The sequence below is a fragment of the Erpetoichthys calabaricus genome, chromosome 4 (genome assembly GCF_900747795.2).
Source record: "Erpetoichthys calabaricus chromosome 4, fErpCal1.3, whole genome shotgun sequence".
NCBI lineage: Eukaryota > Metazoa > Chordata > Cladistia > Polypteriformes > Polypteridae > Erpetoichthys > Erpetoichthys calabaricus.
The window spans coordinates 272,027,862-272,078,736 of record NC_041397.2 but is presented as its reverse complement, the minus strand read 5'-3'; the positions used below and the strand labels follow the sequence as shown (position 1 = coordinate 272,078,736).

Below are 50,875 nucleotides of genomic sequence, written 5' to 3'. Positions count from 1 at the left end.
AGCACAGCAATGGAATGAAACTCCATGCTTGCGGATGATGTGACCCAGGGGTAGCATATAGATATTAAAGAGGGTCGGCCCAAGGACTGATCCTTGTGGGACTCCACAGGTGACAGTGTGGGTATGAGATTTAGCATCCTCCAAGGCCACATACTCAGTCCTGTCTGTAAGATAGAACTTGAACCACTCGAAAGCAATGCCAGAAAGTCCAATTGTATAGTGACGATGATGAAGGAGAATATTATGATCTACCATATCAAATGCAGCTGTAAGGTCCAGGAGGATAAGGAGTGATAAAGAGCCATGGTCAGCAGTCATCAGGAGGTCATTGGTAACTTTGACCAGGGCTGTCTCTGTGCTGTGAGAAGTTCGGAAACCAGACTGAAATTTTTCAAAAAGATTGAATTTTTTGAGGTGATCCTGAAGCTGAACCAAAAACAACCTTTTCCAAAACCTTAGACAAAAATGGAAGGTTGGAGATCGGACGATAGTTTGCTATCACTTCAGGATCCAAAGAGGATTTTTTTAAAATGAGGTCTAATTTTTGCGGTTTTCAAGGCCAGTGGGACTAAGCCGCTCTGGAGAGACTGATTAATGATGTCAGCAATAAGAGGGCTTATATCTGATACATTAGCTTTTATCAGAGGAGTAGGAAAAGGGTCCAATGAACACATTGAAGGTCGCGTCCTCTGTATGATGTCCTCAACTTCTTTAACTGTGGTTTAGAGGAACTGGGAGAGGCAATAAAACCAACTTTTAACCAATAAAAGGTGTCAATTCACCCTACTTTGTACATTCTCCCCATGTCTGTGTGGAGTTTCCACCTGGTACATCACTAACAACCCAAAAGACATGCAGGTTTGGTTCAGCAGCAGATCCAAATTGGCCCCTTTGTGAAAATGTGCATGAGTGGGCACTACAATGGATTGTTGTTCTCTCCTGGGCTGTTTCTTGTCATGGGCCACTTCTACCATGATATGCCTCATATCACTGAGCCCATCTCCATTACCCAGAGCTGGATTAAGCTAATTTGAGAATTTATGCAATTGTTATTAAGGTATCATGAAGTGTTGATGTTCAGATAGTATTAGACATTTAAACTGAACTATAAAAATTAAAATAGAAGTGGGGAAAACTTTAATGTAAACAGCAACAATAAAATATCAAGTTGAAAATAAGGAATAATCATATGGAGATAAGTAAAAAAAATATTTTTCAAAAAATGAACCACTAGATTTTATTGACTAGTTTGATAAGACACATTTGGGTCCATGACAATATGCAATTTTATAAATAAAAGCAGTGTGTTCAGGCTCAGAGGGATGTAGGTGAGAGTGGTAGCATGGCGGAGGGCAGTTGATGGGCAGTTGGCTGGCTAGGCATTCACGTGTGGATGGTCACATTTGGTGGCAGAGGTGGGCTGAGCCAGTGGCAGTGGGGAACAAAGATGAATGGAAGATGGACAAGAGGATTTAGTGACTAATTTATACAAAGGACCCAGTTACCCAAGCCTAAAGAATAGAAGGACTTTTCTATAATAATGATACTTTTAATTGACTATATATTAATTTTTTTAACTGTTTTTTTTAAAGTTCTTATTCTTTTAAATGTGGGCTTGGGATTTGGCTTTAGGATTGGATTTTTAGTGCTTTTATTGTGTTAGATTTTAGGTGCAGATGAGTGTGATAAGATGCATTTGGGTCCATGTCGATGAGTGATTTTTATAATAAAAATGATGTGCTCAGGCTCAGAGGGTTGCAGGTGTCGAGCAGGAACATGGCAAAGCTGCTCTAGGGTGTTGATGGGCAGTTGGCTGGCCAGGCATTCATGTGTGGACCATCACAAGTAGATTCTACTAACCCCATATACTGGAAGCTACCATGATTTGGCTTTAGCTTCTACTTCTTTGATAGATTTTTCAGAGTACTATTCACAAATACCATTTTGACTACATACAGTTCAGTCCAAAGCTGAGTCCCTTTCTCTTGCCCATGATCACCTCATCACTGCATCAAATTGTTTCAACACCACTTCTTAACTATTAATACTGTACTTTTTTTTTTTATTTAGATATGCAGATCATCTCCCATGCACCAACCTTCCTGGTGGCTCCCAAAATTACTAAAAATCTGTGTCTCATTCTGATTTACAATCTCACCAGTGACTTGCAGTGTATGGCATAAAAAATAAGCCATATGAAGATTTTAATAATCAAGATTCACAAAACTGAACTGTGAATTAAACAATGTATAAAATAAGAACTTGAACAGCAAAAACAAGTCAAAAAGTGAACCGTGTGAACTGACAATGATTAACCTGCCAGCTATAAGACACCTCAGTAAAATTGCCAGCAATTAGAAAACTTTGTCCTTTTGACTTTATTTAAACAAAGTCTTCTTAAACTTTTAAACTGTGCACTCTAAATCGCATTTTAAACATAGTCTTGTGTATCTTTTTTAAATGACTGCTATTGACTGATTTTAAATTCTGTATCTTTTCTGACTTTAACTTTTTTTTTAGAATTTTAAAAAGGAAAACAGATATTTTCTGTAATTTATTAGGCCATGGGTAATTAATATCCGAATTGACAAATGGCCTGACAATTAAGATCCGAATTGACAAACACTTATTGACTTTTCTTGTAATCATTCTTAATTAGATGTGAATTGAGGCCTCCAAGTTTGGGATGCATGCTAAACAGAAAAAGAAAGAGCAGAGTAGGAGAGCAAAATAACCAAAGGCCTCAGGTATAATGTAGTGCATAGAATTCACACTAAAACATAGCATTAAGCCACGTGCACACACCTATAGCCCCACCCCGACTCCTTTCAGAATTTTGCATATTTTAATATGCAAATCAATATAAATACAGTATCACATTCCGTTCAGTGTTTGGTTAAAAGACAAAGGAAAGGTCGCATGAAAAAAAGAAGAATTTCAGCGAATGCGAAGTGCTGGCAAGGAAAAACGTACTATTTGTTAGCTTACACAGTGGAATAAGCAACAAAAGCGTGGTGGCGACACTCAAATGTTCAAATTCAGAAATTCAGACAGTGCCTCAAATAAAAAAGAAGTGGTCAGATATTACAGTCGACATGAAAATGCAAGTTGTAGCCCACCCCCATGCCGATGATACTATGCTGCTGTGCTGAGCACATCTTCATGTGCTGGCTGTGAACACACCTCAGCCTTGGAAACCTCTGGGAGGCCATCTGGCCGTGTGCTGACGGACAATGTTCTAGAGTCACAAAATGCAATAGTGGATGCTGTAAGAGATGTGGCCAATAAACTAAGGAATATAAGGGCTGTACTATGTGATATTGACCACAAATTAAATGTATTGGTTAAAAAATAAATGCTACATCTGATTACCTGTTTTTACATTCTGCTAATTACATTCAAATGAAGTTGTAACACTGTCGATTTGGCTGATCATTTGGTGGGTCATGATCAGGTTCATCATACCGCATCCCCTCAGGTTATGGGCAAGCCACGATTGTGCGTCACATTATGCACCTACACTTTCTGTGCACTATAGAGCAGCACATTAATAGAGTGGAAATGCTTTCTATTTACATAAGCAATTCATTCTCTGAAGGCGTCTTTATAGTGTAGTGTCAGCACCGAGCATCACAATGGATCAATTCTCTGCTTTTTATCTTTAAAAGGACTGCTTGCTTTTTGCAGCACTAGTTGGAAAAAGCACCTGCAACTGTGCAGAGCTGCTGTTTACAGTGGTGTGAAAAACTATTTGCCCCCTTCCTGATTTCTTATTCTTTTGCATGTTTGTCACACAAAATGTTTCTGATCATCAAACACATTTAACCATTAGTCAAATAGAACACAAGTAAACACAAAATGCAGTTTTTCAATGATGGTGTTTATTATTTAGGGAGAAAAAAAATCCAAACCTACATGGCCCTGTGTGAAAAAGTAATTGCCCCCTTGTTAAAAAATAACCTAACTGTGGTGTATCACACCTGAGTTCAATTTCCGTAGCCACCCCCAGGCCTGATTACTGCCACACCTGTTTCAATCAAGAAATCACTTAAATAGGAGCTGCCTGACACAGAGAAGTAGACCAAAAGCACCTCAAAAGCTAGACATCATGACAAGATCCAAAGAAATTCAGGAACAAATGAGAACAGAAGTAATTGAGATCTATCAGTCTGGTAAAGGTTATAAAGCCATTTCTAAAGCTTTGGGACTCCAGCGAACCACAGTGAGAGCCATTATCCACAAATGGCAAAAACATGGAACAGTGGTGAACCTTCCCAGGAGTGGCCGGCCGACCAAAATTACCCCAAGAGCGCAGAGACGACTCATCCGAGAGGTCACAAAAGACCCCAGGACAACGTCTAAAGAACTGCAGGCCTCACTTGCCTCAATTAAGGTCAGTGTTCACGACTCCACCATAAGAAAGAGACTGGGCAAAAACGGCCTGCATGGCAGATTTCCAAGACGCAAACCACTGTTAAGCAAAAAGAACATTAGGGCTCGTCTCAATTTTGCTAAGAAACATCTCAATGATTGCCAAGACTTTTGGGAAAATACCTTGTGGACTGATGAGACAAAAGTTGAACTTTTTGGAAGGCAAATGTCCCGTTACATCTGGCGTAAAAGGAACACAGCATTTCAGAAAAAGAACATCATACCAACAGTAAAATATGGTGGTGGTAGTGTGATGGTCTGGGGTTGTTTTGCTGTTTCAGGACCTGGAAGGCTTGCTGTGATAGATGGAACCATGAATTCTACTGTCTACCGAAAAATCCTGAAGGAGAATGTCCGGCCATCTGTTCGTCAACTCAAGCTGAAGCGATCTTGGGTGCTGCAACAGGACAATGACCCAAAACACACCAGCAAATCCACCTCTGAATGTCTGAAGAAAAACAAACTGAAGACTTTGGAGTGGCCTAGTCAAAGTCCTGACCTGAATCCAATTGAGATGCTATGGCATGACCTTAAAAAGGCGGTTCATGCTAGAAAACCCTCAAATAAAGCTGAATTACAACAATTTTGCAAAGATGAGTGGGCCAAAATTCCTCCAGAGCACTGTAAAAGACTCATTGCAAGTTATCGCAAACGCTTGATTGCAGTTATTGCTGCTAAGGGTGGCCCAACCAGTTATTAGGTTCAGGGGGCAATTACTTTTTCACACAGGGCCATGTAGGTTTGGATTTTTTTTTCTCCCTAAATAATAAAAACCACCATTTACAAACTGCATTTTGTGTTTACTTGTGTTATATTTGACTAATGGTTAAATGTGTTTGATAATCAGAAACATTTTGTGTGACAAACATGCAAAAGAATAAGAAATCAGGAAGGGGGCAAATAGTTTTTCACACCACTGTATATAAGTTGTCCAGCTATAGATGATGTAATGCCAGCTCATTCTTTTGGTGATTCATCCCTGGCTGATGTAACTTGTCCGGCGCCATTGCAATAGCAATGTACATGCAGCGGACCACTCCGACTGCATTTGAAAAACTGGATGTTGCTGTGAATTGCGCTTTCATGTTTCCCAGTTAAACCACAGTATAAGGAAATCTTATATATATGGATGACAAGTGGATAACACCATACTATATAGCTGGCATGGAGCGACTCAGTGATGACTGAGAAATACCCGATCAGTCAGCAAGTTCACATTGAAAAGCTCTTGCGGCTAAAAACCAGAGAGTGGACAGAACTTGCAAAGGAGCAGGTAAAGTACAATTCCTCAAAGTCTGCCTTTGTAAATCTGGTGCCAGTTCAGCACACAGCTCCAAGAGGAGAGCTCTTGAAAATCAAAATCAACTTAGAACAACAACAACAACACTTATTTATATAGCACATTTTCATACAAACAATGTAGCTCAAAGTGCTTTACATGATGAAGAAAGAGAAAAAAGACAAAATAAATAAGAACTGAAATTAGGGAACACTAATTAACATAGAATAAAAGTAAGGTCCGATGGCCAGGGTGGACAGAAAAAACATAAAAAAACTAGAAGCCAGCCATCATCATCTATAAATACATGCTCTTTTGTAATTCTTCCATTTGCAATGTCTTCTAGCAACACTAAAGCAGCCATGGTAGTTGGAATAGTTTGGCCATTCTGTGCACCATTATATTGTTACAGAATAATTACAAGTGAATTAAATTTGTAAACAATATGAAAGTAATTTCGGTGTATTTTGATAAAACCTGCATCATAGATGTGAATCTAAAAAAGAAAAGCAGACTGCAGAAACAGTAGCACTGCTTTGACGCTGGGTGTTGCAGTTTACAGAAATGTGCATACGCAAGGGGGAAAATTTGTGTGGCTTTACGGCAAGATTAGTTTTTGCACTTCTCAAAGTGAGCGTGAAAATGGGCATACGCAACATTTTTGTTTTTACACACTGTTTATACATGAGGCCCCAGGACAGCAGAGAAGGGAACAACAAAAGAAAGAAAAAACCAAAAGAATGGACATGACCTTGATGGAGTAAACGACAATCTGATGCAACTCTGTACCCAGACTTGAAAAGACTCATCTTCCATCCCCTGTATTTTCTGCATAAGTATTTTTTATAAGACTCTTTTTCAAATATTTTTCCTAACCTTTTAAATCTCTATTCAAATATATTTCCTACTTTTGTTACCATCTGTTTTACTGTGAGTTTATTACTTTTGCTTTATAATAATATTTGATTCATTCTGTACTATTTGAGTCAGTCAAAATATATTAATAAGAGAACCTAGTGTGGGTGATTGCCATATTCCTACAGGGGTTAGCAGCTGAGAAGTGATGTCTTCAAAAGAAAGCAGAGCAGTGAGTGGGCACCCACTTTGGTGACTGGCACAGATGTAGCTCAGATCTGCTTGTGCAGAGGTACTATTATGTAAGGCTGTACACATGAAGCACTATAAAGTAAATACCTAACACTCATATAGACATTATAGTTAATAGTTACTATAACATAGGTGAACCAAAATAATGAATATAAGAAGCTCCATGATAATATTTTCAAGGTATAGTGATAAGAGCAACTGGTGTGGGTCAATGCCATATTCCCACAAGGGTTAGCAGCTGAGGGGGGACTCCACCAATAGTAAAAGCAGCGAGGTAAGTGGGCACTGCTTTGGTGATTAGCACAGGTGTTGCTTAACTGTTTGGTCTGCTTATGCTGAGCTGGTAAGTCACTTTGATTAAAACAATGTGGGGTACTATAAAGAAGCTTTATTAAGGCAAAATTCCAAAACAATACACTGCTAACACAGCTTTCTTATCTAAAACATCTACAGGATCAATGTATATCTGAAAATATCCTCTGTTTAGATTCTTGCTGTAAGTAGTGGCTGTCTTCACTTGGACTTTTGCAACCCGCTTTTGCCATGGCTCCTTAATTACACCATCAGCCTACTAAAGCTTAATCTGAATGAAATAACCTGATCAATAAAGTTCCACTTTGCTTGCCATACAACCTAATCACATTTCACCTTCAACTAACTGCCGCCCGCTTTGGAGTCAACTAGCCTGGTGATGGCTTATTGGACTGTCAGAATATCTGGTTGTCTCAGATATTTTTTTCTTTGTTCAACTAGAAAACAAAAGCAAATTTAAGTCAAATTGAGTCAAATTTTGTCATGTCTGGCAAGCTTATACAAAGATGGTGAAATCCTACGTATCAGTCAGGGCATCATGGTCTGCCTTCAGTGGATGTCTGATGATGCCGCTACAGAGGAACAACAGATCAACAGCTTTTTTTGTTATCATTGCATAAGAAGTTGATGGATCTTTGTGTGAAATGTTGTGGTAAGCTATACTCAGAGCTACTGAACTCATCTTTGTATGGATATTAAGCCTGCTATCTTCATACATATCATGTGAAATTTCATACATATCATGTGAAATAGTTTCCTGACTCTGTGCCTTAACCGATTACTTTCCTTTTTTCACAATTGTTTAATTGAAAGAGGTGGCTACAGTGGCTCAAGACATTGCCCTTATCCCCTCATTGGACCAAGTGTCCACTCCTCCAGTTAGAACTTAATTGACACCTCTTTTTGTATTGTAAGAAACGGGCAGAAAGTAGCAATGAGCAATGTGATTTGTTAAAGATGGGTAGGCTACTGTTTACTATCCCATAAGGAAATAAAATATGAAAAGCCTCTGCCAGTCATTTGATGGAAACCAGGTCAAAAGAATCATGGTTGTTTGGTATCATCTGCAAAACACCAGTCAGAATTAAGTTCTTTGTCAGAGATTAGGAAACAAAAAGTTTGTCTGTTTGAGCTGCGCAGCCAAGACTAAAAACACGTGTGCCAGGAACATAAGAGTAGATAATGTGTTTTTATTTAATTTATAGTATAGTATCAATTAAATTATAGATTGTAATTGAACCTCTTCTTTTTGTAATTTTCACTATATTAATATCTTTATAGCTTCATTTGTTATCTTTATTGGTGTGAGACAGTACAATATTAAACTTAATGTTGAATGTAACTGGCTACCAGTGGATGCTAGGTTGAACCCATCCATACATTTTTAAAACCAGTTAATCCAGTTCAGTATCATAGAACTCGAGGATATTAATAATAATTCTTTGCATTTATATAGCGCTTTTCTCACTACTCAAAGCAATTACAGGTTAAGGGCCCAACAGACCAGAGTCTATATTGGCATTTATGGGATTTGAACCGGCAACCTTCTGAATGCCAGTGCAGATCCTTAGCCTCAAAGCCATCGCTTCACCAGAGAGCAACCCCATGTGGGGCGCCAGTTCATCACAAGGCACACTCAACCTGACACCCACACTCTCTCAAATGGGGTTGAACTAAATATACCAAGAAACTGTTTGTCTTTAGAATGTATAGGTAGAAAACACTTAACACATGTGGAAAGAATATTCAAATTCCTTGCAAACTAAAACAGCCGAGATTTGAATTGCAGGACTCTACACCAAAAATATATCGCTAGTATTTGTAGGCACTTCACTGTCATGTATGACAGAATTTTCTGTAAATGGTTTATTTTAAAATATTTTAGCAAAATATGGACAATTTGAATAACCCAGCCACAGGAGATGCACAAACCAGTGTGTTTCTTTGTGTCGGTTCCAAGCCCGGATAAATGGGGAGGGTTACGTCAGGAAGGGCATCCGATGTAAAATTTTGCTAGATCAACATGTGGAAAACAATACAGATTTCCATACCATATCAGTCGACGCCTGGGTTAACAATGACTGCCACCAGTACTGTTAGCCAACAGGGTGCTGGCGGAAATTGGGCTACTATTGGCCGAAGAAGGAGAAGAACAGGGGGGAGACGTGTCCAGAGGCAGGAGGAGAAGAGGAAGGTAAAAGAGTGGAACTGTGGGTAGGAACTTTGAATGTTGGCAGTATGACTGGTAAGAGGAGAGAGTTAGCCGATATGATGGAGAGAAGGAAGGTTGATATATTGTGCGTGCAAGAGACTAAATGGAAGGGGAGTAAGTCCAGGTGGATCAGAGGTGGATTCAAATTGTTCTACCATGGTGTGGATAGCTCACAGGGGAGCTTTGTCCATCCTGCACACCAGACTCCAACTTGCCTGGAACAGGTTAAGCGACTTCTTTTATTTATGATCCAGGAGCAGTTCTGGTGGTAGGGCATAGCGCAATGAAAGGTGAAGCGGAAGTCCATAAATGCAGGCACTTCTAATCCCAGCAGATGCCCCTGCCAGCCCCCATGGAACACAACAGGGCTGCTCCATGGAACTATAGGTCCCAGCATGCCCTTCTGGTGTCAACACAGGCAGCGTCACTCAGGGAGACCATGTAGCCCTGTCAGGTTGTTTTCCCTCCTGGCCAGGTAAGAATCTTTGGTCCATTCTTGACGGAGAACCAATGTGCTCACCTGCAAATTGACAAGGGCAGGGAACATCTTGCCCTTCTTTGTGCCCACTTACTGCCTTGGTCTCCTGGCCAGGTAAGGGTTTACAGCCCATCCTAACAGGGACTCCAACGCACATGTGCTGTCCATCACACAATATCAAATTATAAATTAAATCTTTTTAACCAATAATGTCTTTTTATACAATTATACGAGCATGTGTGTGTTTTATTTTTATGTGCATTTTTAATTTTTTACTGTTTCTAATTTTATGTTTTTGGAAAACAATTTGAGCTGCATTGAATCCATGTACCTTATTATGCTGTAAGGTACAATGACAATAAATGAAATACAATTTAAATATGCTACATGAATAAATTAGTATTACCATATTAAACATGTAGTGCAATAACATTCACAAGTTTACTTCATATTTAGAGATTATACTGTACATATTCCACACCTGTAGCCAGTGCTGTCCAGTGTATGCTGAATTAAATCACCTAACATTATATTTAATTTTTAAAGTTTGCTTTGCTATTACACAGACAAATTTTCAAATTTCATTTGTAATTTAGACCATAACTGTAATAAGCCATTATTCAGGGACCACTTTACAGTTTACTGCCCTTAATACTGTATGGAGTATCAAATAATGAACATTGTCACATCTTCCTATATCAAGTCATCTAAAGCTTGGATTTGTAGGTGTATAATGTAATGTTGTGCAAACACAAAATGCGATGGTAAGAATTGTGCTCAAGTCTGGATAAATAGACGAGAGATTATAATGGAAGAAGCAGACCAAAAGCAAAAAGAAAAACTAGTAATGTTGATAGAAGACAGCATGTGAAAAGTGATACGCATATGAAATTCAGCAGCAGCTGAACTGAAGAAAAGACGGTAGAGATAAAAACAGCCAGAGGGGATTAATAAGTAGAGTAACAGAATCAACTGTTTGTTGTTTTAGTGGTAGCAGGGGGCCCTTGAAAAGTGTGCAACAGAAGGTATCTAAAAATAAAAACTAACTCTAGCATTTATCTGATTAGAAGAGTGAATATATACAGCAGCGCTTTGCCTGTATTAGCAAGAAATGATCAGAACAACATTTCTAAGAAGAAGTTCTAAAAAACTTTGTAATACATCGTCAGAGTATCTTAGTGGCTAACGCTTTATTTTTACTAAACCCAAAGGCTGCCAGTTCAACACTTGTCCCAATTATCTTAAACTGCATGTTCTTCAAATTTAGAAAAGGATTGTAAACAGTTATACAAGAATTATGTACTTGCAGATCACCTTGAGATGATATTTGCTATGGAAAGTGCTGAATTAAAAAGAGATAAGTTGTTTGTTATTTATGGTTCAGTCTTTCTCAGAAAATGAATGGTCCAAATCCTTGCACAGCCAGTTACTGATGCCTTTTTATACCTGTGCACCACCTGCATGCGGTTTAAGTAGCAGCCAGTCATGTCACCATAAACTGAAGGAAGGCAAGTGAGAATTACAATTTTATTATCATTAAAAACTGTAAATTTGCATTGAGCAGCAATTCTATTAGCACTTACAATTTTCAACGATTGTAATCACATAGCTTATCGAGGTATTTTTTTGGTGCAAGCTTATGAGGGTTGTCTGAATCTTTCACTGTTTTAAACAATAAGCTGTAAGCTTGTACAGGAAACATCATCAAAAACCACATAGCAGGCCCTTCTAAATATACACCACTGGGCAGTAAAAAAAAAGTGCTCTTGCTGATACTACTGTCATAAAGCATTCAGGCAGCTACCCAGGTTTATATAAAAGTAGGCAGATCTGTGGAAAGACTTGCTTGGAAATCATATATAGAATTTTTTCAGGTACAGAGCAGGCAGTGTTTCCAATAAATAGATTATTATGACTGGGTGCCTTCAGAAAGTATTCAAATTTCTTCACTTTTTCACATTTTGTTATGTTGCAGCCTTGTGCTAAAATTGTTTAAAAGTAATTTTTTCCTTCATTAAACAACACTCAATACCCCTAAATGACAAAGCAAAAGCAGAATTTTACAACTTTTTGTAAATTTAATAAAAACATAAAATATCTTATTGACACAAGTATTCAGACATTTTGCTAAGACTAAGGTGTGTCCCATTCTATTGATCATCATTAAGATGTTTCTACATCTTGTTTGAAGCCCTCCTATTTTCAATTCAATTGATTTGATATGATTTGGAAAGACACACACCTCTATATAGAAAGTCGCAGTTGACAATGTCAATCTGAGCACAAACCAAACAATGAGGGTGAAGAAACTGCCTTCATAGCTGCAAGACAGGATTGTGTTGAGGCACAGATCTGAGAAGGCTGAGAAAAGTTTTCTGCAGCACTGATGGTCCTAGAGTTGGCTGCCTGGCCAAACTGAGCAATTAGGGGAAAAGGGCCAAAGTAAAAGAGGTGACCAAGAACCAGATCGTTTCACTGGCTGAGCTCCAAAGAACCTATGTGGAGATAGAAGAAATGTCCGGAAGGTCAACCACCACTATAGCACTCTGCTAATGTGGATTTTATGGCAGAGTGGCCACATGATACTTGAAAGCCCACTTGGAATTTGCAAAATGGCATCTGAGACTGAGAAACAAGATTCTCTGAATTGATTAAACCAAGATTGAATTATTTGGCCTCAGTTCTAAGTTTCATATCCTGTTCTGTATTTAGTGAATTAGATATTATAAATTGATATAAACAATATTTTAATGCTAAACAGCTGCTTATTTAAAAAGTGTCACAATATCAATTTATGAGTTTAAATTACGGCTACCATAGTGGTGTAACCTGTAGTGGTTCATCACTGGTAACAGTTATTCACGGCCTATGCAGCTGGCAGTTTTACGTTCAAATAGGTTTACAATGGCTTACAATGGATCTGTGTGGATGTCAGTGGTCCAGATTGCTCTTATTTAATTACTGAGCACATTAGTATATGTGTAAGAATTAAAACCATGCTTTCAGACAAGATAGGCTTCTATTGTGTTCATATTGTGATGTGACATTTTGCAAACAAGTTGATAAATATTTTGTGTGTCTTTATTTGTAATTTAGGCAAAGCAATGTAATTCATGTTGACAATGATGCCTTAACTAGAGACATTTTTAAGTAACTAACAAGTCTGTGTGCCGCATGAACTACACATCACCATTTATCAGGTTGTATGGTTGCCAATATTCAAATGTACTTTGCATATTGTTATTATTTATGAATATTATCAATAATACATTGTTTAAATTGTACTTTAACTCCTGCTTGTCTTTTACTACACCTAATTGCCCGAGGTTTTAGATATAGGATGGAAGGTAGGAAGAAGTTATATACTATAATACCTTATAAACAGTGGTAAGTCTGTGAGATTTGAGGCATTCTGACAAAGGCTACATATTAATAATACAATAGGGGAAAGCAGAGTAATATATTTCTCTATCAAGACAAAACACCACATTTACTTAGCTAGTTGAAAATTGGCCCAAGTATCTCAATCAGATAGATTTGGAAATTGGTCTAAACTAGAAGCTGATGTCAAAACTTAAGAACAGGAGTTGCTATATAATTCCATTCGGAAATTTGAATTTATGGAAAACTGTAAGTAAAACTACTTATCTGACTGTGAATTTACCACTGAATTGTTTGAAATAAGTGTATACATTTTCTGTATCTTGCATGATTAAAGAAAGCACTAATGTAATAACTAATCAGATCAGTATTAGATGTTAAGATACAATGTTCTGAATTTGAGACTATTGCCCAGTTGTTGTCTATGTGGAATTTTCTTTTTCCCACCATACCTGTGTAGGTTTTCCTCCAAATACTCTTTTTTATCCCCTACATCATCAAAAATTGCTAAATCTAAATTGGCCATGCAGGAGGGTTCCTAAATGTTTCCCTCGATAAAGTGGAGACCCATTCAGGGTTGGTTTTTGCTTTGTGCCTAATCCGGCTAGAAAAGGCTCCAACTCTCATCAGTCTTTCTATCAGCTTTCCAGGACTTAAACCCTTGTTCTATTACTAGCCAACTAACTCAGTGCAATTACCTTCTCTACAGCTCCTTCCAGCCCTAGCATACTAAAAACTCTCTATCTCTTATATCATTCCTTAGTCTTCAGTGCCTCTACAGTCAAAAGAGTGACTTCTGTAATGAAGCCCTCAAAATAATGAGTATCTTCATTGATAAAAGATATCCTTCTCATGTTGTGGACAGTGCCCTTAATCAAAGCAGTAGAAGAACTTGTAACATCCACTCTAAGAGGAACCCCAATAATGAAACCTGCATCCCTAAGGTCCACCCATTCCATCCTAAAACTCCATCTCTTCCAAAGGTCATTAAACAAAATTTCCACTGGAGCTTTTACTCCTAACCGTCCCTTGATCTCCTTCTGTCGACTACCTAACCTACACAAACCTCTCATCCACAGGTCACTTCACAGTGGAGAACCACATTCCCCACTAGGTACTTTGAGGAGTAACAGGAGCTACTGTGTCACATGCAAATATATGTGGTAGAACATAACATCTTATTAAAGAAAGAAAGAAACATCCTCTAACAGGAGAAATCAGTAATCAGGCAGGAGAAAAGCTGTTCATTGTATCTTTGAATTACTCCAGGGCAAAATGCCTTATTGGAAGCATTCTTCAAAAGCGGTCTGTTATAGTATGGTCAGAATGATCAGAGAAACAAAGAATAGAGGTTCATTTTATAAACTATTGAATTTATATACTGTGTCAATTAATGATACCATATACCTTTTATTTGAGCCACCACCCTTGACATTTCTGTGCACATAACAACTGTGCACAGAGCAACTGGTTCTTAACAGGGCATCTGCTGATTTCTTAGTCATCTCTTAGTCATCTTTCAGTACATTTTGTTGTTCACTTGACCATTGTCTGTTTTCCTGATATGCCTGCAAACATTTCTGACATTTATTAACTCTTTATGCTATTTCTTTAAAATGAAAGCTATGTTACCCTAAAATTATTCTTCCACATGTGTCACCAAAAATTCCTACTATCTGGTGTCTCTCATAAATTCAATATTAAACAACTGACCTTTTGCCAGTCTAAACATCATATTTACTACAGTATTTGTAGGAATTGTCCAGCTATCTGCATACAGTAGGTGAAACAGGAAGATGGTTAGCATTTCTGTGAGCACGTTTGAGCGGTTAAAACCAAAGATTTTACACAACCTATTGTAGAACACTTCACATCCCTTGATCATAGCCACATTGATTTCTTTGTGTGTATCCTTTCACAAGATTTCAAAGGACAGTCCTTAATACTAGAATCCCTGAAGCCTACAAAAAAACTCATAATCCTGGGCCACCTTAAATTCCTTCACACCTCTCCATTAGTGTCTATTGTTTTGCAAATGTGTCAATTGGCACAAGCAACAAGTAGTCTGCTATTCCATCCCCCCATTGTTGCATCTCAAGTCGGACAAAAAGTTCTTCCAGCTCAAGTCTGTTTATCTTGGTGTGAGGTGCCTGGAGTTGTATAGAGTAAATAATATATCATTATATGGAATACATTCAGTTCATGTGTGTTCCAAGTCTGAAACGATCTGTGTAAATGTTGGATGACAGGAAATGCGAGAAATGGAAGAAATGATGAACACATACCTAAAATAGAAACGTTTTTCATGTTATAATACTAACAACAAAATTTAGACATGAAGTGCAAATATCAAATAAACACTTTCACAAAATGTACACGTATAACAAAACAAGTGCATTTTTATTCAAGAATGTAACCGAACAAAAGGAAACTGGGTTAGGATATGACGCTGACACAACTGCTTGGGTGAGAACTGCTGACTCATAATCAAGAGGTCCCTGGGTTGATTCTGGGCGATTCCCAGAATTACCGTTTTGAATAGAGAGCTGCTCTTGTTGTTACTATTGTACAATTAAAACATACATTTGATTTGAGTCTGTAATAGCTAGTACAAATTTATGATACTTGTAAAGGTTAGCATTTTTTTTTTTTATTCAGTTTTATTCTCTCAGTCACATTCACGCTCCCCCCAATCTGACACTGCTGTTTTCAAATGCTATAATGTGTATAACAGAGTGCTATAACAGAGGTGAACTCAGATAAGGGTAAGGGTTCTACATTGGAGAAAGAGAGCAGAAGCCCTCCCCGCAAGACATGTCCACTCATACATAAGAACAATACAGCTGCACCAGGCATAAAGATGGCACCATTTGAATGCAGCAAGAGGTTGGGAGTCATCCTGCCAGTCAGTTTGCCCCACACGTGTCCTTCAACGAAACAGCAGGGCTTACAGAGCTAACCAAGGTATCGTGCAAAATTCTGTTTATGATTATGTTTTGTGATAAACATGTCACTTATATAAAAGCCATATTTAATGCTGTTTACCTATATTTATTTACTTATCTTCCTACAGCGTAAAGTCACAAGTAGACTGCAGAGCTTTCTGTGTTTGATCGATGCCCGATGAAAACTAAAGAAGCTAAGCTCATTCTCACATATTCCTCAAGGTCTTAATGTCCAACTAACTTTTTAATCTCTCCCTTCATTATGTATAATTGTACCCTTTTCTCACCTCTTCTCCTTCGTCTTCACTGTCTTTGTTCCTTGTTATCTGCTCTTCCTTTTGACTTACCTGAATGAAGGCTATACAGCCTTTTACCTTCTTTTCCTTTCAGCAAGAAAATATCCTTTATCCTTGAAAATCCTAAATGACATAATTTGACAAAACAATCATTAAGTTCTTGTAAGATTTAAGCTGATAATATTTTTACTCTTTTCAGAATTTCCATTCTCTATAAAGTGCTTTGCATTATCTCCTAATACTCACATACAGTGTGTGTGGTCAGATCTTTCAGGATAGACTTTAGGCTCTGCATCCCCATATTATACGTCATAGGATTGATTATTGATGGATGGATGTATGAATGTCAGTCATATAAATGACTGGCCAACAGTTAACATATACTGCTAAACTAAAAGCACAATGATTGTATCATCTTGCATTAAATTATCCAAAAATTTTGCTGGCCACACAGATACAAAGTGCTGCAAAGAGGTAAAAGCCAATATACAATGAAATATTACTGTATTTAGGATGAGAACGAAATGATGAAACTCCTATTTTTAAGAGGTTAGAAAGAAAGTCCTGTTTTAATCTAATTGTCATTTTTAGCACACCAGAATTTTCCAAAGCATTCTATCACAGATTCAGTTTAGTTGTTGATTTTTAGACTTGTTGAAAAAAAAATTGCAGATGTTTGCATGACCATGTTTGCCCAAAGCATTTTAGTGCATTAACTATTATTAAATGTGGCAACCATTTTTTTTCATAGTTTGTTAATCCCCGAGGGCAAATTGTCTTTTTGCATGACCTTTAGGGGTCAGAGTGCAGAATCAGCCATTGTACGGCACCCCTGGTGAAATTGTCAGGTATTTCCATCCATCCATCCATTTTCCAACCCGCTGAATCTGAACACAGGGTCATGGGGGTCTGCTGGAGCCAATCCCAGCCAACACAGGGCACAAGGCAGGAACCAATCCTGGGCAGGGTGCCAACCCACCGCAGGACACACACAAACACACCCACACACCAAGCACACACTAGGGCCAATTTAGAATCGCCAATCCACCTAACCTGCATGTCTTTGGAATGTGGGAGGAAACCGGAGTGCCCGGAGGAAACCCACGCAGACACGGGGAGAACATGCAAACTCCACGCAGGGAGGACCCGGGAAGCGAACCCAGGTCCCCAGATCTCCCAACTGCGAGGCAGCAGCGCTACCCACTGCGCCACCGTGCCGCCCTTGTCAGGTATTTTCATGTATTAATTATTGTGTACAATACCTTATTACTTATCTGGTAATACTAAGCATACCTGTGAGCCCTCACCTCTGACTCATGTGAAAACTGTAATTTGTCAAAGAATTGAAGCAAATGTCCTGTCAAGATTTGAAAATCATCTTTAAGAAAGCATCTAATAATAAAAAATACATGCAAAAGTAAATTAATATATAACATCATTTTCAAACATGATCAGAAAAGTTATTAATAAAGTAATTTGCTTTATTTCCAGAATAATACTTCTAATTGTGGCTTCTTCATTGAAGGCTTCTGTTTTAAATTACAAGCAATCAAATCAGAAAACCACAGTTTCCTTCCAATATACAGCGAGTCCTTTAAATAACTATGGCTGCTAAAATAACACACTGATAATAGTATAAAATCAGTAGTCTTTGAAAAAAACAGCAGTTCAACAGCTGAAACAAGACACTTTTTTATTTATTGTATACAAATGAAGTGAAAAATGCTTTTGCTATTCTGTTTGACTGGCCTTATATGGAAAACAGCACATCTAAAAGTAGGTAAGTGAAATGGGCATTTTTAATAATATAATAGTCCAAGGGTCTATGTAAGTGAGACACCATGTATAATATCTCATTTTTTTGTGTTTGTGAATTCTTAAGCAATGGCAGCTGATTTTTGCTGTTTGGATGAGATCAATCCCAATGTCACTGTAGATATGTCCTTAAATCTCAGTTAAAATATGATTATATATAGCGTTAGTATTTGTAGATTTTACCTTAAATCTGAGGCAAAACATTACTGTATACTAAACTAGCATTTGAGTAACCAAACTATCAGCCATCCATGAGTCCTTTTTTCTGAATCACTATAATACGTGATCGCAGGGACCTTTACCCTATACTTGCAGCTATCAGCTTTCAATGGGATTCAATGATCTTCATTTACTGGTGCACCCAGTCATTGAATAATTCAACTCAGTTTTCATTTAAAAATCTAGGAATGCACATAGTTTAGAGGGAAACCTGATAACATGGTAGTTAGTATGGCTGCTTCACATCTTCAGAGTCCTAAGTTAGAATCCTAAACCATGGCACAGCCTGTGTGAAGTTTGCACATTTGTTTATGTTTTCATGGTTTTTTTTCTGGGTGGTCTTACTTTTCATCCACATCTAGAAGATGCGTAGGGTAACTGGCAACTCTAAATTATGTAAAGAAGTTTAGTGTATGTCAAAGTATGCATTTTGATGAAATGGCACCTCATACAGGGTTAGCTCTAGCCTTGAACCCTGTGCTGCTGGAATAGGGCCAGGTCATCCTGCAACCCTGGACTGGAAAAAAAGATTAAAAATGTATGAATGGATGGATGGACAGACATTTCTTAAGAAATGACTAAAAATGTGGCCACTTAATGCAGTATGCATATTGAGGAAATATGTTTACTGTATATTGCCAGTGAGTGAAAGTGGTTCTGCCATTCTGCCTAAAGGAAAATGGAAAACAAAGTAAAATGATAGATAGATAGACAGACCATAATACTTTAACTTTCTTTGCTTTTCCTCGTCATGGTAATATCATGGACTGTGACCTTCCTGTGGCTAAAAGAATTGGCAGTTGTTAAGTTACTGTACTTCTGATAGAGATGTTCTTGATAAATGGAACTAAGGTGAAGGAAGACAAAAGGCATTTCTGAAAATAAACTGCCATCTAGAGCTGTCTGCCAGAACTATAATTCAGTCTAAAGAATCCTAGACAGAACTTGATTTGTCCCATGGAGGAAACTTGGCAATGTCTGTTTGGGCTCATCATTGTCAAGGTGAAGGTTGGGGGTTGGATGCAATGAATGTCTAAAAAGGACAGATTGAGTGGCCTATCCCTTTTCAATGGGAACTGTTTTGTAAGATAGTGAATGACAATTTATTAACAGGGTGGAACAGTGCTTGTTCAGGAGGATAACAAGTAAAATCTAGATACACTTAACATTAGTGCAGGGTAATGGCTGTGGGATGTTGATAGAGTCAGGGTTCTTCTCTGCAGCTCTGAAAAGACACAACATTCTCAAATGTGTTCTAGATCATAAGCACTTAACTGTGAATGAAACATTTGTTGATTAGATGGAGAAATAATAACATATAGTGAGATATTTTAGTGGGGACTCTCTATAAGATATCCCGATTTCTGGATACTGCAGAGGCCTTGACAGGACAACCATCATACACAAATTAAAAAATAATCCATCAGTCTTGACAAAAGAGACTTCTTTTCTGCTATCAATATTTATTTATTTATTTTTTTCATTTTGTAATGTTAGAAAAAAAATTATATTTACCAGATATTTCTCCAGCATGCAGTGACAGCTAAATAGGCAGAAATGTACGTTTTTACATTATTCTAGGGGTTATCAGCATAATCATAATGGTTCATAATGTGTGCATGGATTATGTGATTTAGGATAAGCATGTAGATATTGAACAGTAAAGTTCTATGAGCTGAGCTCAGTGGTACATCATTGGTATCAGGGACCATAGGGTACTTATCTATTGCAACAATTACTTGTCTTCCGTATGGAAAACATAAAAACCAGTCCTGAACAGTGCCAGTGATACAGAGAATTCCTTAAAAGCACTCAAGCCATAGAGTGGGACCGACCATATTGACTGTAGCAGCGAAGTCCAAAATAAAATACATGTCTGATTGTAGCACCAAACACATTTTTGTCACTTTTATTATTATAATGTTAGTGCTAGTGGGGAGAAAACAAGTCAAGAATGAGATATGAATACTTAAGATGCACATTCACCCACAATTGGTCTTCCACAAACATTGAGGGGGCTTCAGATGTTCTTTATAACATTTTTTTGAGAAACAGCCAAACAATCTGATACATAATCAGGATCAAGGTCTATTTTCTTTTAAGGTATAATTGTCTGCAATTTTTAGCATGGACTACATTTTCAGAAAAAATTGAAAAAATAATGATACAAACAATGTATTGACAAATGAAGCATTGATATGCAGCAAAGTAAAGTATTAAAATAGTAATGTAAAGCATTTTTAATAAATAATGTAGACATGGGATTTGTGGGATGGTGCCACAGTCATCTTATATCAACAAAATGGAGATTGAATGACCTATAAGAAGGAGATAGAACCTAATAAAAACTTATAGACATAAACTGAACAAGTAAGAGTTTATATTCTGTTGTTTGTATTTCCTGAAGGGTTTCCTCCTTTTTAACAACAAAACATTTTGAAATAATTCTTGAGTAATATAATAAATAGAGTTATCATGGTCTTGGAGACATTTATCAATAACAGAATAGCTGAAAATTAAATCTTGGAATTGCATTTCTAGATTCAATTATTTCAGAAATCTATCAAGTTATTTTTCTCTGCACGACTGCCAGCATAGTACAATAGTCTACAAATCTATATTTTGCTTACATATTGTACTTGACATAATGCAGTTTTGTAAAGACAAACAACTAAAGTGTACCAAGGAGTGGCGTGAGTAAATGTAACCATGCAGGATTTATTGGGAATCAACATCTGGAAGGTAAGATGTGGTGCGGTATTTTGTAACCAGCTTAGGAACTGCAGTTGTAACATAATCCTGGAAGAATATTCAGAAAATATCAAACCTCAAACTACTGTTTCATAAGATTGTTCTTTATTATACCTTTTTGATAGAAAATGACATCTGTTCTTGCACCACTGCCATGTTTTCTCTTGAAAGTTAATTATCAAAGTGAAAACTTCAGTATGTTGGCACCTAATGTGATACATTTTTCTCATGTCTGATATGGAATATGAAAATGCGAGGTGCAATTTAGTGTTTTTCTTTCTATGCTGAATCTTGTTAATGATAATTTAGAGTGCGCACAAATTCTTTATATTTAGATTACAGTTAGAGTCCAGTCATTACCAGTCTTTGTGAAGAGTTTCAGCACTATTCCTATATCCATGTTAAATAAGTACCTGTGAATGTATTGGTGAATGTGCTCTTAGATGGGGTGGATTCCCATGCTGAATGATTCCTGCCTCTGTCTTCATGCTGTTGTGGAATGGGTTCAGTTCCTCACGACCGTAGAGTAACCAACTTCAAAAAATGATGGATGAAATGGAGTTTTTATTATGGATTGAGTACATTAGTATTATTAGCTAATAAAAATCTAAATTTCTTGATTTTTTTCCCTTGTAACCCAGTCCAACAAGAAATGATAAATGACTTTGGCAAGAGTGTGACTCTGATTTGCACAAACCTTACTTGGCATCAGCTTTTAATGGAAAAATGGACCATTTCAAATATGAATGAAGAAAAGTGTTACATTAATGTGACTCATAAAGGAAGAATGTCAAATAACTGTACTACCATAAGAATAAATACCTCAAAATTGACTCCATATCTTTATATACCTTCTTTCCAACCAAATGATGTAGGAAGTTATTCATGTGAAACACTTTACAGTGGTGGAAAGGCTGCGATACAGTACTATTTATGGGGTAAGTTAAATTTCTAATTTTGTTCATATATCAAGAATTATATTCCATTAAATTCACTGTGATTTCTTTAAATTAGCATTGGTATATGTTGCATGTAAATGGCACAGCGGTAGTGATGTTGCCTCACAAATATGGAGAGAATAGTGCATTGGATTTCTGTACATTGGGCCTCATCTATAAACGGTGCATTTGCACAGAAATGTTGCGTATGCTTGTTTTCCACACACACTTTGAGATGTATAAAAACTAAACTTGGCATAAAGCCACACACAGTTTCACGGCAGCCTCACACCATGTGTACGCAAATTTCTGCTCGGTTTTGGAAACTGGTGGTGCCTAGCGTCAGCGTCAAAGCAGTGCTACTGTTTCTGGGTGGCCTCCATCACAATCAATGATGTGGGATTTATCAAATGCACTGAAATTAATTGCATATCATTTACAAATTTAACTCACTTGATTGTAATAATTCTGTAACAATATAATGGTGTACAGAATGGACAAACTATTCCACCTACCATGACTGTTTTAGTGTTGTTAGAAGACATTGCAAATGGAAGAATCAGAAGAAAGCGTATATTTATAGATGATGATGACTGGCTTATAAGTCGATTTTGATTTCCAAGAGCTATCATATTGGAGCTGTGTGCTGAACTGGTGCTGGCTTTACAAAGACAGACTTGAGGAATTGTGCTCTACCCGCTCCTTTGCAAGTTCTGTCCACCCTCGGGTTTTTAGCCACAGGAGCTTTTAAATGTGAACTTACTCACCGATCGGTTATTTCACAAACATCACTGTGTCACGCCATGCCAGCTGTATAGGATGGTATTATTCGCATGTCATCCAGATATATAAGATTTTCTTACACTGTGTGTGAACTGGAAAAAAAGTGCAATTTTCAGCAATGTCGGGTTTTCCAATTGTAATTGGTGCAATCAGCTGTCCACTCTCGGATTTTTAGACACAGGAGTTTTTCAATGTGAACTTGCTTACCGATTGGGTATTTCACAAACATCACTGAGTCATGCCATGCCAGCTATATGGGATAGTATTATCTGTTTGTCATCCAGATATATAAGAGTTCCTTAAACTGTGGTAGAACAGGCAAACATCAAAGTACAATTTGTGGTAACATCTAGTTTTCCAAATGTAACCAGAGCGGTCAACTGCATGCACATTTCTAATGCAACAGTGCTGGACAAGTTACATCAGCCAAAATAAATAAATAAATAAAATAAATAAAAAATAAGCTGGCATTACATCATCTATAGCAGGGCAGCTTATAAACACGGCAACTCTGCACAGTCCCAGGTGCTTTTTCCAACTAGTGAGGCAAAAGGCAAGGATAGTGAGTCACCTCAAAGAACAGAGAATCGATCCGTTGTCGCAATCGGCGCTGACGCTACACTATAAAGGCGCCTTCAGAGAATGAATTTGCTTATGTAAATAGAAAGCATTTCCACTCTATTATTGTGCCGCTCTATATACAGAAAGTGTATCACAATGTGTAAGCAAGAGTGTTCCAATTACCCTCCTTTTCAGATGCTAAGGAAGATTTGTGTTTGTACCACAAATGATGTTATTTGTTCAGGGTTTTCTTGTAGTATTCATAATACTGTATTTTATTTATTTCTATCTATCTATCTATCTATCTATCTATCTATCTATCTATCTATCTATCTATCTATCTATCTATCTATCTATCTATCTATCTATCTATCTATCTATCTATCTATCTAAAATAAAATACATTATTATTAGACTTCCCGGAAAAGCAAACATAAGTTTAATGAGAAACATAAAAACACCTCAGCAAAGAACCAGAGTCAGTAGGCCAAGAGCCAACTCAGTTCACTGCAAAATTACACAATCATAATTTATATCCTTTGAAAATAATCAGTAATGTTTGTGTGTATTATTTTATATAGAATTATTACACATGATAAGACTAAGTGATTTACAGTATGTGTCAAGATATGAACTTTTACATTTTTAGAGCCTTTCACTGGCCTCAAAAAATAGGCAAGATGTTGTTTTGGAGGTTTTGGTGGCCAAAGATTTAATGGTCAGGGTTCTTGTTTCTTTAAGTTTATGGATAAATTAGAAAAATAAAAACAACAACAATAACAGAAAATTATTTTTGTTTAACAGATATATTGTTATGAATTAATTTATGTGTCTTGGCTTTGATTTATGTCTTTCATTTTGGATCAGGCACCATGAACTATTTTGGTTATTGACCCTCTTGCTATGTTTATCAAACTACAATTTAGCTTCATGTCCAAGCTTTTGCCTATTTAACTCTAATCCTCCCAGTTATAACCTCGGCTTGTTAATGCTACTATGATCCATTCAGTAGTCCAATAGATGTTGGATTTTTCTACATTGATAAGAAAGTCAGAAGGTTACATCCTTGTATTAAATTGAGAAAACTGAACAAAATCAGAGAAAAATACACTTAACCTATTCCCTGCATATGCTCCTTATTAAATCAAGTCACAGGATCTGCCTTATTCATGAAATTACATTTACAAAGAGCTTTTAATTTAATTTGCATTAGACAGGGAAATAAATGGAAAAATGTATTTAATGTTAGCAATTGTCATGACGAAAACCAAAGATTGTCCTATGGATGGCATATTATTGTGAAATTTTGGACATTTTTGTCCCCGTTTATATTAATATGATTATATTTTCTAAAGATCTTCAGACTCATGTTCTCCACATTAAAGCAGTACTTCAATGTTTAAGAAATTCTCATTATTTGTTTTATTTTTAAATCACATGCATGGGATTATTGATATGTTCTAGTAAGATCACAACTATTCTAAATTGGAAACTACCAGGAAATTGTTAAGGAGGTGCAAACATTCATTGGGTTTGTCAACTATTATAGACACTTCATCAAAACCTTTAATATGATTATCTCCGTATGACTTCCTTAACAGAAAAATCTCATAAGCAATTCTCATGGACTACAGAACTTCAAGTAGCATTTCATACATTAAAGTAATTATTCATACTTGCCTCAGTACTGAGACATTCAGATGCAACCCTGCAACTCATCCTTGAAACAGACGCATCAAATGTAGGGACTGGAGTGGTCCTCTTTCAGAAATTTCTTTACACTAACACAATACATCCTTCTGCATTTTTTTTCCAAAAAGGGAACCACAGCTCAGTGGAATTATGATGCTGATGATCAAGAAATGTTCCAATTATTTTGTCACTTTACCCTATTAAGATTTACCCTGCCCATAAAAACTTGATTTATTTAAAAAGAACAAAAAATTGTGAATACCAGACAAGCAAGGAATGCTCTGTCTTTTAGCCTATTTGATTTGACAGTCACGTATTGGGGACAATATAAAGATGAAGACGCCTATCCTCTTTCAACACTCTGGTGGTACATTATTTTGTGTTTGCCTCTGAAGTGTGTCACAAGGCAAAACCTTTCAAGATGCTCACTCTTGGGTTACTTCAGCCTATTCTACAAACTACTGTAGTCACCTTTGGGAGGCAAAATAGACACATTTTGTGACGGGCCTGTCCAAATCTTAGGACAAGACAACAGTTTTAATTGTTTTTGATCATTTCTCCAAATGTGCTCATTTAATCCCACTCAAATATTAAGCAAAGAAAGATGGCGTAACAACAGAAAGGGTAACCTAAACTGTGTACTGTATCAGGAAATAAGGAACAGTCTTTGCAATTTGAAAGAAATCTAACATTAAGTTCTGATATTTTAATATAAATTGTTCTGAAAAAATATTAAAATAAAAGAGTTTCTTATCTGCCAAATTAGGGAAAAAAGTTAAACGTAGCTTTTGTATTAGATAAATGCTTTATTTATTTGAGACACTTACAGTAATCTATTTGATGACAATGTCTTTATACTTCTTTCTTATGATGGCTTTACTCTTATCTGCAAGATAAGAGCCTTACAAAAATCTCACTTAAATTTCAAATTGCCTCTGTCCTCCATGGTATTACAGCTGTGGTTTATTTTTTAACAGGCTTTCTTACAGCTACAATGTCTGCCACACCCTTCAGTTTTGCATTCAAATTGCTGACCTTAGTATTTAAATTGCTAGTTGTATTAGAGTAGATTCTAGAGTGAAACAGAATATTTATAACTAGCCAACCTGCGGCGTAGCATACGCCACATAATTATGTATTGATGGGTGAACACTTCCTGAAAGACACAGTTGTCCAAATGGGGTGGGTTTGAGGATACGACTGTTAGTGAATGAAAGATGGAACTCCGGAGAGAGCAACATACAATTGTCTGTGACTGAAAACTGGAGGACTGCCGCCGCGCCTCCACCTCCCAGAGCGAGGGACGGGGAGGGGAAGGACGCCCATTCCGCCCCCTCTGCCCTGGCCACCCCGCCATTCTAGTCTGCTGATTTCTTAGTCATCGTTCAGTACACACTGCCTGCTCATGTGCCCGCCCCCAACTCCTCACCCGAGTTGCTTTTGTCTGTGTACAGTCCACATGCACCTGTGAGTCATGTTGACTGTTCATTTTCCAAACACCGCCTCAGTCGCTTTCATCTCTGCTACAGTCCACATGCACCACTGAGCCACGTTGACTTTGCATTGTTCTTTTCGGTTCCGGCTGCTTTTCTATATATAATCCACCAAGTCACTCGACCATGGTAGTAGCGGCGGGGGGGTGTGTACAAAGGGCAGGGACTTAATCAGTGCGAGTGTATGTATTACTGGGAATTCCTCATTCGTGGGGAACAATTGCAAGCCCCGGTCTCCATCACGAATGGGGTTCAACGGCTTACCCATCTCGGCGCCAGGTAGACACACGTTGATCCATTCAGTGTAGTGCGTGTGCAGCACCGGACATCTAAGGGCATCACAGACCTGTTATTGCTCAATGTCACGTGGCTGAAAGCCACTTGTCCCTATAAGAAGCTGGACGCTGACCGCTCGGGGGTCGCGTAACTATTTAGCAGGAGGGAGTCTCATTCGTTATTTGAATTAACCAGAAAAATCGCTCCACCAACTAAGAACGGTCATGCACCACCACCCACAGAATCAAGAAAGAGCTATCAATCTGTCAATCCTCTCCGTGTCCGGGCCGGGTGAGGTTTCCCGTGTTGAGTCAAATTAAGCGAAAGGCTCCACATCTGGTGGTGCCCTTCCGTCAATTCCTTTAAGTTTCAGCTTTGTAACCATACTCCCTCCGGAACCCATAGACTTTGGTTACCCGGTTGGCTGCCCGGTGGGTCATGGGAATAACGCCACCAGATCGCCAGTCGGCATCGTTTATGGTCAGAACTACGACGGTATGTGATCGTCTTCGAACCTTCGACTTTCGTTCTTGATTAATGAAAACATTCTTGGCAAATGCTTTCGCTCTCGCTCGAATTGTTGGTGGGCAGGGCTCTGTATTACTATGCATTACTTTGAATTCCCCGTCAAAGGGACTTTAATTATTTGTTTGATTTTCTGTCTCTGGACAATTAAAGGGACAACCTGGTTGGTGCTACAAAATTTCTTGGCACTGTTACATTAAAGAAAATAGAGTGATGATTAGATATACCAATATCCCATATCTGAGATAGACCACGGGAGATAACCAGGTCTAATAATGTGTGACTGCAAGACAGAAACCAATCCTGAATGAGGTGCCACGCCATCACAGGACACACTAATGCACACACCCACATTTACATATACTTGCCAATATACAAGTTTTTAGGATGTAAGAATTAAGCCAGAGCAGCTATAGAAGCAGCAATAGAAATTATATGCACACTCTTCCTGCACAGGATTTGAACCCAGTCATTTGAAGCTATGAGGCAGAAGCATCAACCGCTCTGCCCTAACTAAAAATAGACTTCACGTTACAAATTATTCAAATAATCTCACAAGTACGCTGCAAGTTGTAAAACAAAGTCAGCACATCAACATCAAAAGTTATATTCTTCACATTTTAAATTTGTCCAGCCATTTATTCATCAAACTAACTTCTTAACTGGATTTTTCCTGCTTAGGGTCACAGACTGGATCAGTTAACTATTTTAAGTGAACTGCTTATCATCTCATTTTTATTATTTTTTGTTATATAAGGTTAATAAATCACTGTAATGAAAAAAATGAAATTATATTGATTGTGTGAATTACAGCATTATGAAACTAGTTACTGTTCTGTTCTTATATTACTAACTATTCTGCTTTCTGCTTTATTAGCAGTTTGAAAAACAAATCCTTATTAAAATGGTTCTTAGTACTGTTCAATGTTTAAGTTCAATAAAATGAAGCTACTACACTGTCACCACAGATAAAATGATCCTAGCCACACCGGCTAAAGGACACCTCCCTTTGTTTTGATGATTAGGCTGCTTTTGAGTACAGTCCATACCACAAATGTTGCAATGTTGAATGAATTTTAAAAATCATTATCAATAGTATTAATGCTTTTATTTTGTTGTTGTTTCCACAGGCATTTACCATGTAAACAAAGAGTTTGGAAAAAATGTTTCTCTCAATTGCTCACATCAAAAATCTGGTGAAATTATTTCTGAAAATTGGAACATAAGAACTAAGAATTACACAGAATGTGTTATTTCTAGGACAAGACATCACACACTAAATAATACTTGCAATGAAACAAAGGAAATTTTTCTGTATTTTAAACAAGACCAGTCACATCTTCAAATAACCAATTTTCAAGACAAAAATGAAGGAAATTACACATGTGAAAGAAGACATCAAGCTGGACTGTACAAAGCTGTATTCATTTTAAGTGGTAAGGATCATAATAAAACACTCTTAATGTGTGTGTCTTTGAGTTTGTGCCTTAAAAATTAAAAAAGGCTTCCAGTAAATTTTCTGTTTACAATTAAACCAATATTAGGCAAGGTAACGTCTGAACGTATGTGTATGTGCCCCGTTGCCACAGTTTCTGGGCAATCGTAGCCTTCCCTATGATCCTTGGTAGATGAATGCAAGCCTGAAAATAGATGGGTGAATGCATTCTTTGTAACATTGTAATATTTATATTCTATATGGCTTCTTTGGACTTGAGAAATAGTGCCACTTCATTCCCTGCCTCTTGTAAATGTTCTCTACATTTTTGCTTGATTTTCCTTCTAGAGCTCCACTTTCTTATGAAAGTGCAAAAACACGTTGTTATGGTTGACATACAAGACTGGTAGACTCTCCTATTCAATAGCAGAACTTAGGTTTGGAAATGCCATTGCTGTGACATTCCAGAACAGGAAGATTGACAAGAAATATACGAGAAATTAAAAGACTGACACTAGCAGAAGGTCTTCAACACCAAGGAAAGGCATTGTTATTAAGTGGTAAATTCTTTACCTTCCAAACCTTTCTTTTTTCCTTTTTTTGCATTTTATTGATTTTATTAAAATCAAATAACAATCCACATAAGCAAGTCAAGTTTAACAAAACTAGGTTCGAAACAAATCAATCCCCACCCATGAGAAAGAGAGCTAGGCCAGCGGAGTAAAACTTTAAACTAGTAAAAATAAGTAAATAGATAAATTAATAAAAATAAATAGAATAAAAAAGAGGGGAGAGAATCCACTTCCTCAGTTTAAATGCTTATTCTAAAATGTTATTGATCAGATCCTGCCAGGTTTTGAAAACGTTTTGTACAGATCCTCTGAATGAATTCTGTGCATTGCTACCTTCCAATCCTTTTCTGAGATGTTGAGTGAGAGATTCTTTTCCCATTGTACTCTTGGATCTTTGAAAGGGAGGGACTATAAAATGTTTTTATATATTACGGAGATGCTGTCCAAGACCTCAAGACTGATCAATATGTTTTCCGGCATAGAGGTAGGTGGGAGGTGAGGAAAATTGGACAGGCGTTGTTTAACAAAGTTTCTAATTTGAAGGTAGTGAAAGAAATGTGTTGCTGGAAAGTTCAGTTTGGAGTGTAATTGTTTGTAGGATGCAAAGACTTTGTCTATGTACAGATCTCTAAGTGATTTAATCCCGAATGTTTTCCAGACATTAAAAACTGTGTATGCTTGAGAGGTTGGAAAATGGTGGTTCTCGTGCAGTGGTGCCACAGATAAAAGCTTCTCTATCTTAAAATGTTTTCTACATTGGTTCCATATTCTGAGTGAGTGAAGCACAATTGGGTTGTTAGTATATTGGTGATACCTTGCATTTATTGGGGTACAAAGTAAGGAATATAATGAAGTGCTGCAGGATTTTATTTCTATTGTGGATCAAGCCTGTGTATGTTCATCTATTTCCGTCCATGTCAGGTTTTTATAGCTTGTATGTTTGCTGCCCAGTAATAAAACTGAAAGTTAGGTAGACTCATGCCACCTTCTGCCTGTAGGTCTTTGTAGGGTTGCTCTTTGGATATGTGGATGCTTTGAATTCCAAATAAATGAGGTTATGGTTGAATCTAATTTCTTAAAAAATTATTTATTGATGTATATTGAATGTTTTGAAATAGAAAAAGAATTTTAGGAAGGATATTCATCTTGACAATGTTAATTTTTCCAGCTAAAGTGAGATGAAGGGTAGACCATCTATGCAAGTCTTGCTTATTTTTTCCATACAGATAGAAAAATTTTGTTGGTAAAGAGCTTTATGTTTACTTGTGATGTTTACCCCTAGGCATTTAAACTGATCTGTGATGATAAAAGACCTTGAGCTTGGACTTGATGCCTGTCTAGGCTTGGATGAAGCTTTAGCTTTCTCTTCTGCTTGTTTCCGAGCCCCTTTTCTGCTGGCCATGTTTATATATGCTTGCATATACTGTAACTGAACCTCCTCGGCTTGAGCAAATACAGGATACCTCGGGATGATTAAATATAAGAAAAAAAAAAACACTACTGCTATCGGAGTTCTGCTTCAGACGTACATCTCCCATAACAGACGAGGCCAAATGACATACCTTCCAAACTTTTTTCAAAATAAGTGTTTATTTGAAAAAAAATAAAATAAAATTCATTAGTAGTACTCCTATATATAAACGTCTACATGTGAAAGTGAGTGTGTGTGTTTGTGTGTGTGTGTGTCTGTCTGTTCGGCCCAGAAGTGTGAGGCTACAAATGCTCAAAAGCTCAAAGAGCCGGCAAGGGAGCCCCAAGTTAACGAGTCAGAAGAAGAAAGACGTATGAGGCTACAGCATGAAGCTGAAAGAAAGCCACTCCGTCGCCAAAGTAAAACCGCCGACAAAAGATAAACAGATGCAGAAATGTCAGGGATTCACAGGGCACAATCACTCCTACAAGATAAATTTAGATTTGCCAATCAGTCTCTAATCTGCAGATGCTATAGGAAACCTCAGTTATTAGAGAAATCCTGGGCAAACACAAGTAGAACAAGAAATCTCAAAATTATGTAAAATTAAAATGTATAAATAGAGCATAATTTCAATTTCATTTTGTACTACTTAATTCATAACTTAATGTTATGTATTTTCCTCCTTTTTGACAGTAATGTAAGAACCTATTTTGTTTTATCTTTTGAATTACTAACTTTATTTTAAATTGACATTTTCATTTCTGTTTTAGATGCCATTCTTATGGTTTCAGAAATGCTAATGTTAAACAGACATTTTTTTCATGTATTCTTCATGCACATTTTGTTGGTAATTTTCTTTCTTTCTTTCTTTCTTTCTTTCTTTCTTTCTTTCTTTCTTTCTTTCTTTCTTTCTTTCTTTCTTTCTTTCTTTCTTTCTTTCTTTCTTTCTTTCTTTCTTTCTTTCTTATCACATAACTCATCCACTGTGAGATCCATTATATTTTCTGTTGTTTCTGAGTTTTTCTTTTGTTTATTTTTAAAAGATTTTTTCTTTCTTTTACATATTTGTTGATTTGTAAAGGTTACTTTCAGAATTTCCTCTACTTTTCTTTAATATTTTCCAATTTGGTTCTTAGAAAATGTTTTCTTAACATATTAAACAATTATTTTCTGGTGCAATGGATCAGAGTTTAACAGGTTCTTTTGGGTTGAGTTTTCATGTTTTTTTGACATTTCCTGTTGGGTGGTCCATAGCAGGATCCTTACAGTAGCCAGGAGCACTTAGGGCAGACTCTGGCTTGTGTAAAGGGAGGCAGCACATGGTATGAGTGCAGGCCTGCCCATCCCTGGTCCAAAACCAGCTGTCTGTATTTCCCTAATAATAGAGATTTCTGCAACAGCTACCTTTCTGTGTCAGGCAATGGTTTTTAGAGGTGTCTTATTGTCCACCTCTGCAAGGTTCTCAATTCATCTTGAAACTTCAGGCTCTAGAGTTATAGCCCATGTAAAGCGTGTGCCAAACACCCTGTGTTTAGTGAAAAAGGATGTGTTATTTGGACAGCATTCATTAAATTCAAGTTATTAGTTACTTTTAATATCTGAATACAGAGGTGTAGCATAGAGCTGTATATATAAGCAGTCTCTATGGGCCCTTTCCTTTCGAACAATCCAGGCTTTGAGGCCCCCAAAACACCCAGTTGGCCCTCAGCAATCATCCCCCCCCCCCCCCAAACTACAGTACCCCCTACTAGATGACATCTTGTGGCTCCCTTTTAACAGTTTCTTTTTAAAGAAAGGTCCAAGAGGAGGACAACATTACTTCAATCAACTATTTAACCTTTCAGTTAAACTCCAGCTGTTTAAGTCAAGTTTAACTGCTGCCTGCTCAGTTTTCCCATTTATCCCATCCATATTCAGTATTGTTTTCGAATACTGACTATTAAGGGTGGACTATTTGTTAGATTCCTCCAGTTTTTTGATAACCTTCCCTAAGGCAGAAAATTTCTTAAAAATATACTTTTATGTATCATTTAAATTTTTACTAAAAAGAACAATTAAAGAAGCATTTAATGGATGGATGATTACTACAGGAAATCTCAATACTGTATGACTACTCATAGTAGCTTCCTGTAGATTATTAAATCTTACATTAACATAGCTGAAATATTGTAACTTCTTTTTATAGGGCCCTCTGGAAAATTCATATTGAAAATTCTAACAATTGCTGGTTTTCTTGCCATAATTGTAATTGGACTGGTTCTGCTCAGGTGAGAGTTACAGGAATTTTTTTATTTTCAATTTTTTTTTAAACTCAGATATATTTAAAGAACTAATTATCCTAAGCAGTGTAAAATTACACATTACGGTTGTTTATCTGTTTATCAAATATTATTTTAATAATTCCTAGACTACCTATTATTGCTAGTTGGTTCTTACTTTGAACCTGATGCTTCCCTAATTACCCTGTACTTGAACTAATTGAGTTTTCAATAACAGAAAATATGAAAGTAAACTGCATTAGAAGTAAGCATTTTTTTTCTCTGTATAACTTTTAATATCAGCAGCTATCAACTAATGCTGGGATTTCTAGATTTTTCCAAATAAATAACAGGTATATTATAATATTTAACTTGGCACAAAGCTAAAGAAATACACAGTCATGGAAAGTATAACTCAAACATTTTCATTTAGATAAAGTATATATAAAATAGCAAACATCATGCCACATTTAAGTTTTGTAGTCTATTATATAATTTATATAAACATAAAAGAGCAATACAATGACCTACAGTACAATCTAATTAAAAACAGCAAGCTGATTAAATTAAACTAAACTTAAATTCTAACAGAAAAGAAATTCAAACAATTTAGCAGAGCTAAGTTTTGAACATAGATAAACTAAGCAGAGCACCCCTGTTTTGAAAAGTCATAGAAGCCTCTCAACTTACAGGAATGTTCCATTAGCTCAGCAGGCTGCTTTGCCACTTATGCATGAGATGTACCAGCAGCGAGACACTGCAGTATTTAAAAGTTGCTTGTGTATGTTGCAATACTGTAAAACCATAAGTCAGTCCAAAACAATAATGGTATTTTTACAGACCCAAAGGTGTCTTCTTTTAAATAAATCATAAGCTTTTGTGTTGTCTACTCTCTTTCATTAGTAAAACATGCAATTTGCAAACATATATGTCAAGGCAAGCAGTGCATCCCAACTGAGTGAATCTGCTTTTATCTAAAATCCCACCCAAGTCAAGAAATATACAGTGAAAGACTCATTACCATGGGATAGCTGAAATTCAGACCATTTGAATAATGTATAATTGTCTATGATCGGCCATTTATAATACATGTCAGAAGCTGTGCATAAAAGGCAGGAAATATATATAAGCTCATCTTTATGCATCTTTATGCACAAGCTTCTGTGAGAGTGCATGGGAATTCTTTATTTGATATGAAATAAAAAGTTTACACTAGAGAAATGTCTTCACCTTCAAAAAAGCAAAAACATACTGTTGATAAAGTCATAGAAAAGTGCTAGTGATACAGAATATAAAGACCTTGAGTCAGTTTTGATTCTGTTGGGAACAATGTGTTTGCGGAAGGATTCAATGATATACTTGATTTCCAAGCACTGATATACTATGACTTTAAAGGGTTAATGCGTTTAGTTATGCGGTTCAAGATTTGCAAATGTCTGCTGCACATTCTCCCTGTTGCATTTCTGAGCAGTGCCCTTCCAGTTTCACATTCTCAGCATACCGCTTGAAATTTCATGTGAGGGTCCAAACAATTCTCTTAATAGAATATCAGTGAACCACACCATGCAGACTTTCATGAGGGACGATGCTTAGAATGATAGTCCCTGAATAATGCCACACCATGCCATGCTGCTGCCTCTCTCCCCGATTACATCTCGCCTGAAGAAGGGGCCTGAGTTGAATATTGCATATTGTATTCTTCTCAGATAGCCAATAAAAGGTGTCATTTTGCTTGAGTTATCACTACATTCATAATGACTAACATTGTACAACACTCTAGTACTACAATATAGCCCTGCAAAGAGCAATATGCACAATTTTGCCCTGTGAAAAATTGATATGTACCATGAACTCATATCATGAATTACCCAAAGATTTTACCAGTTGCTATAAAAATAAAAATCATGGTAGTAAATATCCTTTACTCAACACTGACCTACTGTACATGCCAGATAAATGAGATTGGGGTTGTTACTCACTATAAACAGAAAATTAGTATGTACAGTAAATGATTTAAAAAAATGAAACGCTTTGCATAAGGTTGCATTTTATAGTTACACATTTCGAGCAAAATGCTATATCAGCCATCTTTAAAATTAAGGAGAGTATCCACTTACCAGTATTAAATCTCTAGCAACACCAAAAAAATTCAGTGTCACAGATGTAAATTTCAAATGACCTGGGGCCTCATGTATAAACGGTGCGTACGCACAGAAATGTTGCGTACGAACCTTTCCACGCTCAAATCGCAATGTATAAAACCTAAACTTGGCGTAAAGCCACGCACATTTCCACGGTAACTCATTCCTTGGCGTACGCAATTTATTCGTCCGGTTTTGCAGACTGGCGGCACCCAGTGTCAAAGCAGTGCTACTGTTCCTGTGTGATCACCCTTTCTTTCTTAAATCCACATTCCTGGCGCGGCTTTATAAATACACTGAAATTAACTGCATATTGTTTATTAGTGTAATGCATCTGATTGTAATTAACCTGTAGCAATATAATGGTCAAGGGAATAGCCATAGTATTCCAAATACCATAACTGCTTTAGCGTTGTAACTCTCACTGCATCTTCTTTCAGCTGATCCCGTTAAGGGCTGCCACAGCAGATCATCTTTTTCCACATTACTCTCACTGCACCACTCGGAGTATTTATATTACTGTATCTGAGTGGGAAATCACAGCAGCAGCTGATTGGAAAGAGAATTATCGGTACACAGAATGAAGCAGATGCTGCCTGAGCCACAGCAAACGCTTTAGTCCCTGTACGGACTTCGCGGTTTAGAAACAGTTTCATCCCAAGAACTCTAAAGGCACTAAATCAGTCCATCAAGTGCTCCTTGTAGAAATGTTTGGACTTATAAGTACAATTACCCCACTGTAAACTTGCACTACAGTTATAATATTGCACAACCTGCGCCACTTTATAAAGCGCGTATTTACATGTGATGACGGTATTCATTTCTAAGACGAAATGCAGAAAACATGTTGATTATATTATACAGATAAAACTTTAACTTCATTTAAATAATCTGTATTGTTAATAATTAAACATGTGAGGACACGGTGCCGCAGCGCTAGCTAGTTCAGTAATTGTTCCTGCCTTGCGCTGTATTCTTGCTGGTGCTGACGCGACACTGGAAAGATAGACGGATATAATAATTAAACACGTACTACTAAGATATTTCAATGTTCCTTAAAAGTTTTGAAGAATCGAAGTTCTAAGCTTACAGATGGCTTCACATCTATTACATAGCTTATTGTGTGGCGATTGAGTTTTTGGAGAAAGAAAAGTAAGGACAGGAATTGGAGGTTAGTACGTTTGAAAGAGACAGTACTGCTGTGATAAATTATTTCATTGAAGGTTGCGCATGGCGCAGCAAGCCTCTTGCGTGAGACATGAACAAGCACTGCACCACCGTGTTCCCATGTTTAATAACATGCTTTCATTCCTATCATCATGAAAAAGATATCACGTATACATCTCAGTATTTTAATTATTCAGAGAGCTGTAATATCAAGAATGTAATGGATTATGTGTCCTGTCGGAGAAAGAGAAAGCCCGTTTAAAAAGCAGGTAGTGATTCATACACATAGAGCACATAGAAGATCAAATACAGAACAAAGCATTTAACATGCCACTTTAGTTACAATGGGATTTGAGAAACTAGTAAATTAAACGATTTTAAGATGAAGTTTATGATGTTCTACTTTAATGGCAAAATAAACTACGTGATTAAAGTGGAAATTTCGAGATTAAAGTTGACATTTCGTGCTTTTTTCCCCACTGTGTGCCTTTTTTTTCTCTGTACCCTAATAAGCTTTCATATGACACTCAGACGGTGGGCTACGACTCGCTTTTTCACGGCGACTTTGATATGTGATTTCTTTTTTATTTCGGGCACTGTGCGACTTTGTGAAGTTGAGCCTTCGAGTTTCTCCGACACTCTGTCACTCGATCAGCTTCCTTTTGTTGATTATACCACTGTTTAAACTAACAAATAGTACGTTTTTCCTTTGCCTCCACTTGGTATTCGCTGAAATTCTTATATTTTCTCCCGTGCTTTTCCCATTGTCTTTTCACAGAAGGCTATTTATATTGATTTGCATATTCAAAGAGGCGTAATTCTGGGAGGAGTTGGGGCGGGACAGAAGGCGCATGCACGTGCGTTACATTTCACGCAAATCGGGATTTATGTAGTAGAAGAACGTGAAAGTATGCGTGCGCACAGATTCCTGCATCTGGATTTTTCTGTGCGTACGCACAATCCCGCTTTTGTGCTTACGCCATGTTATAGTGTGAGTTCTACGCACGGCGTTATACATGAGGCCCCTGGTTACATCACTTGCACTAATATAATTCTAGATAGGCATCCAAAGGTGGAAATGTTCAGCAAAATTTGCATTTATTGACCTTGCAGTTCCTCATGACCTGAACCTGTCCAGAAATAGGGGTTAAACAAGACAGCCATTTCAGTGTGCCGTCCATTAATAGCTAATTATGCATCTGTAGAGGAGGAGGTGATAACCACCTGGAAGAAATCTGGTTATCAGTATTACATCCTTCATTACACCTAAGTAAGGTTCAAATGAATTCAATGTCTTAGATGTGAAATCCAGATTACAATATGGGACCATTCACACCAAAAGAAATGCAAAAATCCACACATGCATCCAAATGAGAAATTATTCCACAAAAAATGCAGACATTTCTTGACTTTCAAGTACCTCAGAAGCCCTGAAGCTATCCAGTGGTATGACACAGGAATGCCCCCCCCCCCCCCCTTTCATTGTATTGTCCATGCTGATATTTCTGAAATTGGTGGTCAAGAGGATCTGCACAAGAGGAGGTATCTACAATGAAGAAATCTGCTTATTACTGCATTCCAAACAACTCTTAATAAAGCTCAACATTAAGTCAGTGTCGCAGGTGTGAAATGTAGATGTACACATGGGCAGACTTCCTAGTATCTTACGATCATAGGCCTCCAACTGGTGTGATACAAGAATGTTATGCCAGTCATTGTGGTGCCCATGTTGAAATGCTCACATATTAGTGGCCACATTTGCATCCACTGACCATGGTGATGTAATGTTTGGCTTGGTGTCATAAATGACAAATTCAGCAAACTGGAGCGGACAAACAAGTGCACTCAATATGCCAACAGAGAAAATATTGTGTGACAGATTAAGGGGTCCCCGTGACCCCTTAAACCCTCAGACCAGACGTCAGACACCAGATAAAAGTCAAAATGAATATTTATTATAATAATAAGTGCACAGAGCACCCTCTTCTCCACAATCTTCCAATAAACAATAATCAATAATAAACACTACAATAATCAATAATCCTCCTCACTCCCAGACGCGTTGCCACCCTTCCACCCAGCTCAGCTCGACGTCTGGGATTTCCCATAGTCCTTTTATAGTCCTTGACCTGGAAGTGTTTCGCCCTCTCTGTCCACGTGACTAGGAACACTTCCAGGTCATATAAAAACTCCAGTTCTTCACCCCGGAAGCACGTCGTTCCTTCCAGTCATGTGTTCATGATGCACTTCCGGGTTATAGGGCACATAGCACTCTGTGAGCCTCCCTCCAGCGGCTCCTAGTGGTCTCCATGGTATCCAGCAAGGCTGTTTATAAAAACTACAATGTCCATATGACCCTGCTGGAATTTGGGGCACTTCCATGTTGTTGGGAGAGCTCCATCTAGCGGCTTGGAGGTGTGGACCGGAATATTTGGCCGGCCATCCCTCACAAATGGAAAATTCAGAGACCCTAATGTAACAGTTTAGTCTTGATGATCACATCACAACAGCTTAGAAACTGTTAATTTAATTCCAGAACACCACCATATGGATATTTCAGCCTTTGTTCTTGTAGGATTGCATTGAATAATCAACCAACTGTAGAATATTGTGTAGAACTTATCCAATGCTTTTGTCTTTTATCAGTCTGTTTAAGCTGTAGTGAGAATCAACCAAAAGCAAGTTACTTATATCTAATCCTCAATATATATTATTGTTATGTTTTCGGAAAAGGATATTTACAAGAACAAAATTTATTTAAAGGATAACTGATGATTTTTGTGGATGTTGAAGATGTATTTTACACATCATACAATTAATGAAACCTGTACGCTGCTATTGATTTCCACAGAGCCATATTGGGAATTTGTTAAATAAGAATATAGCTTAAAGAAATCTTGTAGTGGATTGCTGCCCATGTAACTTGTGGTAATTCTGCAAAAAATGCACACTTTCCACCTCAGCAGGGATGGCTGTTGTCATTAATCATACTCTCCAATTGGTCCCCTAAGTCAGCTAGACTTCCAGGAAGAGATGTCCAGCCAAACCCACCACCCAACCACAACCATTCTGCCCCCTCACACCCATCCGGAAACTTCTTCCTCCCACACCCCAATCACATCATAGACAGGCCTTTGTGGTAATGCAGAAGCTGGGTAGAGATAACATGGTGTAGGAGGAGGATCAGCTAGGTAGCAGAGTCTATAGTCAGATTGTCATCTGGCTTCATACATTTGTCAGACCATAGCAGAGGTTGATTACTGATAGGAGCCAGTGCTTCTGAACTGGTAATTATCTGTTTAGTTTACAGCAACCCACTACAGGGTTGTTTTAAGTTACATAATGTTACTTCTTCAGGCTCTTACACAGATGTGAATAGTGCTATATAATTTTAAAGAAGAATTTGTAATAGGTTTCTACATAAATACACTTTTAGTTGTATCACAGGGTTGGGTGACAAGGTCATCATTTCAATGTTTTATGTATTAATATTTGATAAAAAGTGTATGTTTACATATCAATATGTTTGCATTGTTAAGAAGGCAGTCCAGAAGAGTTGTTATTTAATATACTGTAAGTATTATACTTTTAGTTGAGCAATCCGGTAAAATATGTAGTTTTAAAAAAACAGTATGATCTTCCAGTAAATAATGCTAACTCAGTAGTTATGTTAGAATAGTTCTGCACATCTAAATGTAAAAACAGCAAAGCTACACTAGTGCATGGTACTGACATATTTTTCCCCTAATCATGTCTTATAACAACTGAGTGAGTAAGAATCATTCAGTTAAATATTTTGGTCAAAAGAGAAACACTTTCTATACAGTACTATGAATAAACCCCTTTCTATAAGTACACAAGTAAACAGCAGCTTTAGCAGCAACATCTTCAATAAGATACAGTACAGTGCACTTAATGGAAAAAACAATTACAAATGTCTTAACCTATTTAAACAAATAAATATGTTTAAGAGACCACACATTAAGTACTCAACAAATATAAATATTCTAGCATAAACCACACTGTCCAAAAACTTATATTAAAAAATAAAAATAAATTATCACCAATATAACAAATGGACAATTTACTAAATGCTCTTTTTCCTTCTGCCACTGACAGTGGAAGCGTTGTAAATGCAAAATTCAATAAATATTCCTTCAACCTGTAGGTTATAGATGGCATTCAGTAGATCTAATGGCCGCAGATACAGTAATCCCTCCTCGATCGCGGGGGTTACGTTCCAGAACCCCCCGCGAAAGGTGAAAATCCGCCAAGTAGAAACCATATGTTTATATGGCTATTTTTATATTGTCATGCTTGGGTCACAGATTTGCACAGAAACACAGGAAGTTGTAGAGAGACAGGAACGTTCTTCAAACACTGCAAACAAACATTTGTCTCTTTTTCAAAAGTTTAAACTGTGCTCCATGACAAGACAGAGATGACAGTTCCGTCTCACAATTAAAAGAATGCAAACATATCTTCCTCTTCAAAGGAGCGCGCGTCAGAGAGAGAGAGAGAGAAAACAAAGCAAACAGTCAAAAATCAATAGGGCTGTTTGGCTTTTAAGTATGCGAATCACCGCGGCACAAAGCAGTTGAAGGCAGCAGCTCACACCCCCTTCGTCAGGAGCAGAGAAAGAGAGAAACATAAAAACAAACAAATCAAAAATCAATACGTGCCCTTCAAGCTTTTAAGTATGCGAAGCACCGTGCAGCATGTCGCTTCACGAAGCAGCTGCACAGAAGGGAGCAACGTGAAAGCATTTTTAGACGAGCGTCCGTATCATCTAGGTGTGCGAACAGCCCCCCTGCTCACACCCCCTCAGAGAATGTCAGAGCGAGAAAGCAAACAATCAAAAATCAATACGTGCTGTTTGATCTTTTAAGTATGCGAAGCACAGTGCAGGAAGCATATCGCTTGACAAATCAGCCATATGCAAGCCCAGCAAGAAAGAGAGCAATGTGAAGGTAATCTTTCAGCGTTTATTGAGGAGCGGCCATATCCTCTAGGGGTGCAAACAGCCCCCGTGCTTACAATATATTTGAGGAGTTTTATTTAATACGTAATATGCGCTCTGGTTGGGTAGCTTCTCAGCCATCTGCCAATAGCGTCCCTTGTATGAAATCAACTGGGCAAACCAACTGAGGAAGCATATACCAGAAATTAAAAGACCCATTGTCCGCAGAAATCCGCGAACCAGCAAAAAATCTGCGATATATATTTAAATATGCTTACATATAAAATCCGCGATAGAGTGAAGCCGCGAAAGGCGAAGCACGATGTAGCGAGGGATTACTGTACTCTAAAAAAGTAGCTTTGTACACTTTGCTAAGATGCTGCAGTTCTCCTAGTAAGGATTCTGTAAAGTCATGTGGGTATGCAGATACAGTATGTTCACATGAGGAAGTTATGAGATCTATCCATCCATCCATCCATTTTCCAACTCGCTGAATCCAAACACAAGGTCACAGGGGTCTGCTGGAGCCAATCCCAGCCAACACAGGGCACAAGGCAGGAACCAATCCCGGGCAGGGTGCCAACCCACCACAGGTTATGAGATCTTCATCTGACAATTTTCTTCAATTTCAAGATGAGAGCAAACAACTTGCAAACATCTTCCATTGACTTAAAGATGCACAAAACTGTGCGTACGCCAAATTCCATGCACTTCCCCTTTATAAATCACAATGAATGTGAAATTTAAAGCATGTGCCCATGCTTACAGCCCTACCCAGACTCCTCCCAGAATTTCACACATTTGAATATGCAAATCAATATAAATAGCCCTTTCCGTTTATAACGGTGAAAGCAATAATTTCAGTGAATCTGAAATGGAGGCAAGGAAAAACGTACTATTTGTTGGCTTAAGCAGTGGTATAAACAACAAAAAAAAGTTATGGAGTGATACAGCGTGGCAGAGACACATGAAAGTTGTAGTTAAGAAAGTCATTTAGTGCCCGAAATTTGTCAGTTATCAAAGTCGCCATGAAAAGGCGAGTCGCAGCCCATTGTCTGTTTATTCTGTTTCTGACAATATTATAAAAGCTGACCCCTGTGCCAAAGACACATTTCCAGGTGGTGACAGTGCTGCTGTGCCCAGCACATCTTTGGATGCTGGCAGCACACACACCTCTGTCTCCGAAATTTCTGATGGATGTTGTTCGGGAGTCCCAGAAAGCAATAGTGGATACTGTAAGAGATGTGGCCAACGAACTAAGGTATATAAGGGATGTACTATTTGATATTGGCCACAAATTAAATAAATTGGTTAAAAAATAAATGTTGCATCTGATTACCTGTTTTCACATTCTGCTAGTTCCATTCAAACAAAGTTGTCCGGTTTTGCTGATCATCAGGTTCATCATTCCGCATCTCTTCAGCTATGGGCAAACCACGATTGTATGCCATATTATGCAGCATGCTACATGCTTGCACAATGCGGTACACTTTCTGTGGACTATAGAGTAGCACATTAATAAAGTGGAAATTGTTTCTATTTAAATAAGCAAATTCATTCTCTGAAGACACCTTTATAGTGTAGCCTTTGCACTAAGCACCACAATTGATAGATTCTCTGCTATTTGAGGTGACTCAATCTCCTTAAAAAGACTGCTTGCCTATTGCCACACCTGTGGCTGTGCAGAGCTGCCCTTTTTATATGACCTCCCGCTATAGATGATGCAATGCCAGCTTATTCTTTTGGTGATTCATCCCTGCCTGATGTAACTTATCCAGCGCTATTGCAAGAGAAATGTGCATGCAGTTTACCGCTCCAGTTACATTTGAAAAACTGGATGTTACTGCGAATTGCACTTTGATGTTTGCCTGTTCTACCACAGTTTAAGGAAATCTTATATATCTGGATGTCAAGCAGAAAATACTATCCCATATAGCTGGCATGGCATGACTTAGTGATGTTTGTGAAATACTCAATCGGTAAGCAAGTTCACGTTGAAAAGCTCCTGTGGCTAAAAACCTTAGGGTGAACAGAACTTGCAAAGAAGCACTTAGAGCACAATTCCTCAAAGTCTGCCTTTGTAAAGCTAGCGCCAATTCAACGTACAGATCCAAGAGGATAGCTCTTGGAAATCAAAATCAACTTAGAAGTCAGTCATCATCATCATATATAAATATGCGCTCTCTTCTAATTCTTCCATTTGCGATGTCTTCTAACAACACCAAAGCAGCTATGGTAATTGGAAAAGTTTGGCCATTTCCTGCACCATTGTTACAGAATGATTACAATTAAGTGAATTAAGTTTGTAAATTATATGTAATTAATTTCAGTGTATTTGATAAAGCCCATGTCATGGATGCAATTATGAAAAAGAAGGGAAACAACACAGAAACAGTAGTACTGCTTTGATGCTGGGTGCCATCCGATTGAAAAACCAAGCAGAAAAGTGCATGCATAAGGTGTGAGGTTGCTGTGAAAATGTGCATGGCTTTACGCCAAGTTAAGTTTTTATAATAATTGTTTGCATTTATATAGTGCTTTTCTCACTACTCAAAGCGCTCAGCAATTGTAGGTTAAGGGCCTTGCTGAAGGGCCCAACAGAGCAGAATCCCTTTTGGCATTTACGGGATTTGAACCGGCAACCTTCCGATTGCCAGTGCATATCCCTAACCTCAGAGCCACCACTCCGCCCTTGAAGCAAGCATGGAAACGCTGGGCTGCAACTAGTATTTCTAAAATAAAAACAAAAAATAGTTAAAAGAGTGGAAGTTTTAGGGTGGATGTTGACTTTTGTCCACAGGGGAATATGAGGGTGGATGTCAACTTGGGAAATAATCAGTTGTAAATGTCAAAAAAACTTGCTATTACAGTAAAGATAATATTAGAGTTGTTGACTTGATGTTTAATCCCTGCACGTGCATGAGTAGTGAAGAGCAAATAATGACAAAAATGACAAATGCGCAAAGCAAAATACTCAGTGGATGACACTTTGCATATTATCACTGAATTGGGCTCTGACTTATCGGACTTAGATTTTGGTGCAAGTTATCTTTAGATCGAGATTGAAAATGAAAGTAAGGTACAGTCATTAGCTGATCGGTCCTCCTCTGATCGTGGTGCTGAATATACACATGTAGGTGATGAGTCTATGGCAATGTTTGCCAGGGAGGACCGCCATTTATAATGACAAGAGGTACAAACCAGATTGCATTGCGCTGCAACCATCGCCGCCACTGCTAGAGTTGGAAATATCTGTGGATTTGTCCATCTGTAATGAGAAGTACTTGCTCTTAATATTTTCAAGAACTTGTGTTTGAACATCTTCTGCAATATCGCTTATTCTTCTTTATATCGTATTATTGGAGAGAGGTATTGTTTTGAGCTTGTCAGCCTCTTTTCACCAACCATTATTTGCACTATACCAACAGGTGTTGGTAAAATCAGATTTTCAACAATTGTGTGTGGCTTACTAGCTTTTGCAATGCAAAATGCAACTCGATAACTTGCTAGGAATGCTTTTTCATTACTGGTGATTGCCGAAGTAAAAATGGCTTGCTCCTTGTGGAGGTAGTTTAACTTTCTTTCAAAGAATTCCACGGAGCTTTTTGTCTGAATGTTTGGTATTTAAATGTCAAATTAAGTTTGATGGCATCATACTTTCTTTTGACAACACTTCTTGACAAAATACACACTTTTTTATTATTTGAATGTTATTCTTTTTAAGCCTGCATGTGCTGGGTTCAAGTCCAAGGGTCTGTTAATGCCATTTTTATTAGAGAGCCCAGATTCAGCCAGTTCTTAGTATTGGCCCTGTATTTTAGTTTCACAGTGTCCCAGCCCAGTTAAATGTGTGACCGGTGGAACTTGTATGTGTGTAAATCAGATATCATGGGACCTTCTGACGGAATTGTGATGTTACTATATACGTCTTACGAGTCTTTTAGATGTTTGTCCCACGTACACTGCTGGGCATGCACTTATATATAAACCATATTTTTCTAAAAAATTTAAAATATAACTGCAACTGAAATACTTGTTTTGAGAGATTGTTTAGGTGCAAGAGACTAAAAATGTTTCTGAGAAGGGGCTACAACTCCCAAAAACAGTATAAATTTGCAGTGCTATGGGATATGCAATTTAAACTTGGTACAATGATAGCTGACAATTTGTTACTCAAAAGAAAACTGATTCCATGATTATGCATCATAATATGTCTTGGTTATGTATAGTAAAATCCAGTTTTGTGGAGAGAAATTCCTAAAATGCCTAATTTGTTGTGTTTTATTTAAGTGATACTGAGGTGAAACAAAGATTTTTATTAATTTCTCTTTTAAATAATGGAAGTGTTATACCCACTACTTGTCAGGCCTCTGAAGCTCTTTTATTACATAAGCATTATAATAGCTGCTTATTTGGGTTATATAATTTAAACACAATAATGCCAAAAAACTCTTAGGGCATAAGAGGTTAATTATATTTTTTTTACTTTGATGTTAGTGCTACAAAGTGCCTGGTTATTGATTTCTACTTTGGACAATGACCTCTATGAATCAGGAGTTAAAGAATTTATATTTAAGTTTTACATTATTGAAGTTATCTTACAGCAAAACTTCTAAAAACTTTATGTATTTAGATAGATAGATAGATAGATAGATAGATAGATAGATAGATAGATAGATAGATAGATAGATAGATAGATAGATAGATAGATAGATAGATAGACAGACAGATAGAACTTTATTTGTCGCAATTGAGAAATTTACCTTTCTACAGAAGCTCAATAAATAAATATAATAACAAAAAATACTAACCACCTTCAAATACAAAGCAGAATTACTAAAAAAGAAAGAAAACTTCAGACATGGCTAAAGATAAAAACAGCAATCATAGTTACAGTGAGGCCTTATAAAGACACACTTCCGCTAAAAGGCTAAATGTTCTAAATGCTAGCATCTCTGGCAACCACAGAGTTATAAAAAAGGAAAGGATGACCCTACACACATTGAAGAAGAGCAGTCTCCTAATAAAAAAGAATCTGATTTCCCTGTTCTTATACAGAATAGTTCCTCAGTTTAACCTGTCACTGATGTGGATCCCCAAGTACTCGTAGAGCATTCACACACTAAATAGTGATCACATTTTTGAGGCTCTTTGGTGCTGCCAAGTTCAATAACCAGTTCCCTCGTTTTACTGATGTTAAGTTACAGACAATTTGTTCTGCACCAAGAAACAAAGTCCTTCACCTTGTAATTAAACATCATTAGTGCAGAATCATTTAAGAATTTCTGCAGGTGACATGACCTGGCATTCCATGTATTAGGTGAAGAGTAAAGGAGACAGGACTGTTCCTTGTTTTATTCCAGTGTTGTTCGGATCCACATCAGAGACACAATCCTTGAGCCTTACAATCTGCAGTCTGTCTGACAGGTAGTCCATTATTCAGGACACCATAGGCTCATCCACCTGCATGTACTGTATCTAAGCTTATTCCTTAATAGGAATGACTTTTTAGCATTGATGGCACTGGAGAAATCAAAAAAACTAATATTCGCATTGTGTTCAGCTTTGGTCAGATGGGAATAAGCTTTATAGAGCATATATATATTTGCATCTTCCAGTCCAGTCTAGGCAAACTAGAGTGGGCCCAAGTGGTCTTTCAGAAGAGGACTCCTATAGTATAAGACCAGCCTCATGAAGGTCTTTATAATGTGGGACATAAGGACTACTGGTCCGTAGTCATTAGGTGAAGAGGTATTTGACTTAAGAACTTGAACAATACAGGATGTTTTCTGAGGCGCTGACACTTTCTCAAGCCCTAGAGACAGACTGATAAGGTACCAGAGAATACCACAACGTTGGACAACTCAGGTCTTAAGAACTCGAGAACTAACTGCATCTGGTTCCATGGCCTTTTGTGTATGTGGCCTTCACAGTTGTCTCCTCACTTGGTTATTAGTTAGTTATGTACTTCATACTGATGGTAAGTGGTCGACTCATCATTGGCCATTCCATTTGAAGTGGTAGTAGCTGTTTCATGCAGTAGGAAAGGTGTGGGAAGACTGTGCATTGGAAGAAGATGGTTGTGAAAGAAGAGAAAACCTATTAAAAATGTGTTCAGGGTGAGCTTTGTTCATACTACCTTCTATTACATGAGCACCCATCCAGTAATTATATCAATAAAATCCAGCAGCTCTTAAAGTACAACATGACTAATATCTTCTTTTTACTTTACTTCTCTACAGGATTTGCTTCCCATCATTGTTTGTGATGATTTTGCACAAAAAACAGGTAGAGTGCATATATGTATGTTATAGTTTTACACACATTAAACACATATTTTAACTGTACATTTTGAAATTGGGAGGTTCAGTGGCAAGTTTTGCTGCTTCATCTCAAGCATGCTGATTTCAGTCTCTGACCCAGTCATTGCTGGTTGGAATCTGCGTATGTTACCTTTGGCTAGACTGGCATCCACCCCATCAGTATGTGAGTATACCTTGCAAATGAATGGCATGACATCTAGAGTTAGATTTTACCTTCTATAGGTTGTTTGGTTTCCTGAAATGGAGATAATTATTAGAAAATAAATTAATGGATAGTCAATTAGAAAAACATGCAGTGGATTTAAATCACAAACTTGCTGGTTTAATTTCTGTCTAACTACAAATAACTAACCCTAACTGTGGCACAATTGTGCTTTTTTTTAGGCATCCCGAGACTCTGAACCGTGGTCTACATAAGGAAAGCAAAAAAAGAAAAAAAAATAACAAGAAGAACAGACAAAAAAAATCCACCTGTAGATTCTTCAGCAGCATGTTACAAGCAAAGGGTCACACTGGCTGAAACCAGGAAGTGGGTGTGTGAAATGTTACTATAGAGCGTCAAGTCATTATTTAAGGTTTAATCAACAGACATTCAGAACCCAAGGTCTTCAGTAAAGAGTATGTTTAGTACATTTTTTACCTTTTGTTTAGTACATTTAATATTGAAGATTTTTTGTTCCCCCTCCCATTTAGAACTTATAGTCCTTGGCTTCTTTGAGTTTCAGGGATAGCTTTACTCTGAGTGTTTAAGCCTGTTTTGGAATTACAGGCCTTTCTGCAGCTTTCCATCATATTCAAAGAAAGACAGAACTTTGGTTTACTCCACTGACATAAGTGGCCTAGAGCAGAAACTTGGCAGAGATTTAAATTGTGAAGAATGGAAACTATTTACAGACTCATTTGAAAGAAGCCTAAAAGGAGCGACTCCATTGTTTTCTCAGTGAGTGGGAGAGCAGAGTCAAGAATTAATATTGGGTTGAGACATAATGGCCAGCTAGAAAAAAACTACACATTGGTATGAAGAAAATATCATTAGACCTAGCTTGGTAGATCTAGATAAAGTACAGCTACCACCATTTCATATCAAGCTTACTTTAAAGAAGCAGTTTGTCAAAGCTCCATCAAAAGATGGAGCCAGTTGTATATGTTTGTGCTGAGAATTTCTGGATTGTCTTAAGCTAAATTAAAAGAGGGAATTTTTGCTTGACCTGATATTAGAAAACTGATTTTTGATGTAGAATTTGATTGTGTGATAAACAACCTGGAGCAAGAGGCTTGGGTATCATTCAAAGAAGCAATTTTTAATGTTTTTATGCAACAATAAAGATTCATATTATAAAGAACTGTGAAATTGTGAAAAATGCATTAGTTAAATTTAAAGAATTGGGTTGCAATACGAGTCTCAAAGTTAATTTTTTGGATTTGTATTTGGAATTTTTCCCAGAAAAGTTTGAAACAGTGAGTAAAGATCAGGTTGAAAGATTCCTTCAGGCTATAAAGGAGATGGTAAGAAGGTACCAGAGACATTGGGATGTCAGCATGATGATGGACTACTGCTGGATAATTCATAGGGACATACCAGAAAAATTGACTTATGATGGACCAACAAAGTTTAGGATCAAAAAAACTAAGAAGTGACAAAAACTAAGAACTTACTGTATATATAAATCAATAAATATGTATTGTTTTCTTTGCATGTATGTTTAAAAATTACAGATTAAAATATTTACTCAATGTTAAATTGGATTAGAACAATATTGTATACGTAAATAAACTATGTTTTTTGTTAAATGTTAATTTTTTTTAAATTTTGTACTTAAATGTGATGTGATGGAAACCTAATTATATTTTTTATAGTGTTCATGGATGCAAATAAAAATAACTATTCATAATTTAAACTATTTTTAATTAGTTTAATTTTACAGTCCTATGTAGTTTCTGTTGGTGAGTCACTGTTTGCGGGGGAAAGAATATAAACAATATTTAGAATGATGGAACATAGATGAATTCAATGTATGGGTTACAAATTTTAGATTTAATTGTAATCTTTACACCATTCCACATCACATAGCCCCCTTCCTGTATTTTTGAACTCTGTAGTGGTTCTATTTCTGATTGTATGCAATGAAGTCCATCTAGCATTATAACAGCATCAGGATTATCAGGTTTAAGCCTGCACTCGCTATGATAGCTGACAGTTTATCTAAGTCATTTCAAAACAATCAAATGTTTCTGATTATGGTGGGCCAGTTTTGAATCTTTTACTCTTTACTTTTATTGGCATCCTGTGTCTTCACCCTCTGTTTAGACCAGGGGTCTGCAACCTTCACTATCAAAAGAGCCATTTTGCTCCCTCTTCCTCCAAAGAAAAATAGTCTGGAGCCGCAAAACATAACACAGCTTATAAACTTTTAAAAGTTTTAATCTTTTTTTTAGATTTTACATGTTACAACCACGGAATACAACAAACAGAAGTGCAGTGTGCATGTGTAGGCCTACTTTGAAATAAATTTAACTGAACTCTGCAGGCCTATAGTCCTTCCTATACCTGTATAAAATTAAAATAAAAACTAGCCCACTTTAATATAAATAAAACATTTAGCTGTAGCTTAGCAGCTTTAAAAAAGTAAACATAAAATTCCATTTCAGTGTGCTGAATCAACTGAAGCACCTGAACATACAAAAAAACCTACATCAGCTCCGGGTCTGAAATGAATGTTTTTTTTTTTTTTTTTTAAATATTAGCCTATTAAATGCTATTGTTCTCACCTGTTTAATGTGACTTCTGTTTCTGAAGTTCGCTGCAGATCATCTCTAGCACTTTGAGCTACTTTTTGTATGAAAATGTGCTATATAAATAAATGTTGTTGTTGTTCTATGTCGGGGCTATACGATGTGACTTTGACCTTCACACAGGACTGCAGGCTCATGTGTGAGGTGGGAGAGATATTTGGACTTTATGAAGTTCATTCTTGAGAAAACTTGCTCACATAAGTATGTTGAGCCAAAGATGGACAGGACTCCAAATGCATATTTTTTCATGTTCATATATGTTTCGGGAATGGCACTCCATGTATTGAAAACAAGTTTGTCGGGTTTGGGGAGGTTTTC

At 37.2% G+C, this 50,875-nt stretch overlaps 1 protein-coding gene across 3 annotated transcripts; it reads left to right on the top strand.

Annotated features, from left to right (window-relative positions):
- Positions 1-18,095: 18,095 nt before the first annotated feature.
- LOC114650893 (uncharacterized) lies at positions 18,096-49,623 on the top strand. 3 transcript variants are annotated; one of them, XM_028800803.2, is made up of 6 exons: positions 18,096-18,221; positions 21,868-22,164; positions 28,625-28,930; positions 33,101-33,182; positions 47,684-47,729; positions 48,149-49,623. In XM_028800803.2, exons 1-6 carry the CDS (start codon positions 18,164-18,166, stop codon positions 48,179-48,181), a joined length of 822 nt encoding a protein of 273 aa, XP_028656636.1. In that variant the 5' UTR covers positions 18,096-18,163; the 3' UTR covers positions 48,182-49,623. The 3 variants fall into 3 exon arrangements, with proteins under 3 accessions (XP_028656636.1, XP_051782775.1, XP_051782776.1); XM_051926815.1 differs by lacking the exon at positions 47,684-47,729; XM_051926816.1 differs by lacking the exon at positions 47,684-47,729 and having other exon boundaries at positions 18,102-18,217.
- Positions 49,624-50,875: the final 1,252 nt, after the last annotated feature.

What these genes read in the sequence shown, in the direction of transcription:
- LOC114650893 (XM_051926815.1), top strand. Translation starts at nt 18,164, where the DNA reads ATGCTTTTGCTATTCTGTTTGACTGGCCTTATATGGAAAACAGCACAT. An exon ending in GATACAGTACTATTTATGGG is followed by an intron (nt 22,165 to 28,624) that starts GTAAGTTAAATT and finishes TTGTTTCCACAG; the next exon opens with GCATTTACCATGTAAACAAA. An exon ending in ATTGGACTGGTTCTGCTCAG is followed by an intron (nt 33,183 to 48,148) that starts GTGAGAGTTACA and finishes GCTTTTTTTTAG; the next exon opens with GCATCCCGAGACTCTGAACC.